At 36.7% G+C, this 64,263-nt stretch overlaps 3 protein-coding genes across 3 annotated transcripts; 2 read left to right on the top strand and 1 right to left on the bottom strand.

Moving 5' to 3' along the window:
* The first annotated feature begins 7,777 nt into the window (after positions 1-7,777).
* LOC145557966 (uncharacterized) lies at positions 7,778-22,939 on the top strand. The gene is made up of 8 exons (XM_081619132.1): positions 7,778-8,350; positions 8,443-9,385; positions 9,492-10,814; positions 13,926-15,597; positions 15,717-17,188; positions 17,317-17,476; positions 22,306-22,498; positions 22,628-22,939. The coding sequence occupies exons 1-8, from the start codon at positions 7,778-7,780 to the stop codon at positions 22,937-22,939; spliced, it is 6,648 nt and encodes a 2,215-aa protein (XP_081475258.1).
* Positions 22,940-33,861: 10,922 nt separating this feature from the next.
* On the top strand, positions 33,862-38,616 carry LOC145560169 (putative disease resistance protein RGA1). The gene is made up of 2 exons (XM_081621432.1): positions 33,862-34,236; positions 35,420-38,616. Exon 2 carries the CDS (start codon positions 35,423-35,425, stop codon positions 38,351-38,353), a length of 2,931 nt encoding a protein of 976 aa, XP_081477558.1. The 5' UTR covers positions 33,862-34,236; positions 35,420-35,422; the 3' UTR covers positions 38,354-38,616.
* Positions 38,617-38,851: 235 nt separating this feature from the next.
* LOC145558774 (uncharacterized) lies at positions 38,852-54,249 on the bottom strand. Its single transcript, XM_081620109.1, has 5 exons — positions 53,177-54,249; positions 51,680-51,750; positions 50,855-50,966; positions 40,191-40,243; positions 38,852-39,210 (listed from the first exon to the last, which is right to left on the bottom strand). The coding sequence occupies exons 1-5, from the start codon at positions 54,174-54,176 to the stop codon at positions 39,067-39,069; spliced, it is 1,380 nt and encodes a 459-aa protein (XP_081476235.1). The 5' UTR covers positions 54,177-54,249; the 3' UTR covers positions 38,852-39,066.
* Positions 54,250-64,263: the final 10,014 nt, after the last annotated feature.

Here is a 64,263-nt window from a genome sequence, read left to right as displayed (position 1 = left end):
TCTATGGAACTCAAGCTCCAAAACCCATCATCCAATTCTGAAATTCCGCAAAAATCCATCTTAATTTCTTGCTTAAAAGACTCGATGGGTTGGTTTTCATGGGTTGCTAGTTTCGTGGGTAGGTTTTGGTTAGTGGTGAACTATTGGTTTTCGTAGATTGGGGTATTCCTCGAAATCTTCGTCCGGCAACCCTCAGGGAGTGATTGGGGTGGCAAGGGAAGGGCAAAGGTGAATTATAAGGGTTGGTGATTGGGGTGGCAAGGGAAGGGCAGCAGGGTGGCCATGGTGGCTAGGGAAGGGTGTAAGAGTTGGCTGGGAGTGTCGGGTTTCATGCAGGTGAAGGGTAAGGGGAAGGAATTGAAAGAGAAAAGAGGAAATAGAAATATTAAAAAAAATAATAAAAAAATAAAAAAATATTTTTAGACCAATCATAACGCGACATGTGGACAGGCAACCTGTTGTAGAAGGTGGGATGACCTGTTGGGTTGGATAAAATAGAATGGGGTAAAGGTGTGAGTAATCAGCTATAATTGAAAGGTGGGATTAATAAACTAAGACCGCTCAAAGGTTGGATTATTAGAATCAATTTTTCCTACTATAAACTAATTCCTTATATACATTGATTTAAAAATTCTTTCCCACAATACTGTCATGTAGGCTCGGTTTCAAGGCTCGGTATTTGCAAGTATAAAATCACTAACATTCTTGGCGGTTTTAACTAATATAGAATGGGTCTGTTCACATTTACTAAACTAAACTGAACTGAACTGATTGGAGTTTAACTGAACTGAAATTGAGCTGACGTGAACAGACTCAACCTCTAATAGTTGCATAGAGCCTCTATTGGTATTAGCGTTACTATGCATAGACGCTTAATTGGTATTAACGGTTCTTTACGTAAAACCTCTAATACCATTAGCGGTTCTATATGAAGAGACACTAGTGAAAGCTAAACTAGAGGTTTTATGCTAGAGGTTCTTGTAATACCCCGTATTTTCATACGTATTTTCCTAATTATTAATTAGGAATTATTTTATAAAAAGGGTATTTTAGTAAATCTATTATTTGGAGCCAAAATAATATTTGAATTTTGGCGCCAAAAGTATTTTGAAAACTAATCATTATTTTGGATAAGATTTATTATCCATTTATCCTATTTTAAAAACCGGATTATTTATATATTTCGGATATTTTAATTAAGGCAAAAGCTATATTTTATTATTATTTTAATAAGTCCGAAAATCCCATTTATTTAGCTAATAAATTCAGATTTTCTTATGTATAAAATCTGATTTTATAAGTTAAATTATTTGGTGAATATTTGGTATTTTATTATTTAATTATTTATTACAATATATATTATTTACACAATTATTTTTAATTCCTTAAAACTAGCAAAATATATTCCTAAATACTAAATAGGAAGGCTGAAAATATGAGCTTAGGAAAGCTCAATAATTTCGGCCATCCCATAAAGATTTTGGGAAAATATTTTGGTAATTTGTATTTTTAATTATCTCCCTAAAATCTCCTATTTTCCATAATTCTAATTCTCCATCTTTTTTATATCCAATTATTATATTTTGTTGCCATTCATTCTTCTTAATTATTCCCCAAGCAATTTCAATTTCCTTAATATTTTTCATGACATACATACCTTCCATATTCAATTATACACAATCCCTTCAAATATCAAAACTTTCCTTAAATCTTTGCTTACTTCTCCAAGTAATCTCTTAAACCCTAATTACCATAATTCTTCCTACATTTTCCTACCATAATTCATGCTCATACTAGCCTATAAATACCCCTTCATACCTCTCACATTTTTCACACAAATTCTCTTCTTTTCTTCTCCTCAATTTTACACAAATCATCCCGTTCATCTTTGAAGCCAATTTTCGGGCACTTCTGGTCAGTTTTTGGGGTAGTGACGTTTCACAAAAAGTTGTTCCTCTCGAAAAATCCTTGAGTTTAGTCTCAATAATAACTCAATTCGGAGCTATATTGAAGGAGTTATAGCCTCTGAAAGTTCTGCCTATTATTTCCTGCGCAAATCCAATTCTTTTCTTCTCCTTTCCTTTTATTCAATTATTATTATTATTATTATGGGAGATTAATATGAAATTATTATGAGTATTTTTAATTATATAAAATCATATTTTAATAATATTCATGTTGAATTAATTTAAGAGGTTCATGTACATATAGTTGGGAGGGTTTAATTTAATTATTTGTGATTATTTGTTAACCTTATATTGATTAAGGTTATATTTATTTATAGGGTGTTTTTGATCAAGCTACTTGAGAGTTCTTTTGAAGTGTTGTTGGCTAAGTGAAGATCAAGGTACGTTAGGTGGCTAGATACCTTGAAAGTGATCGATTTGAATAACATGTTTGAATGATTTTATGATGAATTGAATTAAATTGAATTGAATTATGGTTTATGAATTAAAAGTATGTTTAAAAGATTGGTTTTAATAATTAAATTGGAGTATTGATTTTATAACATGTTTTGATTAATTAATTTATTATTCATGTTTAAAAAGGATTGATTTTAAAAGCATATTGAATTTATTAAAAAGAAGTTTGGATTATTATTAAAGGTTGGATTATTGGATTTAAAAGAGGATTTATTGAATCGTGGATTTATTATTATTTATGCTTTATAAGCATGTTAGTAATCCCACTATGCGGATTTGGTTTATTGATAAGACTATGGACTTTGTATGACCTAGTCTTTCCTCAAGAATAGCCTTGTAATATAAGGAGACTAGCTTGGGGGATGTGCACACTTGGGAGAGGAATTGGTTTTAATATAAGGAACTGGTTTTAAATAATTGGAATTAGTTTTATTGATTATTGATATTGGAATTATTGAGAATTGGTTTTAAACCATGAGTTTGGAATTATTGGATTATTTATTGGAAATTGGTTTTTAAAGCATGTTTGCGAATAAATTGAGTTTAATTATCTTGCACCTATCGTACTTAGCATATTTTTCTAACTCGTACTTCTTATTTGTTTTGGTTCGCCCTGTTTACCGTAATGGTAAGCAGTGTTGCTTATTTTCAGGTTGGAGTCAATAAATGATGCATTGGAGTCTCGGGATTGGTTTTCACTAAATTAGGAATTTGGTCTTGTATACTAATTATGGTTATTATTAATAAAGAAGAGTATTGAAGTTTCCGCTACAAAGTATTGTTATTTTTAGTAAGTTGAGTAGCCTTGCGTAATCATGCGGCGGTAATACGCCTAAGTCTATCTCTACGGTATAATTATACGTATTATACTAGTATTTCCGTAGAGGGAGATTTGGGGGTGTTACAGTTCTATACTTCTATGCATAAAACCTCTTTTAATGGTATTAGAGGTTCTATTGGAGGTATTAGAGGTTCTATATAAAACCTCTATTGGTATTAGTGGTTCTTTACTGCCAAGTTCCAAACCTAGAAATCGATCCTACGTGGACGGTATTGTGGGAAATAATGTTTTAAATTGACTTATATAGAGAATTAATTTGTATCTTAACATCATATTGAAGGAAAAAAAGGATAAATTTCAATTCAGTGGAATTTTTATTGGAAAATTACACTTTAATAATTTAATTTTGCTCTATGCCTCTATATACTTTAAATAATCCAAAAATATTTTATTTATAGTCTCAGCGTTAACCTGCGGCTTTTTTTTCTTTAATACCAAACCAGTCAACAACCTTAGCCCCGTTCACTTCACCTTAAAAGATAATACTGAGTAAAAATAATTTCAGTTCACTAAAAATAAGTTCAGTTCAGTAAAAATAATTTTAGTTCAGTAAAAATAAGTTCAGTTCAGTAAAATTCATTTATCTTAAAAAATAATTATAATAGAAAATCAGTAAAAATAATTTCAATTCAGTAAAATAATTTCAGTCTAGTAAAATTAATTTAAGTTCAGTAAAAATAATTTAAGTTCAGCAAATATAATTTTGTTTCTGTAAAAAATAATTTCAATTCAGCAAAAATAAGGTAAAGTGAACGGGGCCTTATACTTTAATTTACTTGACATGTGTTAGGTTGTGATTAATCCAAAAATAAAAATAAAAATTAAATTAAAAATCAATGGAAAAGAAAAGACAGTTTTTTTTAACTTGTCACATGTTTTACCAGTTCAAGATATTTTAAAATTAAAATTAAATAAAATAAAAAAACATTTTTTGAAAAATAAAAAATTAAATCAACCTAAGCCCCTACCCCTAGCAACCTCCCTCTTCCCAGCCCCACTCCCCACCCACAAGCCTACCCTCTACCTTGTCTCATTACCAGAAACTACCCCCCTCCCTTTCCCCATCGCCAAAATAACCTATGATTAAACCTCTGTCCCCGAAACCACCATCCCCAAAAATTGTCGTTAACCAAAACTCATCTTTGACAAGTTTTTTCAATTTAGTCTTATGTCATAAATCCATAGCTTTGGTTGTTGGCAGATTTAATAAGAGAAATTATATAAATAAATTAATTTCGGGGTATAAATGTAAGCATAGTATTTATAAGAGTTATAAAATTCACATTAACGAGGGAAAATAAGTAAATAAACATATTAAAATATATAATAGTCTAAGCACAAATCATAAGAGTTAACTCAAACTTTATAAAAGGTATGGATTGATGTAATTGCATACAATTTGTTATTTATTTGTGGTGTTTGGGGAAATTGAAGGATTAATCCGATTCTGAGACTTGAAATCAATCCGACTTCAACATCTGGCCTTCCACTCCGATTTGACCCAACTCCGAGTCTCTTTTTTTTTTTGGTTTTTTATTTTTGAGCAATTTGTTGTATTTTATTAGGATATTTTATATTGCTCATTGTGTTCAATTGAAAACTTAATATTCTGTTCACTTATAATTTGTCATAGTGATTCTTGGTAAATAAAAAAAAATGGTGGAAATATCAATAATTTTGCTATTGGCACCAAATTTGGAGGAATCACCATTTCAATTTTTGCAAACTAAATTTAAGCACCCTGGAATTGAATATCAATAATTTTCAGTAATTTGAATGATGTTTACTTGTTCTTTTTTCTGCTAATTTGCTTTTGTCCTCACTAGAATGTGTTTACTGGACTGGCGCTAAGTGTTGCTCAAACCACTATTCGCAGCACTACAAAACAAGAAGTTGAGAGAGTTATGCTTGAAATTGATGTATGAATCCCAACTTGAGGCTCTTCATGGCATTGTCGAAACCAAGCAGCAGGATCTCAACCATCAGGGCTTAGATTATTGGGAGAGATCCTGGTCTTATGTGCATGAACATAATATTATTGGGAGAGATCCTGACAAGGAGGCAATTATCCTAGAACGGCATACTTGTTAGCAATATGTAGACAAATTAATGAAAGTATCATAATTGAAATATTTTGTCTCTTCTCTAAAACAAAAACTACAACAATGTTGAAGAAAGCCAAACGAACCAGACATATAAGGCTAAGGACCTAAGGTATATATAGACCACCCATACACACACGACACACCGTACACTTACCCTAGACACAAAATTTCCATACAAGAATTGCAGGGTAGTGTACGTTGTACAGACAGCATAAGAAATTAGCGGGACATTAGTGGATGAAATCGGAGGCACCAGTTTTGTCTTTCATCCAACAGCCAGCTGTTTAGGATTTCTGCAATATATAACCATGAGTACTAGTATCACACCAACATAATAGAAGATCCTATAAACAACGTTGCTACTTGACTCATGATCAAGGATTAAGAGATAGACTATCAGGCTATATATATTTAGCTTAAAAGTACAACCAATATCAGCTACTTTGAACTGTAAATATACTAAACAAATTTATCAGGAGAAAATGGTAGCTTTAATTCTTAGTTCTCTCTCAAAAGGTACGGTCTAGAAAATCTAATACTCCGTAAATTCTTGAATGAATATTAATATAGTATATTCTGTAGCACACAATAACATACAGAAATGCAGAGGGGTCCCTGACTGAGCACTTACCTTCTTATGCAAAACATAAGACAGGTAAAGTATTTCTGTTGTAAGTTCTCTCAACTGCAAAGTTAAAATGATGAATGATGATCAATTGCTACCCGAAAAAATTATTACTAACGAAATTCGTGATGAATGGCTTAAGTTGAGGGAGTTCTTGCAAGTAGGTGTGAAAGGAAGCCGAGTTGTGGTGACTACACACTCATAAAAGGTGGCAAGAGCTATAGGTGACGATCCAATTTACACAATAACAGGTTTGTCATATGATAATCTCTGGCATTTGTTTACGACAGTAGCATTTAACCAAGGGAGTATTTTTCAATTTTATTGCAGAGATGTTTTCTCCAAGATATTGAACATGATAAAAATGGTGAAACTTTTTCTCCAAGATATTGTACACTCTTAAACTTTTATCAACTATTTTTTTGTGAGATTGTGAAGAAAAACCAAAAGGTCTAGAAATTACTTGTATGAAAAAGAGTAATTACATATAACAAAAAGTTGGTACAATAATGTTGAAGGAAATTTTGAGACAAGGGAAACCACTGAATAAATTGTCTGTTGTATTCGAAATCTAGCAAATCTCGAAGATAGTTGTATCCAAAAATCAAGTTAATATATAGTATCAAACTTTTCTGGTGTTTACACACAGGCAGATTTCAGTGTATTCGATCTCTAATTGTTTCCTGCAGACTTTTGTAGACTCATTTGTAATTAGATTGAGTAGCCAGTAACAGTTTTCTTTATTTTCTGTATGCACAGGAGGCAGTCGTGCAAGATAGTTCCTTCGTGATCAATATGAAGACGATTTTGTTGGAGAGATGTGTTGTATACCAGAAATCTGCCCATTGGGTAGGTTGAATGATGCTTGTTTGGTCTTAATTATTTTGCTGCTGGCATGAGTGAATCTAGCTTTGCGTTTAGTTTGTTTTACATCGTAATACTGATTTACAATTTAGTTTTCATATATAATACAACTTGGTTAAAGATTTCTAGTTAACGGGAAATCATTGGTATAATGGGATTGTAGGCCTTTGCATATGATATATGTTGGGAGCATCTGTGCATGGAGATACCCTTCGTAGAAGGTGAGCTTCATCGCCCTCTCATGCTCTTCAAGGTCTAGGCTAGTTTTCAACTTCTGTTGTTAGAACAAGACTGTTTGCTTGCTTCATTAGTGTACTTTTCTCTATTATTGTTTTAGGGGTAACCTCTTCTCGCACTCTGAGATTATGAGTAAGATGTTCTTAGTCCGTCCCAGGTTGAAAATCATTTCATTTCAACGAATGAATTTGCATTTGCTTATAAAAATCCCACTAAACTCGATTATTTCTCCTGATAGTGGAAAAAAAAGCTGGAGTAAGTATGAGGAATCTTCATTATTTGCACTGAGTACACAACAGGGCTTATTTAATTAATAAGTTAATAATAATGCTAATAATAATAAAGCTGACCACACATCTTATTTTAAATATATAAAGTAGATTTTCATTTCAACGAATTTGCATGTGCTTACTTTAATCCTACATTCCTACTACTAACCCCAATTATTTCACCTAATTAGTGGAAAATAAAAGCAGGAGAAAGTGTGGGGAAAAGCTTAAGAAGGTGTGATAGATTTTCTTAGCACTTTACTAAGGAGCCTGTCTTTTAGTACTACATTAATAAATCTGCAACTTGATTATGATTCATACCATCCCAAACTTATTTTCTTCCAGATAGGTGTGGGATAAAACTTTGAAAAAAAAAAAAAAACAAACAAAAACGAAAGCTGAAAACAAAGAAAATGGCAACAGGTACGGTGTTGAGTGTTGCGCAAACTCTATTTGCAGCACTACAATGCAAGGAATTGAGAGAGTTATGCTCCAAGTTCAAGTATGAATCTGAACTTGAAGCTCTTCGAGGCACCGTCGAAACCATCCAAAATGTCCTCCTTGATGCAGAGTCCAAGCAGCAGGAGCTCAACCATCAGGGGTTGAATTGGGTTAACAAGCTCAAGGATGCTGTCTATGATGCTGATGATTTGTTCGATGAATTCGCCACAATTGCTAAGCGACAGAAGAGAATGCCTGGTTGTAAGATCTCCAAAAAGGTACAAGCTTTCTTTTCTAGTGAAAACCAGTTGCTTTTTGCTGTTAGGACTTCTAAAAAGGTTAAGAAGATTAGAGAGAAGCTAGATAGCATTGCTACAGATTGCGCTAAGTTTGGGTTTAGTGACGTGTATAGGCCTGTTAAGAGAAAAGAGGAAACTTGGTCTTATGTCCATGAAGATAGTATTGTTGGGAGAGATGCTGAAAAGGAGGTTATTATGGGTATGCTATTGAAAGAGTCAGATTCATCAGTTAATAATGTTTCTTTTGTGAGTATTGTCGGGATGGGAGGACTACGGAAAACTGCTCTTGCTCAACTTGTGTAAATGATGTTAGAATTAATAATGAATTTGATTTGAAGTTGTGGGTCTGTGTCTCTGATGAGTTTTCCCTAGAAGAAATCCTTGGTAAGATGTTGAAGGCGGCCACTCAGCAAGATCATGGTGATGTTGGAGTTGATGGATTGCAAAATAAGGTAAGAGAACGTATACAAGGGAAAAAATATTTCCTTATTCTAGATGATTTGTGGAGCGAATGTCGTGATGAATGGCTAAAGTTGAAGGGGTTCTTGCAAGTAGGTGCAAAAGGAAGCCGAGTTGTGGTGACTACACGATCAAAAAAGGTGGCAGGAGCTATAGGAGACGATCCAATGTACACATTAAGAGGTTTGTCAGATGATGATGCTTGGTATTTGTTTAAGAGAGTAGCATTTAATCAAGGGAGTCGAGAGGTTGATGATGACCTTGCAGACATTGGTAAAGACATAGTGAAAAAATGTGCAAATGTTCCCCTGGCTATTAGAGTCGTAGGGAGCATGTTGTATGGTCATGATAAAAGCGAGTGGAAATTATTTCAGAGAATTAAGTTGTCTGAAATAATGGGCCGAAGTAGTGAAGATAGCATAATGCCAATATTAAAGTTTAGTTATCATCAACTTAAACCAGGGTTAAAGAGTTGTTTTAGTTACTGTGCACTCTTCCCTAAGGATTACCGAATTGAGAAAGAGTTATTGATCCGGCTATGGTCTGCACAAGGCTATCTTGACAATGATATGCAAAACAGAGAAGATATTGGTGAGGAGTATTTTTCTATTTTATTGCAGAGATGTTTTCTCCAAGACATTGAATATGATAAATATGGTGAAATATCTTCTTGTAAAATGCATGATTTGATTCATGATCTTGCACAAGAAGTTGCAGGAAAGGAGTCGTACTTGATGGAGGACACTAGCAAAAGCCCTTTTTTTGAAGGGAAAACTCGCCATATTTCTGTTTTAGTTAATCATCCCTTCTTGCATAGTTCAGGTGATACTTTTAGGAAGTTGAGAGGATTGCGTAGATTTTGAATCACAAGTGTCCACAATTTTAGCGAAATGCAGGCTCTTGAGGGTATTGTATTTGTGCCATCTAGGCATAAAAGCTATACCAAGTACAATAAAGAACCTTTTGCATTTAAGGTATCTTGATCTCTCTAAAAATCAACAGTTGAAGACGCTTCCTGAGTCAATTAGTAGACTCTATAATCTGCAAGTATTGAGCTTAAGAGACTGTGTTCGACTTAGAGAGTTGCCCAAGGACATGAGGGAACTAGTCAATCTCAGGCATTTGGACTTAACAAATTGCTATAGGCTGAGTCATATGCCTGTTGGAATGGATAGCATGACTGGTTTGTGTACCCTTACAAGGTTTGTATTGGGTTCAGAAAGTTCAAAGAAAGCCCAGATTGGTCAACTTAGAGATTTGATGCCTCTAATCAACATTAGAGGTACACTTGAAATTGTATTTAAAAAAGGATATGTGTACAATTTGACCGAACAGGGAGCATATCTATTAAACAAGGAGCATCTCAAGAGTTTAACAATACAAGGAGGTTGGTGTCACAAAGAATCAAATCTAAGACTGTTAGAAAGACTGAAACCTCACTGTGATCTAAGAGAGATTATTGTACGCGGATATAAAGGCGTTACATTGCCAAGATGGGCAACCACAATGGAAAACTGTCTCCCACGGCTTGTGAGTATCAGCCTGAGAGGTTTTCATAGTTTGCAACGTCTGCCAGCGTTGACTCAACTTCAGCATCTTAAATGTATTTACCTCAGTGACATGCCCAATGTAGAGTTGATGGATAATGACAATAATGTTGCACCTTCGTTTCCGTTGCTTGAGACGCTGTTCCTTAGTAATTGCCCAAGGTTGAAATTTTTTCCAAGATGTCCATATGTGAAAATAGTTGATTTGCACGGCCTGAATGAAGAACTGGCATTTTGTCAACAAAGAGATGATGAAGCAAATGCAGCGACTCCTGCTGCCTCCTCACTTTCCGTCTCGTCTTCAAGCAGCAATGACAATAATTCAGCTGGCGGTGATGTTTTCGATTTGTTGGATTTAAGTATAGACAGTATTCAATTAATGAAGTCCCTTTTCGGGGAGTCTATACGAAGCATTGATCGTCTCTCATTGCATGATAAGGAGGTGGAGAATTTGTCGAGTGTTGTACAAGATTACCAACGAAAGTACTTACTTTCCGTTGATAGTCTTCATCTTCTAAGTTGCCAAAATTTGAAGAGTGTGTCGGGAGAAGGTATAGAGCTTCTCACCAACTTGAAACGTCTCTCAATTCAGAGATGCCTTAAACTGGAACTGGAAGAAGAGGAAGGGTTTCCATGGAAAGACCTTCACGCCCTCTCTGACTTGAACTTATTTGATCTTCCACAAGTGAGAGATATACCAAAAGGCATTCAATACTTGACTTCCCTTCAAACTCTCTCTATTCAATTTTGTGAGAATATGAAAACCCACCTGGAGTGGCTTCATTGCTCTACGTCTTTGCAATCACTTTATATTTAATGGTCTGAAGGTGAAAACGCTACCCGAAGCAATCCTCTCCTCCCTCACAAGCCTTACTATAAACTATTGCGATGGATTGATGGAAAGATACAATAAACCAAATGGGACTCACTTTTTTCAAATAAGCCACATCCCCAATTTACAGCTCAATTTTTGAGTCATCTTGCAAACAAATTTGTCTCCACCACATTCCGTAAGTATTAATATTATTGGGGTACAATTTACTTGTGCTTTCTTTATTAATTTCATATTCATTATTATGTTTTTTTACTGTATTATTAATTTCCTATTGTTAGCAAACCTTTCTATTAATTTGCTTATTGCCTACAGTTTTAGGGTACTCCATATGCTTTTACTTTTTTACTGATTTGGTAGATACATGATATAACTGTTTTTGTACATTTAAGATGTGTTTTGTAGGGTTAAGTTTTATAAAGGACAATTTGATACCTTTAAATGATTTTTACATGCTTAATTTCTTGTGATGAAACCAAATTTATCGATAGACTCAGTATCTTTTATTTATATTGAGGTGAATTTTAATTATTTTATAGTAATTGATTTACAAACTTACTAAAAACTTGGTTAATTTATTTCTAAAATTTACTAAATTATAAATATTTGTGAAACAGTCAAAACAGGAAATATATCAAAAGATTGTAAATTAATATTAACAAAAGGAAGTAAAAGATTGTATTTCACATAATGACAAACTTTTTGAGTATGTTATAACAGTTTGTTATCTGTATGCGTGTTATTAGCTAAGTTTGAACAATATTTGATTGTATAGGCGCTATTGTAATGGTGATGTACTCTAGGTAGCCACAAATTCAACATGATTCAGCTGTTGAGTAAAGTTCCAGGAAAGGATTGTGCTCTCTGGAAAACGTTGCTGCTTGTTTGGTCGTTGCTGCTCAGATGAATAGTAAATCTCGCCTTGCTTTTTGTGTTAAGGAACTCGTCTATATAATGTAATTATGTAAGTAGGCCTTTGCAAATGATGTGTGGGGTGCATGGAGATACCCTTCCTAGAAGGTGAGCTTCATGGCCCTCTGATGCTCTTTCAGGCCTAGAATAGTGTTCAATGTAAATGCCTAAAACAGTTGGAAATCACGGCCAAATCAGGTGATGGCAAATTGTAATGTAAATAATAAATTGGGGCATCAATGATGTTTGTATGATACAGAAAGTGGACTTATTTTCATAGTTTCCGTACTCGGCCATGCCTGAATTGAAGTATCAATTGACAGTTTTATCTACCCAAATTCTCCACTACAGCTAGCCTGCAGGTAATATTGCCTACCCCTCTAATAAACGGTCTGTATCGTTTATCATCAACCTTCAAAAAATTGATAGAAGCTATGCTCCACCACTGAAGAGACAATGTAAGAATAGTAAGAATGTAAGATGAAGTAACCATTCTAGTGAAATATAACTCTACGTTTCATTTTCTTTGTTTTTTTATGATAATGCAAGATAAAGTAGCTAAAGCAAATATTATATCCTTGATGTTTAGAAAGAAAAATTTCTTGTTTCTCATGGTGAGAAACATCATAATGGTATTTTTGTGAATAAATCAACAACTTTTTCATTATAGTGGGCTCTACAATTGAATAAAGTTGAATAAAGTTGTTGGTTTATTTAGGAAAATGCCATGTGAGAAACTGGGGCATCCTCGTTTAGAAAAGGGCATTTCTCCTCCAAAAATATCTAACTTCGTTGATGTTTCTACAGAGCTTTATTACATGCAAACTTTGAATCACCTTTGCACTGTATACAAATTAAAACACAATCAAAGGATGCATTAATTAATCTAATCTCAGCTACTATACCATTAGCAGCTCCGAAAAAAGGGACTTCTTGAACTGATTATAGGAGCAAGAAGATCAGAGGCAAAATATTCATTACCACAGTGAAAACTAAGTTGTGTATACATTCTTAATTCTTGTGATCAGAATTGTCACGAAAGGCCAAGTTTTGAAAGAACAGAGCTATTGGACTCCCAGTCAGTTCTTCTTAGATATTTCAACAGCTACTTCCTTTGCTTGCAAGCCTCGACGACAATGCTATCCTATAACAAAATAACAGCATAATTGTAACTTGTAAGCGTCCTATTCTTCTTTTAATTAGTGTTCTTAGACTCTTAGTTTTTTTCATAATCATTTCTACATTTTTTTGGCTGAATCTAGATTAAAATTTTTTGTAGTATCACATCACATTACAAGTATTATGAGGTACTGAGTATGATTTCATTGTTTATATGAAATTGAATGTCTAATTAAAAAAAATATGCTAATAAAAAGTTAAAAAGCATTACAATGAATTATTGTTGCATATATCACCCTTACAGTCACAATGACTAATTTGAATGGACTTTGCCTAAAAAAAAATAAAAAATTCATTCGTAGTAGCCAGCTAAGCACTAGTCACTAGGTATTTACAATTAGAGGCACTTGCACTTATTTATTTGTCTTTTATTGCCTGGTGGATGTAGTGGTTGAAGTCAAAAAATATAAAAAAAATACTTGTACTACCTATATACGTAGTATACAAAAAAAAAAATAGGGGTAAGTTAGTCATATATAGCAGCAAAACTTGACAGGAAGGGATCACTTAATTAGGTCCCTTTAATACAATTTGAAATGAGCAGACTTGATTAAATTAAGCATTTCAGTGTTCCTAGCATTGATTTTCAATTCTCTATTTGGCAATTTGGAAAGTAGTTGATTATATTTATTAGTCATAGTTTGAATTAGGTGAGGATAGATTAGTATGATAGCTCGTTTACTCACGAATAGTTCGGTGAATAAGTTCAAGAAGGGCGCCAGCATGTCCAAAAATTGGTGTGAGGGTTGACTTTTTGTTTTATGTTTTATAATATCAGCAGTTCTATAGAACAATTGTGCAAGTAGTTATTAAAATTCTACAACAAATTAAATAATGTTACATTATCTATTTAAAGGAAAGAAGAACTTATGAAATTTTCACCAATTACCAGAAACAAAAGCACATTCCTTCCTCTATTTCTCTGCTAATTTGCTTGTCATTGATAATAAAATGGCTGCTGCGCTGGTGCTAAGTGCTGCTCAATTACTATTTGCAGCACTACAAAGCACGGAAGTGAGGGAGTTATGCTCCATATTTGGGTATCTATCCAAACTTGACGCTCTCCAGCGCACCGTGGGAGCAATCCAGAATGTTCTCCTTGATGCGGAGTCCAAGCAGAAGCAACTCAACAATCAGGGGTTGGATTGGGTTGACAAGCTCAAGAATGCAGTCTATGATGCTGATGATTTGTTCGATGAATTTGCCACAATTGCTGAGCGACAGAAGAGGATGCCTGGTGGTAAGATCTCCAAAAGGGTACGTGCTTTTTTCTCCAATGAAAATCAGTTGCTTTTTGCTTATAGAACTTCTCGAAAGATCAAGAAGATTAGAGAGAATCTGGATAGAATTGCTAGAGATCGTAATCAGTTTGGGCTTAGTGATGTGTATGTACCTGTTGAAAGAACAGAAGTGAAAACTGGGTCTTATGTGCATCAAGATAGTATTATTGGGAGAGAGGTTGATAAGGAGGTTATTATAGATATGCTGTCGTTGGGAGATTTGGATTCTTCAATTGATAATGTTTCTTTTGTGAGTATTGTCGGGATGGGAGGGATAGGGAAAACTGCTCTTGCCCAACTATTGTACGGTGATAATAAGATTGAATTTAAATTAAAGTTGTGGGTTTGTGTCTCTGATGTGTTTTCCATGGAGGAATTTCTCCGTCAAATGTTGAAGTCGGCCACCGAGAAAGATCCTGGTGATCTTGGATTTAATGGGCTGCAGAATGAAGTAAGAAGATGTATAGGAGGGGAAAAATATTTTCTAATTCTAGATGATATGTGGAATGAAAATCGTGATGAATGGCTTAAGTTGAGGGGGTTCTTGTGTTTAGGTGCAAGAGGAAGTCGAGTTGTGGTCACTACTCGCTCAGAAAAAGTGGCAAAAGCTATAGGAGATGATCCGATGTACAAGTTAGGAGGTTTGTCGTTTGATGATTCATTGCGTTTGTTTAAGAGTGTAGCATTTAGCCAAGGGAATAGTCAAGTAGTTGATGATGTCCTTGTTGAAGAGATTGTAAGAAAATGTGCAGAAGTTCCCCTAGCTATAAGAGTTGTTGGGAGCATGCTTTATGGTCAAGATAGAGGAGAGTGGGAATTATTTCAAAGACTTGACTTGGCTGAAATGGACCGAGATGAGGAGCGCATAATGCCAATATTGAAGTATAGTTATTATCAGCTTACGCCACAGTTAAAGAGTTGTTTTAGTTATTGTGCACTCTTCCCTAAGGATTATGTTATTGATATAGAGTTATTGACATATCTATGGTCTGCACAAGGCTATCTTATGGGTGATGGGATGAGCATAGAATATATTGGAAAGAAGTACTTTTCAATTCTGTTACAGAGATGTTTTTTCCAAGACATTAAACATAGACATGGTAAAATTAAATCATGTAAAATGCACGATTTGATTCATGTTCTTGCACAACAAGTAGCAGGAAAGGATTTGTATTTGATGGGGGAGAATTCCACAAGCCATTTTGACAGTAAAACTCACCATCTTTCAATTTCTGTTTGGCGTTACCCCTTGCTAAGCCAAAGCGACACTGTACTTTTGCCAAGGTGCGGGGATTGCGTACATTTCTTCGGCCTTCTGATCGTCAATTGGATTGTGAATCTCAAATGACCAAAATACTAGGAAACTGTCAGCGTCTTAGGGCATTGGACTTGCATAACTTTAGCTTAAAAGCTGTGCCAAGTACAATAAATAACCTAGTACATTTAAGGTATCTTGATCTCTCCGACAATGAGAAACTGGAGATGCTTCCTACATCAATTGCCAACCTCCATAATTTGCAAGTATTGAAGTTAAGTTATTGTTCCAATTTAAAAGAGTTGCCAAATGACTTGAGGGATCTAGTCAATCTTAGGCACTTGGACACAAGCCATTGCATTAGACTGACTCATATGCCTTCTGGAATGGATAATTTGACTGGTTTGTGTACCCTTACAAGGTTTGTATTGGGTGGGGAAACTTCCAAGAAAACCCAAGTTGGTCAACTTAGTGATTTGTTGCCTCTAATTAACCTTACAGGTGACCTCAATATTGTATTCAGAAACAGTTACTCCTACAATGCCACGAATGTTGAAGAGGGAGCATATCTGTCAACAAAGATTCATATTAAAGCTTTGAGTATAGAAGAAGAAGATATCTCGCCTCACAAAGAAGCCGTGATCGTAGATGAAAGATTGCTAGAAAGACTTGAACCCCATTGTGATCTTAGTTCCATTGAAATCAAAGGATACAAATGCATAAAATTGCCAAGGTGGTTAGCCACATTGGCAGTCTCTCTGCCACAGCTGGTGCGAGTCTCCTTGCAACATTTTCACAAGTTGCAACATCTGCCTTCATTGAGTCAGCTCCAGAAACTCAAATCTTTGGTACTCAAGGATATGCCCAATGTTGAGTTCATGGAGTATTATGACGGTGCTGCTGCTGTACCTTCGTTTCCATCACTTGAGTCTTTGGTGCTCGAGAATTGCCCAAGCATGAAATCTTTTCCTGAATGTCAACATGTGAAAAGCTTCCATCTATGTGGCCTGAATGAAGCACTCACATTTTGCAGACAAAGATATGGTGAAGCAAATTCAAGTACCAGCGACAACAACAAGAATTCAGCTGGAGGTGTTGTTTTTGATTTGCTGACGCTAGAAATAGATAATTTGGGACAAATGAAGTCTCTTTTTGGGGAGTCTATACAAAGCATTCATAGTCTCAGATTGCAAAATATGAAGGGGGAGAGTTTGTCAATTATTGTAGAAGAGTACCAGAGATACGCAACTTCCATTAAACTGCTTGAGTTTTCTTGTTGTCCAAACCTAAAGAATCTGTTGGACGGAGGTATTGAGCATCTTACCAACTTGAAACATCTCGAAATTGAAGATTGTCCTAACCTGGGATTGGAAGAAGAGGAAGGGATTCCATGGAAAGCCCTTCACGCCCTTCGTGTCTTACATATACGATTTCTTCCACAGCTGGTAAATCTACCTAAGGGCCTTCAATACCTTACTTCACTTGAAGCTCTTATCATTCAACATTGCAACAACTTGGAAACTCTCCCGGAGTTCAAATCTTTGCGATCACTTAACATTCATTATTGTCCAAAACTAAAATCGCTGCCAGAATCGATCCTCCCCTCCCTCAAAAGTCTTCGTATAGCCCACTGCGATGGGCTGATGGAATTATATAGAGAACCAAATGGAAAAGACTGGTCTAAAATAAGCCACATCCTCTACTTAGATCTCATTTTTTAAATTCATTCTCATGAAACTTTGCAACAGTGATACTGCTGAGTTGGTGCGGAAATGTGGATGAATATGAATATGTATCTATTTTGGATGTGCCATCATCCAGAGTATGCCCCTTGTGTAACTTGAATGGTCAGTGGCAGAGTAAAATTACTCGTAGTCTTGTATGTGGAACACTCAACCGAAAAACATGGTTTGTAAATTTGCTTGTATGCATTTGATTGTCATTTGCATAGCCGTTTAGAATGAAATTAATTTGAGAAGTTGCATAGGCTGCCTATATAGTATATATACAACAAATTTTAATGTAAATGCTTTAAACAGTTCAATTTCCGGACCAATAATTCTTGTGATGGCAAATTGTCTAATAATTTATAATAGTGATGTTTTTCTATCAGCTAGAAAGTCGCTTGTTTTCATAGTTTCAGTGCTCGGCTCACCTGATTAAAGTACCAATTGAGAGAAGCTATCATCCACCACTAAAGAAATAATGTAGATGAAGTAACCATTCTAGTAAAAAAATATAATAACACTGCAATACATCCTCTTTCCTTTGAGAAAATACAAGTTTATCAATATAATAAATAAAATTTGTTCATCAAATGGCAAAATGGTAAATAAATTAACAAATTTTTATTAAATATAGGCCCCAATATTGTTGATATATTTACGAAAATGTCATGATGACTGGGCCTTTATGTTATTTTATTTACCATTTTGCCATTTTATAAGTGTCATAATTTTCAGATTTTGTAAATTTTATAACCTAGGGTTTTTAATTATAGAAAATCATGCTTTTAGGATTTTTATGAACAATTGATTTAGGGCTTTTATAATAATGATGTTTTGAAATTTTGGTGATTATAAGTACTAATTAGTTTAACTTAATTCCAAATTGTTTTGAACACTTAAATTCGTGTTTTAATTTTAAGATTTCCGTTCGTTAATATTAATCCCGTTTTAATCCTGATCAGGTTCTGAACTCATCCGATTTTGACAAAACAGTAGTGTTTTCCATGTGGAAACAACGTTTTAAGAAAGACTCACTAACTTTGGTAGTGAGCACCACCCTCTCGTGGCCAAATTCAGCCTCTAAATATGATTTTTGGGCAGTTTTTGATTTTAACGAAGTTTTTTTATACTTAAAATATTATCCTTGAGTTTGATTCATAAAATTAATTATGTTTAAAGTTAATTAAGCATAAATATATATTTTTTTATTGAAGTTTTAAGTGCTGGAAATAGTTCCTAAGTACTACTTTTGATCTTTTATAAAGAGGGTTTAATCACCCATTAAAAAGGGAGATTATTAGAGGTTTTTAAATAATTTTAAGATTTTTATTAAACTTTAAACTTGTTATAATTTCATTTATAAGAGTGTATTTTAAGGTTTTTATGAAGAAAATTTAAAGAACTATATATAAGCCTTTAATTTTAACTAAAGGGAGGTTTTAAAGTGTTGTTTGATTTGGATTTTGAAGGTTTTAAAGTAAGTTAGTGTTGCTGTAAATTTGATTGATTGAGTATTGATTGAGATGTTATTGTTTGGTTTAGGAGAGGAGTTTATTGAAGGTGATTTCTAGTTTTTAAGTGGCCAACCGAATTGTTTACACGAGGTATGTACATGTCTACTTCATTGTAAGTAGTATCATGTTTAGGTACCAAAGAAAAGAACTTAGTTTCATGATTAGAGAACACTTGGATGAAAATTGTTTGGTTATACATTTAATTAATTCATGTGCTTATGTTTATGAGACATGTTTTGGTGAATTGATTATGTTTGTATGGAATTATGGATGCAAACATGTTGAATTATATTGGATTAATTGTTTGTATGGAATGTTGATACAAGCATAATTTTATTGGATTGGTTTATTAACCACATTTGGATTATCACATGATTGGAATTAAATGGTTTGAGTGGAATGAATTTATTAAGTATTCCACAAGGTTATTATTTATTTATTTATTACTCAATCATGACTTGTTAGTATGTTGAGTAAAGGTGGATTAAGCCAAATTGGCTAGGTGGGTTGACTATGTTCAACAATTTTGGATAATTTGGAAGTTTAACGGAATTAAAGGTCAATTTATTATGTGATCACCATTGTCCTAAATAAGATTAAAAGTGAATTGATGTATGATTGTTATGTATGGTCTACTTGATTCAGTCGGCTATTAATTAAAATTGCAATCACGTAAAGTGAAACATGGATGAGCAATAAAACTCTGGAAAGCGTGCACTTCTGGAGTATTGACAATTATGGGTTGGGGTACACGGTGGTAGCCCGTGGCTTTCCGAGGCTTGTTTGATCAACATGTCCTCTTTTCTTTTGGTATTTACATTTTATTTTATAATGAAAGTTAGATGGGATCCTAGACTAACTTTGTGAAAATGGAGTCGCGCCATTCTTGCATCGCGCTATGATAGGTTGTCGTACACCTGTCAAAAATAAATTCCTAACAAAACCAACTAACAATGTAGTAGAGTAAGTAGGGTCGAATCCACAGGGAGATTGTATTAATCTAACCTCTAAGAAATTGAAGAAACTAACCTATGTCACAAAATTCAGATAGAAAAGTAGTCTAAATTAAAAAAAAGAAATAAAACAATTAATAAAAAGACCTAGGGTTATGGTTCACCATGTTTATAGTTCTAAATCTATCAAGCATCAATAACAATTCAATCAATCAATTATCTAGAGCAATGGCTAAGCCTACGGTCGGGTCTTAACGCTCTCAATTCAACATATGTAGTTCGGTCGCTAACATAATCAGAATCGCTAATTGTAGGTAAGCCTCTAAAAGTAAGATCTTTCGATTCAAACTCTTATTAACATGAATTAATCATACAATTGATCAGGTTGCAAGATTATCAATAAAAACACTATCAATTAGAGATATGAATAATCAAAATATTAAAATTATCAATCAAGATTCATAATATAAACATGGATTCCCAAACCCTAGAAATAAAACTACTCTAGCATGAAATAAATAAATAAAACTAGATCTAAGGAATAAAACATAATAAAAAGCAAGAAAATAGAAATAAAATACCTCAATGAATTAAAATAGTAAACCCAAGAATCATCCATGGAAGAATCCATGGAGATGCCATGAGAAACTAGGGTTCAAGAGAGAAAACTAAAAAGAACGTAAAATAATAAAAGATGTAAAAGGCCTAAAAAGGCATAAGGGAAAATATCCCTTGGGATATTTATAAACTTTCTAAATCTAATCTAAAAATAATTAAAGAAAAGAAATAAGAAAATAATATATACATAAGTTGCAATATTATTGGATGATAAAGGATGACGTGGCACGAAGACTAAGTACGATGTGGGACGACGAAGCTACTCGAGGCTTCAAGGGCTACTCGACCAGACCTGCGGGCGCAGGCCTAGCCGTGGCCTGGCAGTAACATCAGGTGGCCTCGAGTGGGCGCGGGGCAGAGGCGCAGCCAGCCCTGCGGTGTTACACCTCGTCGCTGATTGCATTTCTCAGATTGAAACGGCCATATCTTCTGTTCTAGGAAGCTTTTTTGGGCGTGTGACCTATCATTAGAAAGCTCTTCAAGTCTAGTTTCCAACGCAATTTAAATTGATTCAATCCAATATTTAGAACTGAAGTTATGATCAAAAGAGTGATCAAAGGTCTGTTTTGCCACTTTACAAACCTTCGTTTTTCTTCGTTTCTAACTCAAATTCATTTCCGTAAAGTACATAACGACCCTTGTGAATTCTATATTCATGTCTCATGCACATATTAATCAAAATCAACATCCACAAACATGGGATCTCTAATTAATAAACTTAATTCATCGGCTTCCATCAAAATATCACCCGAATCAACTCCAAACACTACGAAAGCGTCCAAATGTCTATCAAATCACCTGAAACATTAAGAAAAACACAAACGGAGCGTAATAGAGTACAAAACAAACAACTTATGTATTTACGACCTAAAAAGCGACTAAAAGACCTAAAAAGCAACTATAAACTTAGCATAAACGTGCCTATAAATCCTATATAAATGTGATTCATCACGCTAAACTTTTATTTTAAATGGTCATTTGGGACCAAAATAATTTGGTGGATTGGACAACCTCGTCTATTGCTTACTCCAAACTAAATTAATTAAATTAAATATAAAGAGTCAAGTGTTTGGAATTGATTAGAAAGTATGTTGAGTCAATTGAATTGTTTAAGTGTGGAGTCTTGATTAATGGATTCGAGTTGTATATTTATTTATTTTAACTAGTTGAGCAAGCTAGATTTTGTGCGTTGTAGCTTGTATGTACTCAGCTTTGCTGAATGCGTGCTTTTGTGTGTTTTCTTTTGGTCATGGTCTTCGCCTTTCAATGACCCTGTGATGATCCAATTATTACACTTGTATTATTGGGGAGCAGTATTGCACAAGTTATCTTGATGATGTGAAGTTCAGGGATTTGACATACGCATTGTCAAGGGATTGGTGTGATTGAGAGTATTCGTTCTTTGTGTTAAACTTATTTATGTTTTACTATTCTAATTATGTTTTGGGATTTTGATTATTGGTTTTTAAATAAGGGTCTTTATGGTTCCAATTTGTAAGCTTTGACTTATTGGTTTTCTAAATTATATTATTTTAAGATTTAAGTTGGATTTCCGCTGCAATACTTTGATAAAGCCTTAACGTTTTAACACGTGGCGGTAACATGCCAATGGTTCTCCTCTATTTTTATTTAGGAAAAATTGCCCACAATAATCCGACCTTTTGCCCGTCCGCTGAAAATAATCCCACCTATTGATTATTTTTTAATAATCCCACCTTTACCCCCCGATCTTTTTTATTGGTCCCTACAGGTTACCTTACCTGTTGTAGCCTGTTTTGGGATGACGTGGCTTCCAACGGTTATATTGTGTTTAATTTTCCTTTTAAAAATTGCCAGCTCCTCAATTTTCATTTATCTTCCTTCTTCATTCTCTGTTCTAAAAAAAGATTTTCCCTTTATACTCTGAATTTCGTCTTTGAATTCAGTTTCTTCTCTCAGTTTAATCTGTCAGAAATGGCTAGTAGGAGGCATAATGTTTCAAGTAGTTCTACGTCGTCCAGAAATTTTGGCTTGGTCTCCCCAAAATTGAAGTGCAAGTGTGGTTTGGAAGCAATTACGCGTACGGTTAAGCATGGTGAGAACGTGGGGATGAAGTTCCATGGATGCCCTAGATGGCCTGTAAGTCCAGTTTATTGTGCGAAATTACAAGTATTTGATTAATTAAGATAAATTAACTTGATTAAATTGGGCATTTGAAACTAGGGTTTATATTCTAATTGAATTGGGGTTTTATCATTTTTTTTTCAGGAGGGTGATTGTGGCTTCTTTCAGTGGGTTAATGTTAACCCCAAGGATGTTGATGAACTCCGATTACAAGTGTTTGAAAGAGATACGCAAGTAGCTGAAAAAGAAATGGAGATTGATTTACTTAAAGAACAATTGAAGAGGATGGAGAAGAAATTGGGAAATAAGGAGGATGAGTTGGATGACACAAAAATGGAACTTTGCCACACTCGAATTGAACTGATGAAGGCTACAAGGAATGAGAAGAATTTTTCCCTTGCTCTGTTTGTTTCATGGATTTTCTTTGCTTTCATGATAGTGATTTTAAAGGCATGATTGTGATGTATGTAATGATTGTAGGTAGTTTACCTAAGTTAAGTTAGTTAAGTTTGGTTAAGTAATGCTTTTTGGTCATTTGTGTCATGTATTGAGCGAAGACGTATTTGTTATGTAATGACCAATACATTGATTAGTTAATGAAAGTTGTTTTAACAATGAAATGCACAGTCCTTGCATTTCTGACATAATGCAGAATCATATAACTGAATAAGTTTAACAAAAGAGGGTGAAACTGTTTCCCAGTCATACACAAAATGAACCTTCATAAGGTTCATGACTTCACAATGTATACTAGCAGTTGGACTTCACACAGCCAACATGATGAAAAGACAATATCCAAAAGTATTACATAAACATAGTTAAGTCTAATATAGTGCCATAAAAGTGACATGAAACTATTCATTAACTTGATGTAAAGTGGAGGTTTGGCTTGATTGACTGCACTGAAACCAAGACATAGCTGATCTTGTCCTTCTTTAATTGCCAAGGGTGTGCAAACACATAAACAACAGAGAGCTGCATTAGGTTTTAGTCTCATTGACAATGAACCATGTTATTTTGACAATGCACAACAACTCACAGTAGTGTGGGTTGATCCATCAGGTGCAATGTACACACCTACACCTTGTGGAACCTGCAACAAACACATACAGTTCAGGCACATAAGCACACAACAAACACATACAGTTTAGGTGTAATTGAGGTGTTTATAAGAAGAAAAAAAGGACCTGGTAGCTTCCCCTGCCCCTTGCCCTTCCTAATCCCCTTCTGCCACCTCCAGCACCCCTACTCCCACTTGCACCACCTCTGCTAGAACCTACAGCACCTGAAACACCAATCTCAGCAGAGCCTCTCCCAGAAGCAGCCCCTCTCCCAGAAGCCACAGAACCTCTCCCAGCACCATCTCCTCTGCCCCTTCCCCCCTAGAGCCTCTTCCCATTGCTATCATTCTTCCTCCTCTACCAAGTATGGTAGGTTGAGCAGTTTGGTTGTAGTGAGTTGTATTTGGTTGTTGGGGTGCTGATGGAACAGCCTGACTACCTTGTGTAGATGGCACATCCTGAGTAGCTGTTTGGGGTTGAGTTGCTGGTGTAGAAGGCACAGCTTGAGCATCTTTGCGTGGCCTTCCTCTAGCCCTTTTAGGAGCAGGTTCAACTGGCTGCACATTGTCCTTGTTGGGGCATTTTCTTTTATTATGACCCTTGAGCTGGCACAATGAGCAAGTCATTTCAATCCCAGCTCTTGTCATAGTACCAGATTTCTTAGGGTTTTCATGGGGGTCCTTGATTCGATTTTTCCTTGGCCTCCCTGGACCAATTTTGATTGGTGGTGTAACACCCCCAAATCTCCCTCTACGTAAATACTATATTTATACGTATACAAATACCGTAGAGATAGACTTGGGCGTATTACCGCCATGTGAAAACGTAAGGCTTAATTAATTACTCAAACTGCAACGGAAAAATAACTAACTTTTATTAATAATATGAATAATTATAATAACTGCTTCAAAATAAGCTAATAAAAAACTTGTCCATACATAAATAAAATTAATTCCTATCTATGTGATCCCAATCCCGACTCTAGTATGCGTACGAACAACTTCACACCTGAAATCAAGACTGCTTACCAAAATGGTAAACAGGGCGAACCAAAACAAAAAGAAAAACAGATTAGCAAAAACGCTAAGTACGTATAAATGCAAGGCATGTAAATACTTTTATTAGGCAAACATGCTTTCGAAATAACCATCTAAATTTAAACCTGTCACGAGTCACTTTCCAAAATAAAACTTTCCAAAAATAATTAAACCTTCCAAGGGTAGTAATATCCATCAATAAAAACTTTCCAAACCAATAGATTTCCAATTTATAAACTTCTCAATTTTTAATACATTTCTAAACCAATTTTCCTCACCTAAGTGTGCACACCCCCCAAGCAAGTTATACTATACTCGAGGAAAGACCAGATCATACAAAGCTCATGGTCTTACTTAACCAGTCCCGGGTAGAGGGACAATTAAAATATCAAATACTCAGGCTCACAATGAGCTACAAATTAATTAAACCAAGTGATTTATAAATCAAACAACTTTTATTAAATCGATCAACATTTAGAGATCAAACCTTCAAATCATAAAATTATATACTTTAACTTGTCATGAAAATTGTTAACTTAAATATTCATACGCAACATTTATTCAAACAATCATTAAAACAAACATTATACAAAACACGCATTCAAAATTGTATCAAGGACCTAGCCACCTATACGTACCTTGATCACGAGAACAAAAAGGTACGACTACTAAACTTGACCACGATCGGGAGACTCCTCCTACACAAATAAAATAACCTTAATTAATATAAGGTTAACAAAATAACACAAAATCAAAAACACCATTCTATTGTGCATGAACTACCTAAATATTAACCTTTATCAAAATAGTGCTATTAGTATAGTTGGGTGGTCGTTGGTGGCGGATGAGGTGGTTGTTCGGTGGCAACAACTTGGTTATGGGTTGCAGAGTTTATTTAAGCTAGATAGAGTAAGAAGAAGGGGTGATGAGATAGAGAGTAGAGAAGAGGATTTCTGATTTTTGGTGTGAGGAATTTGTGAAGTGTTGAGGGTCTATTTATAGTGTTTAAGGGTGGAAAAGATAGAGTTCAAGAAGGTATAGGATTAGTATGAAAACTAGATAAGTTTGGTTAGTTAAATGAACTTGAATGTCATTTAGCCTAGGTTAATTTATGTAGAAAAGAAACTAATGAAAGATATTAGGAAAATAAATAAATAAATAAGATAGGTGTTAATAAGATAGGAAGTAGAATAGATTAAGATACTTAACAAATGTTGTTGAATGGAATTACTCCAATTCTCACGGCCAACCCTTTCTTTTTTTTTTTTTTTTTTTACATATATATATATAACGAAAATCATTCTTAAATAAATAAAATAATTAGATTTGATAATTAAATCAAGTTAAAATATATAGATAATATCAAAACTAAGATTTGTTGTAATTTATGAGATAATAATTAAGCTAAAGTTGTTAAGTATTATTAAGATAAAATCCGGAAAATAAAATTAAAAACGGCGTACAACGTTAATTAATAAAAATACGGACCGACCAAGATCATAATTTAGAAATTTTAATTATTTCAATTAATTAAAGAAATTACTAATTAACAAAATATTTTCAAAAATTAGGGGTATTACAGGTGGTGGTGCAATACATTGGGACACTTTTGGCCAGTGTCTTTCACCTTGAATTGGTGGAATTGAGCCTGGCAAACACAAGTAACATGTTACAAGTCTGTACACAGGTTGTTATAACTACAGAAATGGTGAAATAGATATGTTGTTATACCTGCATAAACTGACATATAAGTATCCTTGAAATATGTTGAATCTACCAACAACTCAGGCTCTTTTCCCACAAAATAAATACAGGCAACTGCATGACAGCATGGGATGCCAGTCATGTCCCATTTTCTACAAGTGCAGCTCTTCTCATCCAACTTCACCACTAGCTGATCCAACTTGTAACTAACATTAAAATGGCTTTCAGAAGAGGGATACACTTCACACTCAGCAGCTTTTGTCTTTTCCAATTCCAACTTGGATTGAATTCTTGGACAGAGCACACCAGTAACTTTCAGCATTGCTTGCCTTTTGACTACCAACCTTTGCATCAAAGAAGTTCTAATATCTTCCAACATGTATAGCAAGTGTTTGGTCCTTGCTTGAATGATGAAGTCATTGAATGTTTCAGCAATGTTGGAAGTTATTGCATCTGTCTAGATTGCAGGACTCAGGAAAGCTCTGCAAAATAACTCTGGCCTATGCAACTTGAAGTCATTGGCAGCATCCACATTGATTGATGCAAGCTTAGCCATGTTCTCCTCATAATCAGCCTCATTGTAGCTCTTTGCAATACTCCAGAACAGCAATTTCATCTCATCTCCTTTGTACTTTTTGTGCCAGTGAGCAAAAACATGTCTAGCACAATGTCTATGTTCTGCCCTAGGTAGGACAGCTGACACACTACTGACAATACTCTGAAAATAAGCAAAAAAGATAACAGAAAAAACATGAACAAGTAAATCATCAAATTAAACCATATAAACACTAGAAAAGTGTATTTGTTTGCAGTTAAGGCACATACCACATGCTCATCAGAGATGATTGAGATCCCTTCCCCTTCTCCAAGGCTTAGGCACTTTGCTAGCTTGTTAAAGAACCATTCCCAAGATGAGTTATTCTCTCCTTCAATAACTGCCCAGCATACAGGGAACATTTGATCATTGTTGTCCCTTCCCACAGCAGCCAACAACTGTCCCCCTAGAAAAGTCTTCAGGAAGCATGCATCCACTGCCAACACCTTTCTGCAACCTTCCATCCAGCCATTCTTTAACCCCTCAAAACAAATGAATAACCTTTGGAATACAGGTTGGCCAGGTTGTTTTGTTGAGTCAGTAACAAGTTCAATTTATGTCCCAGGGCTGCAATTCTCTAACACCTTCAAATACCCTCCAAGCTTGTTATAGTGGTCATGCATTGACCCATGTAAAAGCCTATGAGCATTGTAATTTACTTTATAGGCAAAGTCTCTTGTCACCAACATCTTATAAGCCTTCCTTATACACTCCTGAATCTCCTTTGCTGGCAGTGTGGCCTGGATTTGAACACATCCAAGAATTGTTTTGCCACCCAACTTGATTTCAATTGCCTGTTTCTTTTCATGTTTCTCTGACAGGTGTGTTCACCCTTCACTGTCTTCACAACAATTGTAGCCCTCCTTGTGTCCCAAGAAGCATATACATAGAAAGGAAACTTCTCTATGCACCTAACACCCAACCTTTGGGACCTTTTTTGGTTGCTCACAACAAAAGAAACATCTCTACCTTGCAGAATACCATACTTAGCAACTGCATCTTTGAAGTCCTCTCTGTTGGCAAACTTCTGCCCAACCTTCCATACAAAAGAACTGAAGTCTGTGTGCTTAGATACTAACAGCCCTACCCTTTTTTTCCTCCCAGGAATCAACTCTTCTTCATCACCACTATTAGGGGGGTATGAATTTCATCTTCACTGTCTTCATAATCACTCTGAGCTTCAGGTCCTGCACTTTCCCCTGCCTCTGTCCTGTTCCCTTGATTCTCTTGTATGCTCAAACCCCTAGCAGCCTCTACTTGTATTTTCCTTGCAATGTCAACTAGCTGGGCAGTTGTATCCCTAACCCTTTTCCTAGCTATGTTGTACTCCTCATCTCCACTGTCAGATTGATGCTGCAAGTCCTCACCCAATATATCTTCATGTTCCCTCTCATACTCTTCCTCTAACTCCTCTAAAGCTTCAACCTCTAATTCTAAATCAGCACCACCAGCCTGCTCCTCATCTGATTCCCCATCCCCCTCACTTTCATCTGTATATACTTCCCCAAAGAAAGGTGTAGAACTCACTTCCTTGCCCTTGTTAACTAGTGGGTTGTAAGGAGGGTCTTCATGCTCACTCTCAGTGCTATAATCTGGAATCAGGTCATTAATGGGAATGGGGCTATCTAGCCTTGAATCTTCCCACTCATAAGAGTTTAAATGGTCAGCTTGTGTGTCTGAGGCTGCAATAATGGAACAGAGAGTGGGAAGCTGTGTTTCATTTTGTGAGCTAGGGTTAATAACATATTTAACTCTACAAGAACTTTGGTTGGATAAGGTAGTGGTGGGTGGAGTAGAAACAGAAACAGTGGGAACATCTTTTTTTAAAGTATCAGTGAGGGCATCTTTTTTTTGTTCTTCTTTTTTGGACTTTGGTGAGCTGTCATGGGTTTTTTGGGAAGGTTCATCAATTTTCAAAGGCTGACTTTTCTTTCTTGGACTAGATCTAACCTGTGGTCCCCTTTGAATTGGATGTTTTTTAGGTCTCACTGTTTTGGGTTGGGTTTTTTTAGCAGAAGCTTGTAAATTTGAGGGGAAGGCTATTGGGTCATTGTCATCATGCATGGCATATACCTCTACCCCCCTGTACTTCTCTGCCACTTGTATCATATTCCTCATACTTGCATCATCTGTCACCCTCCTCAAACCATCCACCAAAGTAAACCCAGGAACCAAGTATAAAAACCCCTTGATTCTTCCCTCATATCTAGCACACTTCATAACCAACTCAACCAAGTAAAAAGAACACAGTTCATCAGGGTCTACATTAAAGGTTTTGGTGGTCCCATTTCTATAACACAACCTACCATTGTTGAGTGTCTCAAACACCCCTCCATGCCACATTTTCAAGGAAATTTTACCTACACCTAAATTCACAACAACTACATCACATTCAACATACAAACAACCAGAAATACTCAACCAAAACAGAATCAAACATCAAATAACATAATCCAACAAATAAAGCGCAAATTTTTACTAGCTACACACGACAATTCACAACCACACTGAACAAATACAAAGTAAAGACACAAATCAAATTCATCTACTTCCAATTGATTAGATTTAGGGTTCGCAATTCGAATGCAATTACAGAAGGATTAATGGCGAAATTTAGGGTTACGAACTTACCTAAAATGGCGCAATTTAGGCTTTAGTTGTTGAATTTTCCCCAAAAATGGAAGCTTTTGGACTTTACTGCAACGTACGAAGGTGGTTGAAGCTTCAATTATGGCTATCGAACTACTTTGTAAGCTACATTCAATTGCTCTGCTGAAAGAGTTATGAGGGAGGGAGAAATTTCATAAATTACAGAGGGTGGGTGGAGGGAGAGATGACCTGTCAAGTTTAAGAGAGGGAAAATTAAATCCCCCAATCCACGTCACAAGTCTTTACCTTCTTAACCGGTTCTATGTAAACTGGGACCAATAAAAAAGATCGGGGGTAAAGGTGGGATTATTAAAAAATAATCAATAGGTGGGATTATTTTCAGCGGACGGGCAAAAGGTCGGATTATTGTGGGCAATTTTTCCTTTTATTTAAAGTAAGTGGTTTAAAAAGGGAGAATTATTGGGGTGTTACATTTAACATGAAAGGATGTAACGCTGCGAAGTACGGCTAGAGTGATGGACCCGTTTCTTTAAATTAATTTCAACTAACTTGCATTTGTTTACTTTCTGTCTTTAACCCTATAGTACTACCTCAATTATTTCTCCTAGTTAGAGGCTTAGAGGGAAAAGCTGGAGAAAGTGTGATGAAAATTCGTAGCACTACAATCTATGTTCCATACTATAAACGTGTTATCGCAAGTGATTAATTAGCTCGTCAGTAGGATGGTCGTTAAACTGATTTTGTTGGACCATACTGAGCAATGCGAGTTTAATTTCAAAGTTCTCTGCAGTGATTGCTGGCATTTTAAGACCCGTTGGAATGCCATCTTGGGATGGTACCCCGTAAGAATTAAGAGACCTATTATCAATCATCTCTTTGCGTGTGTCAGACTGTGTTGTAGAGCTCTTCTGTGAGTGGGTCTTTTTCTGCTTTCCTTTCCCTTGTTTTTTGAGTTGCCTAAGGGTCTTGTCCAAGTCCGGATCCGTAGGGATCAAATCACCTGTTCGTTTTGACCTGGGCATAAACAAAAAGAAAAGAAAGCAATGAGAATGTCCCAATTGAAACTAGAAGTTCCAATGGGACAATGGAAACAGTTCAAACAATCAAACTAAAACTAATAGAATCTAGCCGTCTCCCCGGCAACGGCGCCAAAATCTTGATGAATAAAAATTTATACAGTAAGTGCACGGTGTCTGCTGTTAGCAGAGACTTAGCAAATGCGGGTCGAATCCCACATGGAGACAGGTTCTATTAGTTTTTGCCCAATTATTATAAACTATTTCAATAAACAGAGAGTGATTTGATGATTAATTAACTAGAGAATGACAATGATGAAAATAAGGTTGTTCACAGATAAATTAAAGTCTAGGGCATACGTTCGGTCCACCATGCTTATACCAAACCAAGAAATGCAAACAATCCATTAATAAACAAACTATGTCGAATAATTAAAGCACTTGTTAATCCTACGGTCGGGAATGAACACTTACGAATTAACATATGTAGTTCGGTCGCTAACATAATCAAATTCACCCATTGTAATTAAGCCTCTAAAAATATGATCTTTCAATTCTAACTTTTATTAGCTAAATAATTAACTCATGATATCAATTACATGAATCAAACAATAAAGCACAAATCAATTGGAATTATTCAAACCCTAATTCATAAATTTATAAATAGTTAAGCACAAATAATCATGGTATAAACATGGCTTCCCTCACTTAACCCTAGAAAACAACTACTCACTTATAATTGAAATAAACAAAACAAAAGAAATAAATAAACTTGAATTCATAATTAATGAAATAAATAAAGAACAAAATATTGAATGAAAATACCTCAATGATTAAACTAATGGAGAATGAAAAGCTAGGGTTCAACAATGGAGAGAAAAAAAAAAAAAAAAGCGTTTAATCTAGAAAATAAAGCATGAAGAGGTATTTATATTAAATCCTACTCCTAAATAAAATAGATAAAATAAAATAAGGAAATAAAAGTAACAAAGGTCGTCTTTTAATTGATCGCGAGAATTACGATCGACGGAAAACAAGTTTCCCGCACGCCAGACCCATTGCCCGATGGATGGCCGATGGTCGAGTGATCAAGGACTGCGACGACGACCATCAGCCGATGGATTTCCATCGGGCTAGGAAGATTCGAAAGGTCGTTTGTGCGGCTAAACCATCACCCGATGGCTGGGCGCTTGTTGGCAGATTTGCAGGACCGATTTCAGAAGGCTGTAACTCACAATCTAGGAATCGTATGAAGTCATGCAACCTATCATTGGAAAGATCTTCAAGTCTAGTTTCCAACCCAACTTGAATCACCTCAATCCGATCTGTAGAACTCGAGATATGTCTGAAACAATGCACAAAGGTCCTTTTTGATACTTTGCAAGCCTTCGTTTTCCTTTAATCCTAACTCAAATTCAATTCCGAAAAGTGCAGATTGATTCTTGTGGATGCTATTTTCAATTCCCATGCATATAATCCTTAGAGACAACATCCACGAGCATAAATCCCTCGGTCAATGAACTCGATCCATCTATTTCCATTCAAATATCATTCGAATCATCTCCAAACACTTCGAAAGCGTCCAAATGACTACGAAATCACCTGAAACATTAAGAAATACACAAACGAAGCGTAATAGAGCGATATATGATGACTTATGCAAATATGACCCTAGAATCGACCAAAAAGACTAAGAAAAAGGTATAAAAACTAACATAAACGTCCCTAAGAACCTTATATAAATATTATTCATCAGTTATGTCCTACAACTGGAGTACCTTCCAAATAACTTTTGAATACTACTCGATATAATATTTTCAAAATAAATGACTCGGTTTAGCTAATAATCACGCATACTTTATTTTTTTTATATTGTAATATTTTTGTGTTCACTTTTGTTGATATGCAATTTTAATTTTTTTTTTTATAATTATTTATTAATTAAATTATAACAATTAGATTTTAATGAAAAAACATTGAAACGAACATAATAAGATATCATACAAATATATTTTGCCCCTAAGTTTAGATCACAAAATATAATTAAAATTGAGTAAAATAGAGGGAGTATTTACCAATGTATTGTCAAATTTGATCAATACTACTACCTTTTTTTTTTTTTTTGAATGAAAGCAATAATATCATTACATAATAGTCATACGGCATCTACAATAATAAAGATCTGTAAACCACAGATTTAGAAAAAATATCATAACTTTTACAATCAAATTCATAACTAGTTTGCAAATTTGGCATAGTTCATACTCCACCGCTTCAAGCTTGACGCGAGCAATGATTTTCAATGTCTTTACATCTTTCCAAATTGAGACCTTCGCAATCCGCACTGATGTTTTGATTGACCAGTTGATGACAAATCTCAGACCCATAGGAATCCAAATCACTTTCCCAATTATTATAAGAACCCTAAAAATAAAATTCCTATCCATGGATGAGAATCAAAATCCCAAAAATTGGAAAAACCCAGAAAATTGGGAGAGACTCTCACAGATGGAGAGAAAAAAAAACAAAACGTAAAACAAAACAAAAAACTAAATTAAATTAAAGAAAAAAAGGGTCGGAAATAGTCTAATTTCCGAAGAAATTAGACTATTTCCAGCTTAAACAGCCAAGAAAACTAACACCCTAGAGGAGAGAGAAGAGAGAAAAAGAAAAAAAAAGGGGGGGGCAACTAGTGTTGCTTTTTAGTATTGATCAATACTCCCCCCGTCCCCGAATGATAGTCACTTTTGGGTGAAAATCACGAGAATTAAGGAGAAATAAATAAAGTACATGGGAACTAAAATTCAATCTTTTGCAAAACAAAAAGAAGAGAGAGAAACTGATTGTCATTAAAAAGGGAGACAACTCATTCAATTAAGGCACAAGTACAAAGACAAATATGAGGGTATTTTGGGAAGCACATATAATACATCCAAAAAAATGAGGGTATATAGGTAATTTTGTGTTATTGTATGGGACCTAAAATTGTGAAATGTGACTAACATTTTGGGTGTCCAAAAATGGAAATAGTGACTATCATCATTTGGGGGCGGAGGGAGTACTATTTTGTTATTCATAAATGTAAATTTTATATATTTGATATTTGAAAATTATATAAAAAAACATTCTAATAAGTTATAAGTACTATATACTCTAAATATGTACTTCATAAATATTAATCTTAAGTATATCATACCAACATTGGTGATGAAAATAATTTATGTGAAATTGTAAATAGTTAAATTGAGGCATTTGAAAAAATAAAAGGAAAGGAATAAAAATTTCCAATTTTATCTCCTTCAAAATCAAGGGGGAAGCATGCCTCACTTTAGAAGTAAGAAGACAAGTCAAGAACAGGAAAAAAACAGAGGGCACATGGAGTAAGGAACAGAGATGGACCCTTCACTTTAAATTTCAATTCTAGTAATTATTGGACGACCACTGGTTTCTCTCGGATTACAGCAATAGGGTCGAATCCGGACTGGATTGTCAAGCCTAGTTTCCAATATAATGGAGAGATACACGCTTTTTGTTCATTTCTTTAAAAAGATATTCATCTAGTACACATTCTTTGCTTATGGGCTACATTTAAGCTTATGAATTATGATCAGCTAATCCAAGACAAGTTGCAGCCACCCTTGGGCCAAATTCTCCATATTTGTCAGTAATTCTAATATTTCAACTTTCTCCAATTCAATTTCTTACAAATTCAAGCCAATTAGCCAATCAGGTAACTTTAATTATACAGAAATCAATTTGGCAAATCTGTAATATTCAGAAAAAAAATCATAAAGTTGTTATGTGATATTTTGAAATATGGGGCCTTTTGTTTTTATTTTGAGGAATTTGTTGTATTTTATTTTGCTCATTGTGCATTTGTGCTCAATTGAAAACATAATTTTTTGTTCACTTAAAATTTGTTATAGTGATTCTTGGCATATTAAAAAAAAAAAAAAAAAAAAAAAAAAAAAAAAAAAAAAGGTGGAAATAACAATAATTTTGCTATTGGCACCAATTCCGGGGAAATCACCATTTCAGTATTTGCAAACAAAATTTAATCAAATATAGCACCTGAATGACGTTTACTGGAATTGAATATCAATAATATTCAGTAATCCTTCTTCTAATCCAATAATACAAATAATATTAATTTCCTTTTACCAACTTGAATGACGTCAACTTGTTTTTTTTTTTTCTGCTAATTTGCTTGAGCAAAATTCTGGTGATCTTGTAACCAACATCCTCTCTCCTTGATGAATGCAAGATAATAAAGTAGCCAAATAAAGCAAATGTTATTTCGATCTTTGACGTTTACTTTGACATATAATTTCTGATCTTTTGTACACTATTGTCTATACTACAGACTACAGAGTACCTTTCAAATAGCTTTTATTATTATTCATAAACATGTACTGTGAAATTTGATCAATACATACTACTTTATTATTCATAAATGAAAATTATATATTAAGCAACTCTAATAAGTACTGTATTCTCTAAATATGTACTTCATAAATTACCAACATTGGTGATGAAAATAATTAATGTGAAATTGTAAAGAGTTAAAATTGAGGCACTTGAAAAAATAAAAGGAAAGGAATAACAATATTCAACTTTATCTCCTTCAATAAAAAGGAGGAAAAGAACAGAGGGCACATGGAGTAAGGAACAGAGATGGACCCTTACTTCACTTTCAATTTCATTTTCATTAATGGATTACCACTACATTTTTATCTTTACATTTACCCTACTGACTATTATTAGATCAATTATTGTACTTGTTGGTAGATCAATTCATAAATACTACGTCCTTTAAGAAATAATGGAGTTGGGGCTCTTGTTTTACACCATTATTTCATAACTATTCTCATCTTTACTTTGTCTCAAAAACAAAACACAAAAAAAAATTCAAGAAAATGGCGACGGGTATGGTGTTGAGTGTTGCACAAACTCTGTTTGCAGCACTACAATGCAAGGAATTGAGAGAGTTATGCTCAAATTTCAAGTATGAATCAAAACTTGAGGCTCTTCAAGGCACCGTCAAAACCATCCAGAATGTCCTCCTTGATGTGGAGTCAGGACAGCAGGAGCTCAACAATCAGGGATTGAACTGGGTTAACGAGCTCAAGGATGCTGTCTATGATGCTGATGATTTGTTCGATGAATTTGTCACACTTGCTCAACAACAGAAGAGGATGCCTGGTGGTGAGATTTCCAAAAAGGTACAAGCTTTTTTCTCTAGAAAAAACCATTTTCTTTTTGCTTTTAGTACCTCTAGAAAGATTAAGAAGATTAGAGAGAAGTTGGAGAATGTTTCTAAAGATCGTACTCAGTTTGGGTTTAGTGATGTGTATAGGCCTGTTAAGAGAAAGGAGGAAACTTGGTCTTATGTATGTGAAGATGGTATTATTGGGAGAGATGCTGATAAGGAGGTTATTCTGGATATGCTTTTGAGAGAGTCGGATTCATCGGCTGATAATGTTTCTTTTGTGAGTATTGTCGGGATGGGAGGATTAGGAAAAACAGCTCTTGCTCAACTTGTGTACAATGATGATAGGATCAAAAGTGCATTTGAATTGAAGTTGTGGGTTTGTGTCTCTGATGAGTTTATCATAGAACAAATCCTTGGTAAGATGTTCAAGTCGGCCACTCAACAAGATCATGGTGATATTGGAGTTGATGGATTGCAAAATAAGGTGAGACAACTTATAGAAGGGAAAAAATATTTCCTTATTCTAGATGATTTGTGGAACGAAAGGCGTGATGAGTGGCTTAAGTTGAGGGAGTTCTTGCAAGTAGGTGCAAAAGGAAGCCGAGTTGTGGTGACTACACGCTCAAAAAGGGTGGCAGGAGCTATAGGTGACGATCCAATGCACACATTAGAGGGTTTGTCAGATGATGATTCTTGGCATTTGTTTAGGAGAGTAGCATTTAACCAAGGCAGTGGAGAGGTTGATGATGACCTTGTGGACATTGGTAAGGACATTGTGAAAAAATGTGCAAATGTTCCCTTGGCTATAAGGGTCGTAGGGAGCATGTTGTATGGTCATGATAAAAGCGTGTGGAGATTATTTCAGAGGATTAAGTTGTCTGAAATAATGGGCCGAAGTAGTGAAGAGAGCATAATGCCAATATTGAAGTTTAGTTATCATCACCTTAAACCGCAGTTAAAGAGTTGTTTTAGTTACTGTGCACTCTTCCCTAAGGATTACAAGATTGAGAAAGAGTTATTGATCCGTCTATGGTCTGCACAAGGATATCTTGACAATGATATGCAAAGCAGAGAAGATGTTGGTGAGGAGTATTTTTCTATTTTATTGCAGAGATGCTTTCTCCAAGACTTTAAATACAGTGATATTTTCAAAACGTATTCTTGTAAAATGCATGATTTGATTCATGATCTTGCACAAGAAGTCGCAGGAAAGGAGTCATACTTGATGGAGGACACCAGCAAAACACCTTCTGATGGAAAAACTCGCCATCTCGCTATCCCTGTAAGGCGCTTTCTCTTGCTTAGTCCAAGTGATGCTCTTGGAAAATTACAGGGAATTCGTACATTTCTTCATCCTTCAAATAGTAGGACGAATTGTGAGTCACAAGTGACCACAATAATAGCAAAATGCAGGCGTTTGAGGGTATTGGACTTGCACAGGCTTAGCATAAAAGCATTACCAAGAACAATAAAGAACCTTTTACATTTAAGGTATCTTGATCTCTCTTACAATGGGCACTTGAAGACACTTCCTGAGTCAATCACTAGACTCTATAATTTGCAAGTATTGGACTTACGCTGGTGTGTTAACCTAGAAGAGTTGCCCAAGGACATGAGGGAACTAGTCAATCTTAGGCATTTGGACCTAACAAAATGCTATGGGTTGAGTCATATGCCTGCTGGAATGGATAGTATGACTGGTCTGTGTACCCTTCCAAGGTTTGTATTGGGTTCAGAAAGTTCAAAGAAAGCCCAGATTGGTCAACTTAGAGATTTGATGCCTCTAATCAACATTAGAGGTACACTTGAAATTGTATTTAAAAAAGGATACGTGTACAATTTGACCGAACAGGGAGCATATCTATTAAACAAGAAGCATATCAAGAGTTTAACAATAATAGATGAAGTTTGGAATAAAAAAGAAGCAGTATTGAGTGTAGATGAAAGATTGTTAGAAAGACTGGAACCTCATCGTGATCTAAGAGAGATTGATATATGGGGATATAAAGGGGTTACATTGCCAAGATGGGCAGCCACACTGGAAATCTCTCTCCCACAGCTTGTCAGAATCCACTTGACGAATTTTCCTAGTTTGCGACGTCTGCCAGCAATGAGTCAACTCCAGCATCTCAAAGATCTTTCACTCGGAGACATGCCCAATGTAGAGTTGATGGAGAAGAATGATAGTAAGGTTGCACATTCGTTTCCGTCACTTGAGAAATTGTACCTTACTAAATGTCCAAGCTTGAAGTCTTTTCCTAGATGTCCACATGTGAAAACATTTACGCTGCTCGGCCTGAATGAAGCACTGACATTTTGTCAAGAAAGAGATGATGAAGCAAACGCAACAACCCCTGCTGCCTCCTCAATCTCGGCCTCGTCTTCAAGCAGCAACGACAATAGTTCAGCTGGTGGTGATGTTTTCTATTTGAGGAAATTAGATATAGACAGTTTTCAATTAATGAAGTCCCTTTTCGGGGAGTCTATACGAAGCATTGATGAGCTCAGATTGCATGATGATATGGAGGTGGAGAGTTTGTCGAGCGTTGTACAAGAGTTTCAACAAAAGTACACACTTTCCATTGCTGTTCATACTTCACTTGTTAATAATGGTGTTTTATACTCGTTGATGTAATGTAAGTAGGCCTTTGCATATGATGTGTGGGGTGCATGGAGATACCCTTCCTAGAAGGTGAGCTTCATGGCCCTCTGATGCTCTTTGTGGCCTAGACTAGTGTTCAATGTAAATGTCTAAAACAGTTGGAAATCACGGCCAAATCAGGTGATGGCAAATTGTAATGTAAATAATAAATTGGGGTATCAATTATGTATAGTTGACTTATTTTCATTGTTTCCGTGCTTGACTATGCAATCAACTGAAAGTTTTATCTACAAAAATCTCCACTATAGCCTGCAGATAATATTGCCTACCCCTCTGATAAGACGGTCCGTACCTTTGTAATGTATGATGATTGATGAAGTAACCATTTTAGGGAAAAATAACTCTGCATTAAATCTTCATTCCTTGATGATAATGCAAGATAAAGAAGCCAAATCAAATGCTATTTCCTTGACGTTTACAAAAGGGAATTTCTCTCCCAAAAAATCTAACTTACATCGCCCTGACCTGATATTGCTACACTCAACTTTATTACATGCAAACTTTGAATCACCTTGTGCATTGTATACAAATTAACACAGAATGAAAGGATGCACTAATATTTCTAATCACAGCTACCATTAGCACCTTTGATAAATCAAAAAAGGACTTCTTGAACTGAATATAGGGGCAAGATTAAAGGCAAATATTCCGTACCACAATAAAAACTTAGTAATCTGTATACAATCTTAATTCTTGTAATCAGGATTGTCACGGAGGCCAAGTTTCGAAAGAACAAAGCAATAGGACTCCCAGTCAGTTCTCCTCAGATATTTCAACAACTTCTTCCTTTGTTGCACCTTTGCTTGCAATCCTCGACGAGAATGCTTATCCTAGAACAAAAAACAACATAATTGTTGGCTGTCAAATATATTCCACATCAAGTGAAAGATTACGTCACTTGTTTACTTTTTCATATCAAACAGTCAAAAACTACAGTAGTGATTAAGAAAGCAAAATAAATCAGAAATAAGGCTAAGGTATATACCACACACACACCAAACCCCTACCATAGACATAAAATTTTCATACTAGAATTGCAGTTTGCATACACTAAACAGACAGCATAAGAACTTAATGGGAAAATACTATACGAAATTGGTGGCAAAATATTTGTCTTCCCATTCAACAAGAATTTATTGTTTGGTGTTCCCAATAAATAATCAAAAGTACATCACACAAAATAGAAAGATCCCAAAAACATTGCCACTTAAGACACTATATCCCAAAGCATAATCAAGGATAGAGTGAGGCGAATCATTTACTGCGTATTAAATCCATTCCTAAATGTTCTGGACAACAATATGTTCCAATACATAATCAAGAATAGAGAAAAGCAAATTATACAATCTGCTCCTAAATGTTCTGGACAGTTATTATTTGCACAGGAATCAAGAAAGAAGAAAGAGTGAAAAGGAAATAGTGGCAAATGTAAGCATGTGGGCAAAAGGTTTTAAAATCAATTACCTAAAATGAAATGAAATAAAACTTTAAACAGTGTAAAGAACATAAAAGGAACAGAAGTATTAACTAACAAGGCGAAAGAACGACAAATATGAGAGTACCCAGAAGCTCCAGACTGCCACCCCTAAAGCTGGCTATATCTAATAGATAATAAAGTATAATCATTATCATTTCTATTGAATATATATAATATGCACGTCATATAAGGACTTCAGAAGCATATGACACCTGTATCAATTATTTATTGAAAGAACAATACAAATTCAAGAGAAACTTATTGTTCAACATATATACACTATAGTAAACAATAACATACAGAAATGTTGAGGGTCCATAACAGAGTTTTTACCTTCTTGTGCAAAACAGCAGACAAGTGAAGTATTTCTGTTGTAAGTTGTGCAACTGCAAAGTACAAAGAGAAAAATGATGATCAATTGCTTCTGATAAACGAAAATGGCAATCATGAAAACAACAGAATTTTCAAAATCTTGATTTTATACTGGGGTATATACTTGAGCTGAACAGAGCATTGTAGTATGTTTCCCAAACTCAAAAGTTTGAAAATACTCAATACCAGGTAAAAGCTAAGGTTTCCACAGCCATGATCAACACTAACAATTTTCATTGACTTTCCCAGATGTCGGAACAAAATAAAACTAGCATATTGTCATTGACTCAAAGAGTGAAGCTGCACCTAAACACATGATATAGCCCAACCAAGATGAATATGATCCTATGAATACAACACCCTATGAAAACGAAATTCCATCATTCTTTTACACCAATAACTATAGCAATAAAGCTGAAGAATCACAAGTAATTAACCATTTCAATAATGATGACAAGATCAGGCAACACCTACAAAAAATAGAAACTGACTTAAAGCTGATAGCATTGTGCAATCCATGGGACCAATTCATTCACATGAAAAGGTACCTCCAGAGGCTCCATTCAGGAGTCAGGAGATATGAGCCCAGCATAATCATGGCTAGTAAATGAGCAAGTGGAAAAACACAGTATAATAGTGATCGATCAGGAAGGATCTGACACCAAGGGCCATCAACTTGAAACACCCAACTAGATGTTCCATGTTTACATCCTTTCAATGTAGGAATTTAGATAGTGTTTGCCACTTTGAATCTCTTTCCTTCCACATCCTTTTGTTATGAATTATCATAACTGTAACAAAAATCCAAGGAAGAAGAAAGAGAATTCAATCTGACAACTATAGACATTGCAGAAATTAGAGGATATTTATCATGCTTTCGAGTGGCCTTATTCACTCCCAAAGCTTCTTCAATATTCTGGATGCCTTTCTGCATGCCAACTCTACCTTATTTATAGGAAAGCTATATCTCCTCTCCCTCTAACAAGCCAACTACCTTCCTCTTCAAGATACAACTACATAGATTGGACTAGCTATTATGTTCCACCCTTGGGTTGATATAATGTCCGTAACTTTGCTTTCCTTTCCTTTCTCCTTCTCTCCTCCCCTTAACGGCTTAACCACTTCCCCCTTTGTGATTTCAGACAGGATGTTTTTGATTTGTTGTCTTTCCACCAGTTTCTAAAGTGAGTACAATTTCTCTACACCCCAATTTGTTTCCTTCTCATTATTCCTAACCACTTCCCCCTTTGTGATTTCAGTCTGAATGCTTTTAATTAGTGGTCTTTCCACCGGTTTCTAAAGTGAGTACAATTTCCTCTACACTCCTGATTTGTTCCTTCTTCGTATTCCTACTCTACACTCCTGATTTGCTCCTTCTTCGTATTCCTACTTAACTACTACAGTAGGTTTTACTGAAAGGTCATAGATAATTGGTGGTGAAGGCTGCCTATATCCCTTCAAACAACCAAAACTAAGGAAATAATACCCTTCCTAGGCAACACTAGCCACTAAAAATTACATTATTATTTCAACCATTTGAAATCATAATGATATATCCCTCTTAGAAGCTATTTTTCTATGGCTGCGAGTCCGACCATTTTTGTCAGGTTCATGCAAGATGTCATGCAAGATGATAAACTGATGGTGGTGGTGGTTTTTCATTGCTTTTCTCAAAGATATTAAAACTAAGGAAACTTTTTAAAGCCATCTTTTAATAATAAATTAAAATAACACTAGAATGAACCCAGTTATTGTATACAATGTCCTATTTTAACCAATTCTATTATCTTGGTTGGATGGTGTTGTGCAACGGACTAAGCGTGAAAAGATTAAGGTAAGTCGAAGGTTTGTATTTGATTAACAAGAAAGCTTGTAAATATTGAACATGGCTTTAGGCCATGACTCTCAAGGGTCTATTACAATGATTTCTGGATAGTTCTCTCTCTCCTTAGGCTACTCTATTTATACTACTTGCACTACAAGCATTTGGCCTATTGCCTTGATTACTAGTCATTACTACAATTTGTCCTCTAGCTAAATAAAAAGTACCCTGCCAATCCTTCTAACCGTTGCTGCTGCTGCTCATGGTGGAGGGTATGCTTGTTGTTGTTGCTGTCTCTGTCTCTGTCCTTTCCTCCTGCTGTAGGTCAGGATGCGTTGTGGTGGGTGTGAGTGTGTTGCAATACTCCCCCCCAAAAGCGCCACCTTGTCCTCAAGGTGGAAAGCTGGAAACTGCGATTTGATAGCCTCGGCATCCTCCCAAGTTGCCTCAAAGTCAGGTAGCCCCTGCCACTTAATTAACACGTCCAACCCCTCCACTCGTCCCAACTTAGGTCTGCTGTCCAGAACAGCCTCGGGCTCCACAACGAGCTCCAACTCAGGTGTGATTTGCTGTGGAATGGTGGGAGAAGTCATCACATTACCCACTGCTTGCTTAAGTTGTGAAACATGAAATACGGGGTGTAATTTACATGCCTCGGGTAAGAGTAGTTTGTAAGCCACCTTACCCACCCTCTGAATGACCTCATAAGGCCCATAGTATCGCGCGGCCAACTTCTCATAGGGTCTCCTTGCTAACGAGCGCTGGCGGTACGGTTGTAACTTAAGGAACACCATATCTCCGACCTCAAACTCCACATCCCTCCTATGAACATCGGCATTCTCCTTCATAATCTGCTGAGCCCGTGTCAAATGTAGCTTCAACTCATCTAGCATAACATCCCTTTCTTGGAGAACTTCCTCAACCGAATTTACCATGGTTTGCCCCATCCCAACACGAAGCAATTTTGGAGGATCCCTCCCATAAACGACCTTAAATGGAGTCGTGTGAGTGGACGAGTGAGGTGATGTGTTATATGAGTACTCGGCCCAACCTAGCCACTTGGCCCATGTCTTTGGTTGGTCCCCGGCAAAACAACGCAAGTAAGTCTCAAGGCGCTTGTTCACCACCTTGGACTGCCCGTCCGTTTGAGGGTGGTAATAGGTGCTCCTCTTGAGCCCTGTTCCTTGAAGCCTAAAAAGCTCCTTCCAAAAGTTGCTAACAAAAATTCTATCCCGATCAGTCACTATGCTTTCCGGCATGCCATGTAGTCGAACAACCTCCCTCATAAACACCTCTGCCACTCCTACCGCCGTGAAAGGGTGTTTTAAGCCCAAGAAATGAGCATATTTTGATAGGCGGTCGACCACAACTAGAATGGTGTCTAACCCTCGTGATTTCGGAAGCCCTTCGACAAAATCCATGGTAATATCATCCCACACTTTCTCCGGGATAGGCAGGGGTTGTAGCAGCCCCGGTGATCGCTGAGAATGTTTATTTCTTTGGCAAACCCCGCACCGCCTCACATACTCCGCTACTTCCTTTCTCATACCTGCCAACACCAATCGCGGGCTATGCGTAAATACGTCTTTGTCTCACCCTCGTGGCCTCCCTCCGGCGAGTCATGATAGGCACCCATGAGAACCGACTTCAGGCGAGAATTGTCAGGCAACACCACCCTGCCCTTATATAACAGACGGTTGTCTTCCACCGTATACCCTCTTATCACTTCCCCTGCTTCGATTGATTTCCTTAATTTCTGTATAAATTTATCACCCGCACTTTCCTGCTCCAACGTGGACCAATCCACTCCCTACGTGGCAACCAACGCCCTTAGTTCGACCCCTTTCTCATCGCCTCCTCGCCGTGACAGCGCGTAAGCCACGCGATTTGCCACGCCTGGTTTGTATTGTAATTCAAAGTCAAACCCAATCAATTTCCGGACCCATTTCTGATATTCGGACCCAACCTCTCGCTGCTCCATTATGAACCTCAAGCTTTGCTGGTCGCTGCGAATAATGAACCGCCGCCCTAGCAGATAGTGCCGCCACTTTTGAACGGCAAGACAGACGGCCATTAGCTCTTTCTCGTATACCGACTTGTCGCGACCAATTGGGCCAAGGACCTTGCTGAAAAAGGCCACGGGTCGCATCTCTTGCATCAACACCGCACCCAACCCGAAGCCTGATGCGTCGGATTCCACCACAAAAATCTTATCGGAGGCGGGCATCACTAGCACTGGTGCTGATGTCATGGCCGTCTTCAATTTGATGAAAGCTTGTTTAGCTAAATTGGACCACCCAAAATTATCTTTTCTTAATTGATATGTCAATGGTTGGGCTATATGAGCATAATGCCTAATGAACTTCCTGTAGTAGCCCGTTAGGCCCAAAAAACCCCTTAAGTCTCTCAAACATTTTGGAGTGGGCCAATCCAACATAGCTTGTATCTTCTCATTATCTACAGCAACCCCATCTTTAGAAATCATGTGGCCCAAGTATGCTACTTCCCCTTTCCCAAACTCACATTTCTTAAAATTTGCAAATAATACATGAGACTTAAGTGTGGCCAATACTACCCGTAGGTGCTCAACATGCTCCTCTTTGCTTGCACTATAGACGAGAATATCGTCAAAAAAGACAAGTACGAACTTCCTCAAGTATGGTCGAAAGACCTCATTCATTAGTGATTGAAAAGTCGCTGGTGCGTTGGTCAACCCGAAAGGCATCACTAAAAACTCATAGTGGCCCTCATGAGTACGAAAAGCCGTCTTATGGGTATCTTCCGGCCTCACTAAAATTTGATGGTAGCTAAAAACTCGTGCGCCATGCAATTCATCTAGAAGCTCATCAATCACGGGTATGGGGTATTTATCGGCCACGGTTTCCTTGTTGAGGGCCCGGTAATCGACGCAAAATCTCCACGACCCATCTTTTTTCTTTACCAACAACACGGGGCTAGAAAAAGGACTCGAGGAGGGTCGGATGATCCCGGCTTCTAACATCTCTTGAATGAGCCTTTCAATTTCATCTTTTTGAAATTGAGGATACCGATAAGGGCGTACGCTCACGGGGTTACTCCCATTCTTGAGTATGATGGAGTGCTCACGGCCACGCATGGGTGGCAGCCCTTGCGGCTCCTCGAAAACCCCCCAAAATTCCTTCAATACTCCTTGAACAAAATCAGGGACTTCACTGCCCTTTTTTCCTTCACTCCCTTCTGCTTGTTTCAACTCCAACAACAAACCTCCCCCTTGCTTCCTAATTGTCTTCATCATTGCTTTGAGTGTCACCCCCGTGCGAGAAAGAGATGGGTCACCCTTAATTGTCACCGTCCGACCATTAACCTTAAAACTCATGACTTGAAGTTTCCAATTGGTAATCACCGATCCCAACTTCTCTAGCCATTGTACTCCTAAAATAACATCGGTGTTACCCAATTGTAAAGGTAAGAATTCCTCTTCTATTTCCAACTCCTCGTTCATCCTCAAACGCACCCCTTTGCATTGACCACGGCCCTTAATCGCTTCCCCATTTCCCAACGTTACCCCGAAAGAGTGGTGACCCTCACTCGGCAACTTAAGCTTCTCTACAATGGTGGTTGAGATAAAATTGTGGGTGGCTCCCGAGTCAATCATCACCACAACCGACTGCCCGTGGATTGTCCCGGTGAGTTTCATGGTTTTCGGGTTGGTAAGGCCAACAATAGAGCACATAGACGCGTTGGTGGGTACCTCCTCTTCCTCTTCGCTCGGGTTTTCCATGGTTTGTAATTCCCCCTCTTCGTCACACTCTTCCTCCTCCACCAACAAGACACTGAGCCCTTTGGTGGTACACACATGTGTAGGACCCGTCCACCTCCCGTCACACCTAAAACAGAGCCCCTTCTCCCTCTTCTCCTGTATCTCTCTATCAGTGAGTCTCCTCACCATCCCACTGAACCTCGTAGTGCTGGAGTTAGAACGGTTGGTATAAGGTTGGCTTGGGTTGTTAACTGAAGCAGTTGAGGCTTGAGGAGTTTGGGTTCGTGTTGGGTATGTGTTTGGGTTGGCTGATGGGTTGTTTGGAGTTGGGTTGGAATTTTTGGGCTGTAGTGTTTGGGCTGGCCCACTTCCCAAAAGGGTAGAAGCAGGGCTCCGATTGAAGTAGGAATAGGGTCCGGGTCGAGTAAAGGCCCCACCCGTTTTCTTGCTACTGCTGACCCGATTTCTTTCTTCGACCCGTATTGCAAGATCCATGGCATCCTCTAATGTGAGTGGGTTCAACATCCGGATCTCGGCCCGGATCTCTTCCTTCAATCCGTTGACAAATTGTCCCTTCACCAGGAACGTCAGCCAAGGGCGACGCTTTCTCGATAAAAATTCGCCTATACTCCACCACCGTGGTGGTTTGAACCACCGCAAGCCACTGTTCGTGCAAGCTTCCTGAGTTTACCGGTCTGAACTGATTCAAGACCCTTCGTTTGAGGTCCTCCCAGCCCACCACCGGATGGCGGCGACTCTCCCACTGATACCATCTCAAGGCGTCTCCGTCCATGGCGACCACGGCTGCCTGCAATTTCTCCGTCTCCGACAACTTGTAAAACTGAAAGTACTGCTCACCCCTTAGGATCCACCCATCCGGGTCGGAGCCGTCGAAGATGGGCATATCCAACTTACGAAACTTCCGGTTACCGTTCCCCCCTTGTTGGCCGTGGTTGAAGTTTCGAAATCCTCCTCTGTTTCCGGGGTCCCAGTTGCCGATTCGGATCCCGCCTTGCCCTAGTAGTTGGTTCACTTCGTTCTCCCCTGTTCCGTTTGCCTGAAGCACCGCCATCATCTCTCTCATCTCCTCAAAAAACTTGTCTTGATTCCTCGTCAATGTGTTCTGGATGGAGTTTTCTCCTTCACCTATTTTTTCGAGCATTTCTTCCACCCGTTCCTCCAGCGCGGCTATTCTCTCCGGAGTCACCGAAAGCGGCGTCGGAGGCATGTTGCTCTGATACCAATTGCAACGGACTAAGCGTGAAAAGATTAAGGTAAGTCGAAGGTTTGTATTTGATTAACAAGAAAGCTTGTAAATATTAAACATGGCTTTAGGCCATGACTCTCAAGGGTCTATTACAATGATTTCTGGATAGTTCTCTCTCTCCTTAGGCTACTCTATATATACTACTTGCACTACAAGCATTTGGCCTATTGCCTTGATTACTAGTCATTACTACAATTTGTCCTCTAGCTAAATAAAAAGTACCCTGCCAATCCTTCTAACCGTTGTTGCTGCTGCTCATGGTGGAGGGTATGCTTGTTGTTGTTGCTGTCTCTGTCTCTGTCCTTTCCTCCTGCTGTAGGTCAGGATGCGTTGTGGTGGGTGTGAGTGTGTTGCATGTTGAACTATTGACAACAATAAATTATTATCATGTGGGGTATTGTAAGATTTGTCATTTTGCATATTTTCAAATTGTAACTTTTTAACACACGAAGCCAAAGTTAATAATGGTCAAAGGTATACATTAGAAACCACCAATAAAAGCGTATTCTAACTACAATAACAGAGCTACAGAAGTATGTTCTATGGGGAAGTACAGGTATCTAACTCATACATACAAAGGGGGACAATGAAGAAAGATAAGAGTCTCAAAAAAAAAAAATTTAAAAATAATTAAAAAAAAAAAGATAGTGAGGCAGCGGAAGGCAGTAGAGCAGAATGGAAGATAAAGATTAAAGAGAAAAACAAGGTCCATTGGAAGTGCCAAAAACTACAAACAGTAATTTCGACCTCAATACAAACAATAAACCATTTTTCTTGTGACAATTAATTCTCACAACCCAAAAACTATAACTATAACTAATAATCGTTCCAAAAGAATTTGTAAACCTCTAATCAAGAGAAACTCTACTGTCTCTACATTGCCAAAAAAAAGAAGTTAATAACTCACTGAACTGAAGCAATAGCGGGAGAGAATTATATTGGGGTGAGAAAGAACTAACCAGGTTTCTTTCTAGACCTTTCAAGACAATAGCCCACTTTCAAGTATCATATTTCACAATTAATCATTATATTGCTAAAACGATTGGCAGCCTGGTATCCATTGAGAAGAAAGATCACGTACTACATTTCTCAAGAATGTCAAAGACCATTCTTCCAAAAAAAAAAAAGGGGGGGGGGGGGGGGGGGGAGACAATGATTAGTGCCTGTCCTGTAAATACTTAAAACACTTTGACCATACTTATTTTTACTAATACAACATAATATATGTGTATTATTTGAAAATTTATTGGATTTGCATGACAGCATGAGTACATATTTATAACAAATATCAACTTTTTTTTAGTAATAGATGGTTAAAGATACTAATGTTTAAAAAATATGTGCTGCCACACATGGATGAAAAAGAGGAACATGGACCTCACATTTGGTATTTTTCACTTTTAAGGATCTCTCACTTTTTTGTCACCTTTAAAGACCTGAGGGTAGAAATCAGGCCACTTAACTCATCTTTAACTAATTAGAATGTTAGCCTTTTGATAAACAAATGCCAAGTCCTTGTTAGGATGTATTAAAAAAAATTAAAAATCTCAAATCCTTGCAAGAATTAAAAATAAAATAAATAACTGTCATGTTTCTTCTATAACTGGAGGATGCCCTTGTCCACCAATAATCACCTCTCCAACTCCACCCACCTGGGTGCATGAAAGAAACCCAAAACCCACAATTTTCTCCCTCTTGTTTGCAGCTTCAATATTGTTTTTATAATGTCAGCCGGCAAACACCCATTGCTACCCAAAGCACCACCCATTGAAAATATCAACTAATATATCCACAATTTTTGTAATCTTTTAATTATTAATTGTTGAGTTAAAATAAATAAATTTGCCCACTCCACCGTCTTCTACACCTTTATGAGCTGATCTGATCAGCCAACATGCCCAACACCACCTTACTATCTTCTTCTTTCATTAATGAAAATGTATCAATTATAATTCAAAATCAAGCCCAAATAATAAGTATAAAAAAAAATTAAAAAAATATAACTACCTCACTCAAAGATTTCATAATCAAACTACCTCAATAAAATTCTTATCGAATTTGACTCTCTATCTGGCCTCTTATGCACCGTCATTGAAGGATTTTTCACAAACTCAAACTCGGGAACTCTATTTATGATCCAATTTCTTGTACCTTTTTTTTTGGGTGTTGTTCGAGGGTTTAATTGTAGTGTCATATAATGAATTTTCTATCTTAATTGTATTCTGTTTTGATTTCTTAGATAGTACTCATAAATGATTAATATGAAGTAAGAGCAGAGATTTGAGAATGGTGGATGGTGTCATGGAGGTGGCGGAGGGGAAGGTTGCAGAGGAGATGTGGAGGAGCAATAAGCTTATGAGTTTCCCAAAAATATTGTGCATGTCATCATTATTTGTGCAGACAAAGGGCCCACATTTAACTACACTTGGGTTTAAGTTGATTAACTTTCACCGAAAAGGGGTTTGAGGTCCTTCAAGGTGAAAATATAAGTGCAAGGTCCATAACTGTGAAAAATATAAAATGTTAGGTCCCAGTGTTATACTTAACTCACATTTGTTAACAAACGGAGGGAGTCCCACAATTGAGTAAGCAACTTGTGTATATGATTATTTATAAGTCATCACATTTAAACCAATAAACACCACCAAAATATAGGGCGGAAAAAAGTGTAATGAACTAACTTAGGGAAGGGTATTATGGGTAGTTTAGTATGTTAGTAATTATCAAATGTAATATGGGCAATATGGGAAGTCTGGTGTTATTAGGTTAGTAGTTGTTAGCCTTAGTATAAATAGGAAAATGTGAGAGAAGAGGCTGGCAGAATGTTATTATTTTAGAGAGTTCTTGGAGAGTGATGGCCTAAAGCCATTAACAAAGTACGCAAGCTTTAAGCTTTATCTATCCAAAACAACCTTCCGTTCATTTAATTTATACGCACCAAGCTAGTTCGTTGCAAAAAGATTTTCGGAAAGATAGTCCATTCTTTCCCTAATAGACATCATATATTGGCTGCATAGCACTGTAATATCAGCACAAAAATCTATTACTCTACTTGTTTTAAAAGTCTGTGACTTAACAATAGAGTCAGTGCCTTGAATTTTAGTCCATGAAAAAGGGAATTAACTATAAAAGACCTCACAGGACCATTGATTTCCAAATAAGTCTAAAATCAGGGAAGCATTCTGATTAGTCACACAAGGAAGAAAGGAAGTCCGAGACGGTAGGATAAATGAAATACTCCGTGATATATATATATATATATATATATATATATATATATATATATATATATACTAGTTTTGTGCCCCGTGCGATGCCCGGGTTGTTTATGGACTTTTAAGATAAAATGATATTATAATTCAATTTGATTGAAAATAGAATTCTAAATATACTTTTTTTTTGCTACAAAGTATATCTATATTTATCCAACGTGGTACGACACTTGGTGAAAAGTTAATACACTAAATGATGTTGTCTTGTGGCCTAATAATAAGTTTATTATTTGGTATTTTATCGAAAATAAATCTCTAAACTAACCATCTTATTCTAAAATTATATCCTAATTTGATTGAAAATGGAATTTTTAATTAACTTTTTTATCTTATGAAGTCTATTTAAATCTATCCAAGGTGGCGCGACACTTGGCGAAAAGTTAGAATGCCAAATGTCGCTATTTCGTGACCTGGCTAAAAGTTTAGCTTTATATATTAGTTAATATATATATATATATATATATATATATATATATATATATATATATATATATATATATATATATATAAAGTTATCCTGCTTACTTTGAACACGTGTTGATCCACAATCTGACTCATGCATTTTAAACTCATCCCGCACTTTTCTCAACTCAAGCTTTAATTTCTCCTCTGCAGACATGTTATCTGGATGGAAATACTGCAAAGAGAACAATGAATTCAAATCATTATATCGAAAAGACAAATTGTATGATGTCTATCAAGAGTAAAGAAAATAGGCAGTATGATTTCAAACAGGTTTTTAGCAATATTTCTATCCCAAATTATTGGTTCATGGTCAGATGTCAACATCATAATGAACTCGAATAAATATGAAGCTTTTAATAGAATGCTCTTAATTTTCAGAGTACAAGTAAAGAGTTCCCAGCCATAGGTGTGCCATCAGAAATGGACATGAAAGCTAAACAGGGAGTCAGGGAAACAAATAAAATCATAACATACTCTTTATTGTGATATACTACATGTAAACAAACAGTCTGCCCCATAAATCCCACAAATTTTATAATCCAAAATATTAAGCAGGCACAGTTTCATCCTAGAGAGATAAAAGCCAACCCCTCATACTGATCAAATTGGATCTGTAAATGAAGCTACACCCCACAGGCGTTCACATGTGTTATATTGTGGAGACTGATGAAAAAGTGATGGCAGCCCCTCTCTAGTACGTCAACTAGCGTCATTCGTTGTATCAAACTGATTATAATATGATACATAATAGTATAATAAATTAATAAGGCATGTTTGCAAGTTAAACTGACAAACAAGCATACAAATATATTTCATAATGAAAACAGAAATTTCAGAGAGGAGACACAGAGAAAAGTAAAAGGGGTCTCATAAAGGAATCACTACCTTTTCAACTAAATGCTCTTGTGGAGGATACTCCGTGAAATTAGATGGAGACAACAGACCCAGACTCTGGACTACGGGAAAAAATGCATTCGTCAGCATATTACAACAGAATAGCAAAATGAGCTACTTTAAAATTAAGTACAATATTACTTTAACCAATAATAATGGTCAAAATACTTCATGTTTCAGACAATCCTCCTCTGAAGAATATTAAATAATGCAAATTACAACCATGCAGATTATAAATGTAACTAGAAACACTTCACAAACAGATCAAATACAAATTGATTTGTAGACAGCTAAGAGAGCTTCAAGGTAGCCCATTCATGCAGGCTTGCAGCATCCACTACATCGTCCAAGTGTAAAATAAATACTCTATATGGCATAACTTGTTGGAAATCATTACTTTAAATGGTGTAAATTTTCAGAAATTATTAGTGAAATCTCTCTGAAAATAAAACAAGATGAGATTATAGGATATTACCTAACAGAAAGCTTCAAAGAGACTTACAAGGCATATAAACACTACTCTTAGTTTGCTACGTCCAAAAACAATAACTTTAATATGCAGGTTCCCATTAGGATAACAAAGCAAAACTAAGGATTTGACAATTAACATAACAATAGAGTGTGGCCAATGATAAGTAAATGCACAGAAGACAACATCCTTGATCCATCACACTCAGACTTTTCCTTTCATATGATTATTCAAAAGCAAAAAATCGTATCTTAAACCCAAACTTAGCATCATCCCCTCCATGTCTGCTAAAAGCATGAACATAGAACCTAAAGTCCCCATTTCAAGAAGAGAGCTTTAACCCCAAACATCCAACAGATCAAATATGTTGACTGCCTTCCATGTCCACAAAAGGATTTCACTTCCTCTAGCATTTCTTACTTTTCTATTTTATAACACATCTTAGCCTAGAATTAACATGCCAGGCCTTCAATGCTTGAACCAAAAATAAACTAAAATTATATTCAACCTTGAATATAAATGAAACCATTTTCCACCCACCTACCCCAACTTATCCCACACCCAACATAAGAGATAAGTACAATGAAATGTTAAACTTCCTTAAATACTTAGATCAAGTCCACGGATTGAGAATAAAACATCATTATAACGTAAGCATTCAATCAACGTGCTTGAGCTCAGCAAATTTGCTCAGATAACTAAAACGGCAGGGTATTAAGTCATTTCTTCAAGCTCAAACAAAAACTATGAATTCATCCTTCAATACACAACACTTCAAAATAACAATCCCAAAACCAAGCAAAGTTCATTAGCAATTTTTTTCCATAAGAACATTACAGATCAACCCCTTCTTAGTTTGTGATTACTATACCTCTGATGATAGAAATCCTGGGATTCACACCAACTTAACTATCATGTAAAATAATAGACATAACATTCAACACAAAATCGCAATCACATTACAAAAAACACTAGTCTTCAAAGAATAAAAACATTATGAATGAGAGAAAGTGACTCACTGGGAGCATTCTTGAGCCTATTATCCTTGCTACTATTGTCAAGAGACGAAAGACTCTTCCTCAACTCTGCAAAATACTTTCCACTCTGATTGGATTGATTCTCCTCTTCTTTCTTAAGCTTCTTCAACCTCTCACCCAATTCCGAAATCGAAAACCAACTCTCCTCCTCTCCATCCTTGTTCTTCCCCTTCACCTCAGGCCTCAGCTCCCTCAGCTTCTTCCCCAACTCATCATGAGTGTACATATCAAACAACTCGAAACCAAACTCATCGTCGCCTTTGCCATCCCCAGCTTCCCCTGCCTTCATCTCCTTCTCCTTCATCTCCTTCCCAAACACCGCCATTGGCAATATCTCACTCGACCCACCAATCACCTTACCAACACCACCAACTCCGCCGCTTCCACCGCCACTTCCGGGCATTATCGGCTGCATTTTAAGGCTTTGCTTATAGTTATTCAACGACATCTTATCACTCGTATTACTCCCATCTACTCCTGTCCCCTTCATTTTTCGCAAACTCTCTCTAATTGTATCAAACGATAAACTCACACTATTTTTCCCAGCATTATCATTAGGGTTTCCGGCATTTCCGGTCTGAAACATCGTCTGCTTCTGCTGCTGCTCGAAACCCAGCGGCGGAACCGTCGATCGACGGCGAAACTCCGACAAATTCTTCTTAATTTCATCAAATGAAGCAGCATTTTTGGGATTCAAAGACCCTTGAGGATTTACCCCAATATTCGAATACTTCAAACCCGAAGATTGCTGCTCTTGTTCTCGATGTTGTTCATGGTGTTTCAGTTTGGATTTGATACCATCAAAGTAAGATGAAAAGGGGTGCGGCTTGTCGGGGGGATTACCGCCGCCACTGTTGTTGTCGTCGGAGGAAGAAGATGAAGAAAAGAGGAGAGAGAAAGTGAGGTTAGATGAAGTGGATTTGAGGAGGAATTGAGAGGGTTTATGGTGGTGGGATTTAAGGTGAAGAGCTAAAGACGCCATTGATGAATGCTTGAGTAGTAGTAGTAGTAGCAGGAATAAACCCTGAGATTTTGGGGAAGAATGAAGGGTTAACCTCAGAAATTGGAAGCCATTGAAGAAGCTAACAAAGGTGGTTTGCTGAAGTTGGGTGCATTTTAATTTAGGTGGGCTTGTGTTTGTGTTGGGTTCCTACAATGTTTGTTGGGTTGCTTGAAGCTTGACCCAAATGTTTTGGTTGGACTAAGCAAGAGTTAGCAAAATTGATCCAAACAGAAAAATAATAATAATAATAAGGATTTTTTCACATTTGCTACCACCTAAATCACCTAGCTTTAGATTTAATACCGTTTTAAAAAAAAAAATTTACTTTGCTACCGCCAAAATTAGAGTTTGTTAGATATCACTACCACTTAACGGGAATCCGTTAGGATTTCCGTTAAGTTTCTTAAGTTTATTAAAAAAAAAAATAAATAAAAAAAAAAAAGAAAAAAAAAACCAACCACCCCACTGCCACCGACCCCCATCCCCTCAACTGCCAGTCTGCCACCCTCCCCCTTCCGGCGGCCGGCGCCAAAAGATTCAGCCGGCGGCGACCTCACCCCATCCCTTTTCCCCACCCACTAAGCCAACCCCCCCTCCCTATCCCTCACCCACGAAGCCAACCATACCACCCACGAAGCCGTCCCCCACCGAAATCAGCCCCCCTCCCCGTTACCCCACCGGAATCGAACCCTAAACCCGAAACCACCCCTAACCCTAAACCTGAAGCCACCCAAGTGAATTGAGGGTTTGTGAATTAAGGGTTTGCGAATGTGGTGGTTTAGGGTTTGTGAATTGGGGGTTTGCGAATATGGTGGTGTTGCAGGCTTCTGCGAAATGGTGGTTGCGAATTGAGGAGGGACTGCGAAATTGGTGGCGGAGTTGGTGTTGCGGGTGGGTGCGAATTGGTGGTTGCTGGAGGTAACGGGGAGGGGGCTGAATTTAGTGGTGGTTGGCTTCGATGGGTGGGGGAAAGGGAGTGGGGGGTTGGCTTCGTGGTGGGGGAAAGGGATGGAGGTTAACTTCGTGGGTGGGGGAAAGGGAGGTGGGGTCGCCGGCGACGGCCATTGTTTTGGGCATCGGTCGCAGGCAGAGGGGAGGGGGAGGGGTGGCAGTTAAGGGGAGGGGGTGGTAGTGGGGTGGCCGGACGGTGGTTCGGCCCCACTGACGGAAATTGTAACGGTGTAAGGCATGGGGTAGTAATTTCTAACAAACTTTTGTTTAGGGTGGTAGCAAAGTTAAAAAAAAATTTAAAACGGTAGCAAATCTGAAGTGAGGTGTTTTAGGTGGTAGCAAATGTGAAAAAATCCTAATAATAATAATAAAAAAAAAACATTGAGGATGGTGCATTAGTTGTAAATTTTCATCTCTAGAGTGTACCCGTGCTATCGTGCAAGATTTTATATTAATGACGAGCACAATACAATATGTGAATAGAAAAGTTTATTGAGAAAGTCAAAGGTTGCTATATACACTTGAATGCACGATATATTTAGATAATTTTCTTACTTATTCTGATGATTAAATGAGCAAAAAAAAAAAAAAAAAAAAAAAAAAAAAAAAAAACTTGAGGGTTAGAAAATTATTGGTGCATGTATTATGTATATATTGGTTATATATTTTTAGAGCTATACCCAGTTAATTCCCCTGATAAACAAAATTTGCTTATCTGGGGGTATAATTGTCTTTTCACGTATCAGTGGAGGGGTATATGCGTCTTTTCATGTACTAGTTGAGGGGTATGTGTGTAATTTTTTCACCAAACAGTAAAAGTAAAAGGCAACCAGTGATTGGACAACTCACCAAAAATACTGAATAAATGACCCTGCTTTTTCAATATATTTACAAAAATGGCATCAGATTAACAAAAATTCATTTATCTGGCAGATTAACTTATATTTTCCCATATTTTTATGACAATGCATGTTTTATAATTGTGGATTGGGGTTTTAGCACTTTCTTGTTAAAAGTGACTCTTAGATTAACTATATATATTTGTTTGTTAAGGTTCGTTGTTATTTGATGCAAAATTTTGAATTTTCAAGTGAGACCTTGTTGATATTATTTTTTTTAAAAAAACATATTTTTAATACATCATTTTTATACAGTATCATTTTATTTATAAATTATTAAAGATTAATATTTGATACCATGAAAGAATCGAATTTAAATAATTTTAGGAATAGATTTATTTAACAATGTTGTACATGACTATATAGTGCATTACTATTATACTATTATAGCAGCATGAATTATTTAAGGCATGTTCACATTTACTAAATTGAAATGAACTAATTGAAACTGAAATGAATATTTTATGAGAAAAAGAAATTAGGAATTAAACTAAACTAAACTGAACTGATCGGATCTAAATTGAACTGAAATTAAGCTGAAATGAACATACCCTTATGTTAAACCTCGAATTTCGTAAGTTGTAGTAGCTATATCCAGTCTAAAAGAATGAAGGGCACATAATTACTTCTTTTATCCAAGTAAAGAGTTAAAGAGGAGGGAAAACTGAGCGATTTCCGTAAATAATGCTAAAATAAAAAATATTTCCGTGTGTACGTTGCTTTAAAAAAATATTTCCCACCATACCGTCCACGTAGGCTCGGATTTTTGGTTTGTTTTTTTGGCTATTAATAAACCGCTAATAAAGATTGCGGTTCTACACAAATTAGAACCGCTAATGGTATCACGGTATGGTTGGTATTAGCGGTTCTATTTGAAGAACCTAAACAAACGAAATTATTTTTTATTTTAGCATTATTTACGAAAATCGCTCTGGAAAAACTCATTTTAATCTTATTGTGTTACTCGTTTTCATCTAATTGTCAAGAGTATATGTTACAGCTAGTAAATATATAGATGAAATATAATTTATGTAGGCACCTTTAGAAAAGGAGAACAATATCAATATCTATTAATAACCTATACATGCCATTTTGTTTTTGTTAGTTACTTAACAAGTTATCTACATGGTATGATGGAGTTAATTACGAGTATATTTTGTTAATCAATGATGCATTATCCCCTAGTTAACTTGGCCACGACTACAATTTGACTTTACAAAACAAACTTAATTAAATAGTTTGGCCAACCCTAAACTTCATCTGAATATAATTTGACTTATTATATTAACCTTGAACATATATTGTACGGGAAAATACAAGTTAATCTGTCAGATGAACGAATTTTTTTTTTTATCTGATGACATTTTTTGTAAATATATTGGAAAAGCAGGGTCATATACTCAGTACTTTTGGTGAGCTGTCAAATTAGTGTTTGCCTTTTTCTTTTACTGTTTGGTGAGGAAATTACACGTGTACACCTCAACTAGTACATGAAAAGACGTATATACCCCTCCACTAGTACTTGAAAAGACAATTATATGTATCTCTCGTATTGTACTTCATATGATCTATTTCTTCCTTGTAATCAACAAGTGGAAAAAAAAAAAAAAAAAAAAAAGACAAGAAGAACAAACATAACCTTTAGACATAGATGTGGTTTTGGTTTATATACCAATTGCGTCATTGCAATTTCTTCCAAGAACAAATTCCACAAGGTTATTATACTCACTATAGATTTATGGATTAATCCGTTAGCTTCCCTCCAGGTTGCGAGTTTAACTAACACATAAACTTACCAAAGCGATACAATAAATTATAAGAAATATAAGTATAATTTAACCTAACACTTTTCAATTTTTATTTTAATTACATAAACCATTGATTCTTATAATGACACCAAGGATGAAATTGTTATACTAATAAGCAATAAACAGAAATAACTTATCTCTTGATGCGTGAACCAAACTGACAATAGCCGCGTCGTGGAGAACCACTGACCTAAAAGACGATTCCGCGCTACCTCCCGGTGCAGTAGACAATTGCGGTCGCCCTCCAGGATAAGCACGGCGCCGGAGTTTATGTGCACTCACAAACCCGACTGGAACTCAGAATACTTGCCCAGAAAACAGAACAGGAAGAACATGTGTTTAAATAATTTTAGAGAAGAGAGAAGACTGATTGTGTGTTTTTCTTTTGGCTGAGAAAACCACTGAATATTTATAGGGTGAAGAGGAAAAACGGGAAGCATAAAAGGTGGGAAGAACCTGGCCAAGAAGATGACCAGATTAATCTAGTCAGTCAACAAACGAGGCAAGAAACAAGGGAGTGAATTAATCAGCTAAAATCAAGGGATTAATGGCTGATTAATTCCCACAACAGTCAGAAAATCCCAACAGTCAAAAACGGATACTTGGAATATTCTGTTAACAAGAAAAAGGAAATAAAATTTCTCCAAAAAGATAACAAGGACCCACGCCCGCGCATCGCATTCCCCAAGACCCCAAGTCCCGAGGCCCGAGCCCGACCCGACCCGACCCGACCCGGCTCGGCTCGGCGCGCGCGCGCGCGTGTGTGTGTGTGGAGTAACACACACCTCCAACTTACTCAACTAAGTAGTGCTAAAGCACTACATTATAAAAACAAGGAAAAACCTTCCTCCCCAATCAATGTGGGACTTTTCCCCTTCCATTGTTTTTCTCTCTCTCTCTCTCTTATTTTTTCCTAACACTCTAGCATTATATCAAGAACTTCCAACAATCCCCCACAGGTTCGAAGATATGAAAAGAATGAAAGAAAAAAAAAAAATGAATTCTGGGCAAAACAAAACAATTGCATAAGTGTCAATGTCTCGCGACTTGAATTAACACATAGTGGACATCAAGCTATGATCCCTCACCTACCAAGTGACCTTCGTCTTGAACTCAATAGGGAGTTAGGGACCCGTCACTTTGAGCCACACAATTGAACATGTATAATATTCTGAAATTCCGCGAATAAAGGTGACGCATTATACTGGCCATACGTCCAGCCTGGATGCTCATAGGTGCTCTAGAGTATAAGCCCACGAAATACTCATAGGAAGCGGCCACACTTCCACACCTAAGTAGGTGAACTCCATCAAGTGTGAGCTACAACACACCTCCAAAAATATGGATATGGGTTCATTAAGAGCCGTATGCTCATCCTCTTTCTCATATGTAGCTAAGCACAAAACAAACATCTAGAGATGGACAAATAATATAAGAATGTGCTTCCGAATTATTACATAACGTTCCCCTTTGAACTCATAGTGAGTAGGAGTTCATTATTTCACAATTCATACAACGGGCTTTAGCCCCATCTCTTCCGATGTTTCCAAAACTAGTTTTTTACATAGGCCTTTAGTTAACGGATCCGCAATGTTCTTTTCGGACTTTACATAGTCCAGTGATATCACCCCTTCAGACAACAAATTTCTGACGGCTTTATGCCTCAGACGGATGTGTCTCTTCTTCCCATTATAGGCATGGTTGTGTGCAACAGCAATAGCAGCTTGCGAATCACAATGAAGTGCAACTGAAGGAGCTGGCTTCCCCCACAGTGGAATATCTGCAAGCATGTTCCTCAACCATTCTGCCTCATGACCTGCCAATTCAAGAGCAATAAACTCAGATTCCATAGTAGACATAGCAGTACAAGATTGCTTACAAGATTTCCAGGATACGGCTCCACCCCCAAGGGTGAAGACATAGCCACTAGTGGAGTTAACTTCATCATTATCGGATACCCAGTTGGCATCACAAAAACCCTCCAAAACTCCAGGAAATTTGGAGTAGTGCAAACCCCAATCCATAGTACCCTTAAGGTACCTAAGCAACCTCCTTAGAGCAATCCAATGATCACTGCTTGGATTATGAGTGTACCTGCTCAACCTACTAACAGAATAAGCAATGTCAGGTCTAGTGTAGTTCATAAGAAACATAACACTACCAATAATTCTAGCATATTCAGACTGATTAACTGGATTACCATTATTTTTCTTTAAGTGGAAACTTGGGTCATAGGGAGTCTTAACTGGATCGACATTAAATGAGTCAAACTTTTTAAGAATTTTTTCAACATAGTGTGACTGATTAAGACAGATGCCATTTGGAGTCCTTTTGATTTTTACTCCCAAAATCACATCTGCCTCACCCATGTCTTTCATTTCAAAGTTCGAACTCAAAAACTGTTTTGTCTCATTTACACGATCCAAGTCAGTCCCAAAAATCAACATATCATCCACATAAAGACAAATAATTACACAACCATGACTATCATGCTTAAAATAAACACAAGAGTCACCTTCATTAACATGAAAACCATTACCAGTCATAGTCTTATCGAATTTGTCATGCCATTGCTTTGGAGCTTGTTTAAGCCCATACAATGCCTTGACTAACTTACAAACCTTCTCCTCTTGTCCTGGAACAACGAACCCTTCAGGTTGGACCATGTAAATCTCCTCATCCAAGTCACCATTCAAAAAAGCAGTTTTGACATCCATTTGATGAACAACAAGACCAAAAATGCAAGCAAGAGCAATTAAAGTCCTAATGGTTGCAATTTTAGTAACAGGGGAGTAAGTATCAAAATAATCAATGCCAAACTTTTGAGTAAAACCCCTTACCACTATCCTTGCCTTATACTTGTCTATGGATCCATCGGCCTTTAATTTTTTCCGAAAGATCCATTTACAAGTAATGGGCTTACAACCTCTAGGAAGTTCAACCAATTCCCAAGTGTTATTATTGAGAATTGATTGTAATTCACTATCAATTGCTTCTTTCCAAAAAACAGCATCAACTGACCTCATTGCCTCATCATAGGTTCTTGGATCATCTTCCAAAACAAAAATATGCACAAAATCATCATCAATTAAGGAAGATTCAGATAAATAAGAAGTAATAAAATCAGGACCAAAACTATTTTCCTTTCTTGCCCTTTTGCTTCTCCTTGGCTCCAAAACAGAATCATCGTTAGTAATAGGAGCATTAGCAATAGGTAAACTAACAGAACTACTAGCATGCAATTCACTATCATTAGAAGGAGACATTTTCAAAGGAAAAATGTTCTCAAAGAACTCAGCATCTCTTGCTTCAATGATATGACCACCTGCATAAGAGTTGTTAGCACCTTTAACAAAGAAACGATAAGCTGCACTTTGATAAGCATAGCCAATAAAAATAGCATCAACAGTTTTGGGACCAATTTTATCCCTCTTGAAACTAGGTATGCCTACTTTTGCTAGGCACCCCCACACTTTCAAGTATTTCAGGTTTGGCGCTCGACCTTTCCATATTTCGTATGGAGTCTTGTCAAGCTTCTTGTGAGGAACCCTGTTCAAAACATGACAAGCAGAAAGAATAGCCTCCCCCCACATGTTATTAGGAAGCCCAGAACTAATAAGCATAGAATTCATCATATTCTTTAAAGTTCTATTTTTCCTTTCAGCTATACCGTTTTGTTCGGGTGAATAGGGAGCCGTCGTCTCATGAACAATGCCAAGTTGCTCACAAAATGCCTTAAGAGTGTCAGGGCTGTACTCACCACCCCTGTCACTCCTAACTCTCTTGATCTTTTTGTCTAACTGGTTTTCTACCTCAGCTTTATATTTGAGGAACATTTCCTCAGCTTCGTCCTTAGACCTGAGAAGATAAACCATGCAAAAGCGTGAACAATCATCAACAAAAGTAATATAATACTTTTTACCCCCTCTACTTTCGTGATTATTAAAATCACCTAAGTCACTATGAACAAGTTCCAGTACTTCAGTCTGTCTATCTACTGATTTAAATGGCTTTTTAGTAAATTTGGCTTCAACACAAACTTGACATTTCGAAAAATCAGTTTTAGAAAAACTTGGAATCAAATTTAAGTGTTTAAGCCTTTTAACAGAATCAAAATTAACGTGGCCTAATCTAGCATGCCATAAATCAATAGACTCAGCAATATAAGCAGAAGAAGTACTAGCATTCTTATTCATAGTGTCAATTTTAACATCAAGAGTAAAAAGCCCCCCATTACAAAAGCCCTTCCCCACAAATTCCCCATTGCGAGTAAGAACTAATCTATCAGAATCAAAGGAGAGCTTCAGTCCAGCTTTCATGAGCAAACTGCCAGAAATTAAATTCCTGCGCATTTCTGGAACATGCAAAACATTAGTGAGAGTAAGCAATTTTCCAGAAGTGAGAGTGAGAACGATCTTCCCTTTGCCTTGGATAGATGCAGAGGCTGAGTTGCCCATGAAGACATTTTCACCTTCAACCTTGTCATAGGTAGTGAACATGTCCTTGTTGGCGCAGATGTGTCTGGTAGCTCCAGTGTCAACAATCCACTCAGCAGCATTCCCTGTAAAGTTAGCTTCTAAAACAACAGCAACAATAACGTCAGAATCTTCAATAAGGTTTGCTTGACTTTGCCCATTCTTCTTCTTGACCCTGCAATCTCTAGCCCTGTGACCAGTCATACCACACTCATAACAGATCCCCTTAAACTTGTACTTCTGAATTTTCCCATTAGGCTTAAGGTTACTGTTTTTGGCTTTGGACTGGTTGTTTGATTTGGGTTCAACAAGGTTGGCTTTGGCAGAAGAAGAGGAAGGGAAAACAGAAGGGGCTTTGTCTTTGATACGGTTTTCCTCCTCAATTTTGAGGTGGGCAGCAAGTTCCTCTAAGGTTAGGTCTTTCTTTTTGTGCATGAGTTGGTTACGAAAATCCTTCCAAGAGGGAGGGAGTTTCTCAATCAGAACAATAGCAAGGGTAGTATCACAAATAGACAGACCTTCAGCAGCCATATTAATACAAACAATCTCATAGGCATGAATCTGATCAATAATAGGCTTATCATCAACAACTTGAAAACTTAACCACTTACTAACACAATAACGTTTAGTACCAGCATCATCAGTTCCATATTTTTTCTCTAAAGCATCCCAAATATCCTTAGCATGATGAAAACCCATATAAATATCCAACAGACTATTCGACATATAATGCAACAACATGCCCTTACAAGTTCTATCATCCTTAAAAAACTTAATCTCATATTCAGACAAATCATCTTTATCAACAGGTTCAACAATATCATCAAGAACATATGCAACATCAATCTGCTCCAAATAAAAACACATCCTAACAGCCCAACGTTTATAATTCTTTCCATCAAGAGGTTCTAGTTTAGACATATCAGGAACAAGGAATTTGGAAGCCATGATCGTCTTTTAGATTGTTATACTAATAAGCAATAAACAGAAATAACTTATCTCTTGATGCGTGAACCAAACTGACAATAGCCGCGTCGTGGAGAACCACTGACCTAAAAGACGATTCCGCGCTACCTCCCGGTGCAGTAGACAATTGCGGTCGCCCTCCAGGATAAGCACGGCGCCGGAGTTTATGTGCACTCACAAACCCGACTGGAACTCAGAATACTTGCCCAGAAAACAGAACAGGAAGAACATGTGTTTAAATAATTTTAGAGAAGAGAGAAGACTGATTGTGTGTTTTTCTTTTGGCTGAGAAAACCACTGAATATTTATAGGGTGAAGAGGAAAAACGGGAAGCATAAAAGGTGGGAAGAACCTGGCCAAGAAGATGACCAGATTAATCTAGTCAGTCAACAAACGAGGCAAGAAACAAGGGAGTGAATTAATCAGCTAAAATCAAGGGATTAATGGCTGATTAATTCCCACAACAGTCAGAAAATCCCAACAGTCAAAAACGGATACTTGGAATATTCTGTTAACAAGAAAAAGGAAATAAAATTTCTCCAAAAAGATAACAAGGACCCACGCCCGCGCATCGCATTCCCCAAGACCCCAAGTCCCGAGGCCCGAGCCCGACCCGACCCGGCCCGGCTCGGCTCGGCGCGCGCGCGCGCGTGTGTGTGTGTGGAGTAACACACACCTCCAACTTACTCAACTAAGTAGTGCTAAAGCACTACATTATAAAAACAAGGAAAAACCTTCCTCCCCAATCAATGTGGGACTTTTCCCCTTCCATTGTTTTTCTCTCTCTCTCTCTCTTATTTTTTCCTAACACTCTAGCATTATATCAAGAACTTCCAACAGAAATTTCTGATGTTGCATATATTTTGTGTCATAAAATTAAAATTAAGATAGCGTATAGAGAAGTGGAGTAGTAAATCCCTGGAAAATCAGCATCCCTTCAAACTTCAAAATCCATCAAACTCCCAAT

Source organism: Chenopodium album, chromosome 9 (assembly GCF_948465745.1).
Source record: "Chenopodium album chromosome 9, dcCheAlbu1.1, whole genome shotgun sequence".
NCBI lineage: Eukaryota > Viridiplantae > Streptophyta > Magnoliopsida > Caryophyllales > Amaranthaceae > Chenopodium > Chenopodium album.
This window is presented reverse-complemented; position numbering and strand designations above follow the sequence as displayed.

What these genes read in the sequence shown, in the direction of transcription:
- LOC145557966 (XM_081619132.1), top strand. Translation starts at nt 7,778, where the DNA reads ATGGCAACAGGTACGGTGTTGAGTGTTGCGCAAACTCTATTTGCAGCA. An exon ending in GACACTGTACTTTTGCCAAG is followed by an intron (nt 15,598 to 15,716) that starts GTGCGGGGATTG and finishes GCATAACTTTAG; the next exon opens with CTTAAAAGCTGTGCCAAGTA. An exon ending in ATGGATGCCCTAGATGGCCT is followed by an intron (nt 22,499 to 22,627) that starts GTAAGTCCAGTT and finishes TTTTTTTTTCAG; the next exon opens with GAGGGTGATTGTGGCTTCTT.
- LOC145560169 (XM_081621432.1), top strand. Translation starts at nt 35,423, where the DNA reads ATGGCGACGGGTATGGTGTTGAGTGTTGCACAAACTCTGTTTGCAGCA.
- LOC145558774 (XM_081620109.1), bottom strand. Translation starts at nt 54,176, where the DNA reads ATGGCGTCTTTAGCTCTTCACCTTAAATCCCACCACCATAAACCCTCT. An exon ending in AAGAGCATTTAGTTGAAAAG is followed by an intron (nt 50,967 to 51,679) that starts GTAGTGATTCCT and finishes TTCTCTTTGCAG; the next exon opens with TATTTCCATCCAGATAACAT. An exon ending in TGGATCAACACGTGTTCAAA is followed by an intron (nt 40,244 to 50,854) that starts GTAAGCAGGATA and finishes TGTACTTTGCAG; the next exon opens with TTGCACAACTTACAACAGAA.